Source organism: Diospyros lotus, chromosome 4 (genome assembly GCF_014633365.1).
Source record: "Diospyros lotus cultivar Yz01 chromosome 4, ASM1463336v1, whole genome shotgun sequence".
NCBI lineage: Eukaryota > Viridiplantae > Streptophyta > Magnoliopsida > Ericales > Ebenaceae > Diospyros > Diospyros lotus.
Genome location: NC_068341.1, coordinates 8,584,115 through 8,638,132, shown reverse-complemented (window position 1 = coordinate 8,638,132; position 54,018 = coordinate 8,584,115). Strand labels below are relative to the sequence as shown.

General features: G+C 38.3%; 3 protein-coding genes across 6 annotated transcripts; 2 read left to right on the top strand and 1 right to left on the bottom strand.

The window, feature by feature from the left end:
• Positions 1-20,135: 20,135 nt before the first annotated feature.
• LOC127799642 (uncharacterized) lies at positions 20,136-20,696 on the bottom strand. Its single transcript, XM_052333862.1, has one exon. The coding sequence runs from the start codon at positions 20,694-20,696 to the stop codon at positions 20,136-20,138; it is 561 nt and encodes a 186-aa protein (XP_052189822.1).
• A 12,877-nt stretch (positions 20,697-33,573) lies between these two features.
• On the top strand, positions 33,574-39,338 carry LOC127798680 (ABC transporter G family member 25). Of its 3 annotated transcripts, none has more exons than XM_052332223.1 (3): positions 33,574-33,936; positions 34,110-34,935; positions 37,959-39,338. In XM_052332223.1, exons 2-3 carry the CDS (start codon positions 34,137-34,139, stop codon positions 38,996-38,998), a joined length of 1,839 nt encoding a protein of 612 aa, XP_052188183.1. In that variant the 5' UTR covers positions 33,574-33,936; positions 34,110-34,136; the 3' UTR covers positions 38,999-39,338. The 3 variants fall into 3 exon arrangements, with proteins under 3 accessions (XP_052188183.1, XP_052188182.1, XP_052188184.1); XM_052332222.1 differs by having other exon boundaries at positions 33,578-33,992; XM_052332224.1 differs by having other exon boundaries at positions 33,853-34,009.
• Positions 39,339-47,375: 8,037 nt separating this feature from the next.
• On the top strand, positions 47,376-53,794 carry LOC127800285 (receptor homology region, transmembrane domain- and RING domain-containing protein 2-like). 2 transcript variants are annotated; one of them, XM_052334811.1, is made up of 4 exons: positions 47,376-47,786; positions 48,436-48,666; positions 49,575-50,009; positions 52,892-53,794. In XM_052334811.1, exons 1-4 carry the CDS (start codon positions 47,666-47,668, stop codon positions 53,461-53,463), a joined length of 1,359 nt encoding a protein of 452 aa, XP_052190771.1. In that variant the 5' UTR covers positions 47,376-47,665; the 3' UTR covers positions 53,464-53,794. The 2 variants fall into 2 exon arrangements, with proteins under 2 accessions (XP_052190771.1, XP_052190772.1); XM_052334812.1 differs by having other exon boundaries at positions 47,383-47,786; positions 49,605-50,009.
• The last annotated feature ends 224 nt before the right edge of the window (positions 53,795-54,018 follow it).

The window sequence follows — 54,018 nt, the reverse complement described above, 5'->3', positions numbered from 1 at the left end:
TTTGGTTTCAAGGACTCGAGGAGTGGTAAAGCTCCCAAGGCTCCTCCTCCTAACTTCTTGTCGATTGATATCTATAAGGTCCGGAGAGTTGGTCGTATTTTTGTAACACCTCACCCTATACAGGCGTGTCACTATAAGGAAATTCGCGGGGTTTCTTTTTTTTTTTTAAAACAAAAATCCGATACTCGCGACGCCTGTGAGCACAATCTTCACATGCAGATGAAACACTCGTCGAAAAACTACAGCCGGCACCCGCGATGATCTTAAGGATAGTCTCCACATGCAGATAATAAACCCCGAGAGATCCAGTCTTACTTGTTTAGTTAACAATAACAAATCTTAACCGAACGAGACAATATAAACATAGCGGAATACTTAATTAATCAAAGTGACGTGGCCTACCACGTGTTACACACCAAAATGTTCCCATGCCGTCATATGTATACAACATCAATACTAATTATTACAACATCGTCAAGTGATATATAACATCAATGCTTCCAAATTTATATAACAACAATAACTATCAAACAAACACCACTGGCTCATCTGTCATGTCCTCGACCTCGCTATAGTCCCTGACTGGAACGTTGAATGTTCCAGGGGCATAACCCATGTTAGATGATAAACCATCTAAGTGAAGGTATGAAACAGTTATACAATGCGTGAAAGACATACGAGCATGGTATACTATACGACAACATGCAAGACACGTCTAACTCGAGATATCACCTTGACATACTTAATCCCTCGAATATCCCACTGTGGCACACGTTCACCTGGTCCAACGTTAATCCCTCGGGTGCACCGTCGTGACACCCGTACACCTGGTTTAACATTATTCCCTCGAGTACCCCAGTGTGACACTCGTTCACCTGGATTAACATTGTCCCAATCTCAAGTAGACCCCATACCGCCCCATATGGACCCAACGATGCAATTAGACTTGACCCCACATGATTTGAAAACTTACACGCCATGCACCAATATTTTAAAAATAAACAGTTAATGCAATATAGTGAATATCGACACAACAAATGTAAGTAAATGCCTTGTAAAATAAGCTAAGTCTAGGAGCGTACAATTACTCACAAGAACTCACCAAAAGCACTTAAAAACACTTTCGAGTCAAGATAAGGCTAAAATCAAACCACTCACCTTAATTTGGAAAAGTTCGAATTTTGCCTCGAAAAACGTGCCACACTTCAAAAATTATGTGATTCTTCTTCCAATGACCCAATTGATTCCTATTTCACCATTTAAGACCTTTGGAATCAATATTTCTATTTTTCCATAATTTCTCTATTTTTATTTATTTTTCAAACCTTTCTATCTTCGAAATTCATTAAAAATACCTAACATCAATTTTCACAAAATATTTTTCCATGATAATTCTTAAAATAATTTTACCTAAATTCTGAAATTAAAAACAAAGAAAAAACATACCTCACGCGCCCTCACGCGCCACCCAGAGGTCCTGCAAGTGGCTGCCACGCGCCGCCGCACAGTCTTCTTCTCCGGTCGTCTTCTCCGATTCCGACGACGTCCAACGCCCTAAATTCTTATAGGGGCTTGTAGATCTCTTCAAGGCGACCTCAATGGTGCCCTTGTTCGTCGGAAAGAGTGGCCGGAGGTGGGTTTAAAACCCAGTTCCAGGTCGCGGCGGCGGTGGTTCGATTTTTCCGGCCAAGCTTCCAAAACCCCTCCAAATCTATACCAAACGCTCCCAAATTTTCCAGAATCATTCCTTAGAACACTAAGAACAAAAGCCTCTTATCCTTGTGCCTCGATTCAAGCCCGAATGCCCTGAATTTCTCTCGATTTTTGAAGAAAACCCTCGGCCGAAAACCTCATTTTATACTCGATTTTTACCCGATTCCCCACCCTATCTTGCTCGTCCTTATCCCTTAAGCCCAAATCTAGCCTCTAAACCAATCGAGAAACACCAAATCAAGCGCTAGATCCCTCGAAAAATTCGGCCAAATCGAAAATATTTTTGGCCATCATTTCCGGTCACTTCGCCGCCGTGCTCGGCCAATGGCCACCCCCTGAAGCTTCATCATCACCTGCAGATCACCCTAGCACCCTTAGGCGAGCTTCCCGACGCCTCCAGAGGCGGCTGCCGGCGGCCATGTGCGGTGGTCGCGTTCCCACTATGCAAGTTTTTCAAAATTGCATTTTCACCCCCCTATTTTCTTCATTTGACATTTTGGCCCTTTTCTTTGAGTCCCTGATCTTTCTAAATATACCACAACGACCCTCAAGTTCTATATTTTCTATTTCCTTTTGAAATTTCTAAAAAATTCGTCGATTCGACCTCCCTCTGATATTTTGCAAAATTTGCACTTTTGCCCGAACTCTCCTAATTGCGTGCTTTTGACTTCAAACCTTTGAAAATCCTTGATTTTTATCAAATATCATCTAATTGTGCCATTTCTCCTCAATTGACTCATCTTAACTTAGTCATTCGTCTTTCGTTTCGAATATTGCACTTAGGCCCGAAACTTTGCTAAATATCATTTTGACCCATAACTTCAGAAATTCTCTTATTATTTAATACCGGGTATTACAATTTTTCTCTTTTTTTTCTTTGCGTGTGTCTAGAGGGCACGGGAGTCGATTGGTTTCGACGGCGATATCCCTTCCCCATGCGTTGTCCAAAGCCTTTTTGTCTTTTGAGCCCCGCCAGCCCGGGGTAATTAATGCCCATTATTGCTCGCCCTTTGGTCTCTTACGCCTACAATTTAAATAGGAACTCTCCACCCCCTTTACTTCTTTTCCCACTCGACTTTCCTTCAGCTTTAACTCTTCTTGTGCCGGTAAGCGTTTTCCCTTTTTTCGCATCTTTTTCTACTACCTTTCTGCTATGGCGATAATTGGTTCTGGGAAGTTCAACTCCGCCGGCGTAGAGCTTATTGAGTGGGAAAAGCACCCTGCCGCCTCTATTCCATGTCGATGGATGAGCCAGACGAAGTGTCAGTAGTTCAGAAAAAAATACAACGTCCCCGAAGAGTGGGAAGTGGAGTTCAATAGCCACCTGCGAGCGTGCCATCCCGTCGTTGGCTGCCTCTGCGTTTACAAGTGTGCTTTCGATAGGGGCTTTCGACTTCCCCCCGAGGAAGAGTGATGTCCTTACTTCAACATCTTACCATCGCTTCCGCCCAGCTGTCCCCCTTCGGATGGCGATATCTGATGGGCTTCCTCCTTATTTGCCATACCGGTAAGATTGAGCCATCCGGGGACCTCTTCGACTACTTCTTCACAACCAATCGCGACCCAGGGGGGTGGATCTCCATCTCCCCTCGAATCGTGAAAGACGGCCACCTCCTCGCCTGCAAGGAGCGCTCCGAACTTGAGATTTCTGCTTCGACGCTCATGCAATCTGGTGGGTTGAAAGATTCTAATGATTGGAAAGAGCGCTTCGTCTTCGTCCGCCTTAGGCCATTCGGCTCTTCTCAAGAAATCTGGTCCGTCTGCAATGAGTGGACTCTAGATACCAAACACAAGCGTCCGAGCGTCGAGACCATCAAAGATTCCGCCAGCCGACTTATGAAGAACAACTGGAACTGGGAAGAGGGATGGCTTTCCAATCCCAGCCTTACCAAGGCGGGCTTAGACAGCGAAAACTGTGAGCTCTTCTTCCTTCATCCTCTTCTTTACTCCCTCTTCTTCCTTTTTTTGTATTTGATTTTTATCGTTATCTCATTCTCAATTGAAGAGCTCTGGGAGATATCGTATTCTCCTATCACCGGGGGAATGATTTTGGACTTCCTCGGGAGTAAGGGCCCCTCGGCACCTCCCAGCAACCAGAGGATGTCGGAGAGGGCTATACCTTCCGGGCGAGCCTCGGAGAGCAAGAAGAATAAGAAACCCTCAACACCTTCTAGGTCGCGGAGAGTGGTGGAGGGAGATCCTCGGACCTTCCAAGAGGCTTCCAAGAGCAACGCCACTGGGGGTTCGGGGGACCCATCTTCTGAACCCCTCGCTTCTCAGACCAGAGACCCCCCGAATGCGCAGCAGAAAACCTTTACCGTGCCTGCACCCCCGCCAATCCCTTCTGAAGATGATTTGGCAACCATCGCACAGGTACTTGCTGCAATTCGTACAGAGGCACAGAAAAAACAAACATTGGCAGGTACGAAGTCCACTGCCACGTTTCCCAGCATCCCTATCAGTTCGGTTTTTAAATGAATATTAACGCCATTAGTACCAACGGGGCGTTCAGAGCTGACGGGGGAGGCTTCGCTGGAAGAGGCTTCAGCGTTATCAACGAAGGAAATATTAGCACTGTGGACGAAACGCCGCAGGACAGAGACCACCTCCCCGGCTGCCACTCCGTCCAAACTTTCGGCTCCTGAGGCCACCAATGCTCCCTCAACAGCTCTGACCCTACCGAGCACCCTACGAACCTCGAATGAAACCGACCACTGCGCTAAGATTCTGAGGGTATGATCGTGTTCCTTCCTCTTTTGAACCCCCCCTTTTTTTATACGAGTGAGTCTTAACCCATGTTCTGTTTTCATTTCCTCAGAACCTTACCGGGTTCCAAGGTTTGGTCTCTCGGTGAGAATCCGAACTTCGCGCCCGGATCACCTCCCTGGAGTCCGAGGTCGAAAGGCTCCGAGGGCTTGAGTCCCTCTCCTCCCAACTGTTGAGTCTTGAACACCGCGTTCATATTTTGACCAAGTCTGTTGAGCTGGCGTAAGAAGATGCCTGACTCACCAACGAAGCCGAAGCTCAAGTACGCGAGGATCTGGAGTTAGTCCAGAAAAACATGCTTGAGGCTAATCAGGCCAATTCCCGGCTTGGGGAGGAACTGGACGCCACGAAGGGTGTTAATACCCAGCTTCAGGAGGATATAAAAAGGCTTACTCTAAAGCTGAAGGAGGCCAAGAAGGGATAGGTCGAGGCGCTGGAGTCTTATTCCCGGTGCAAGGAAGACCTTCGCACTGCTCATGTCCAACTCCAATCCGCCCTCAAGGATGCCCAAGTGGCTTTTCAAAATGGTCGTGAGGATTTTCGAAGCTCCGAAGCTTATGCCGCGGAGCTAGAAGAAGTTCTTCGGGGCGGGTTCGAGCACATGAAGAAACTCGTCAAAGAGCGCTTCCCAAACCTGGATGTAGACTCCATCCCCTTCGATGTTGCTGCCGCCTTGTCCTCTTTAGAGTAGATATTTTTGTATTCAAACATGTTGCCGCAATAATAATTTTTTTTTATTTTTCGCATGATTTTCTTTTGCTACTGCCTTTTTGTTGTCTTCTCAGCTTTTTATCGAGAACAAGAAAAGACCGTTGGGGATCAGGCTTGATCCTTCATTTTTGCCACCCCTGTTTATTTTATTCATCGCAGAACTTGATCTTGCCATTTGCTCCGGCCCCCCAAGGATCACGTTTGATCCCCGTATCGTCTTCGAGGGGTTGAGCTTCGGGAGGGTCATATCTAATCCTTTTATATCCGTCGAAGGTTTAGGCCTTTCGAGGATCATATCTGATCCTTTGTGTTTGCCGAGGGTTCGGGCCCCCCGAGGATCACATCTAATCCTTCGTTTTTGCCAGGGGTTCGGACCCCCCGAGGATCACATCCGATCCTTCATTTTTGCCAGGGGTTCGGACCCCTTGAGGGTCGCATCCAATCCTTTGTTTTTGCTGGGGGTTCGGGCCCCTTGAGGATCGCATCTGATCCTTCGTTTTTGCTGGGAGTTCAGACCCCCCGAGGATCACATCTGATCCTTTGTTTTTGCTGAGGGGTCTAGCCCCGTTGGGAGTATGTCAAATCCTTCTTTTTACTTAGATGTGCCTTCCTGGGTCTTTGGAAACGACGAGTTTTTACGCATAGGAGAAAAAATGAATTTATTCCTGAATAGTATACAAAAGCAACAAAGAAAATACTATTGCCAAGACATGTAATAAAGAATTATTACTAACAGATCATGTGAAAATAATAAGGAATTATTACTGATAGAACTTTCTCAAGTTCTGCACGTTCCACGAGTTTTTCACCGGTATACCCTCAAGGGTCTGTAGTTTGTAGGCACCAGGGCTGAGAACTTCTGTCACTTTGTAAGGACCTTCCCAATTTGGTGTTAACTTATTTGCCTCCCAGGCTCCCCGAACATCTGCTCGCCTTAATACCAAATCTCCCGGCAGGAAATTTCGTGCCTTTACTTTTCGATTGTAGTATCTCTCTATGCGCTGATTGTAAGCAGCTTGTCGAATCTTCACCTGATCACGAAATTCATCAAGGAGGTCCAGGTTGTCCCTTAAATTTTGTTCATTGGATTCAGGGCTGAACAGCTCTACTCTCAGCGTAGGTACCTCGATCTCAATTGGGATTAACGCTTCCGAACCGTAGCATAGTCTGAAAGGAGTTTCTCCTGTGGAAACCTTCACCGTGGTTCGGTAGAACCACAGGATGCTCGATAGTTCTTCCACCCAGCTACCATTCGCCTTATCCACTCTCGCTTTTAAACCGCGCAACAAAGTCCTGTTAGCGAGCTCAATTTGGCCATTGGCCTGAGGATGGGCTACCGAGGTGAATTGCTGCCTAATTCCCAACTCCTAGCACCATTCCTGAATAGACCGATCAGAAAATTAAGTGCCGTTGTAGGAGATTAGTATTCGAGGAACTCCGAAGCGACAGACCACATTCTTCCATAGAAATTGCTTCACCCGCTGAGCGGTAATAGAGGTCATTGCCTTAGCTTCGACCCACTTTGTGAAATAATCGATCGTAGCCATGATATACTTAACTTGGCCAGCCGCTAGGGGAAAAGGCCCTAGGATGTCAATACCCCATTGAGCGAAGAGGCAAGGCGTAGCCAGATGAGCTAGTGCGACTGCCGGCACATGGACCAGATTAGACGTTTTCTGGCATCGATCGCAAGTCCTGACTAGCTGCTCCGAATCTTGTACCATCGTTAGCCAATAATACCCCTGTCGCAGAGCCCTTTGACTAAGAGCCCGAGCCCCGATATGGCTTCCACATATGCCTTCGTGAATCTCTCGTAGGATATAATCTGCTTCGCGGGGTCAGATACACTTGAGCAGTGGTTGTGAAAATGACCTTCTGTATAGCTCCCCACTAACTAACACAAAATTTCGGGCTTTTCGTTTGACCTCCCGAGCCTCCGAATCGTCTTCGGGAGTTTTTCTTCTCTCAAATATGACAACAGAGGGTCCATCCAGCTGGGCTCGTCCTCTACACATAACTGATCCGCGACTTCTTCGATACTCTTTTGCGGAAGAGACTCGATCCGAATTTCTCAAGAGCTCGTAGGGAAAGAGGAAGAAGCGATTCGGGACAACAGGTCCGCCTCCGTGTTCATAGCCCGAGGGACGTACTCCACCTTTACGTGATGGAAACGCGCCATCAGCTCTCTGACCATGGCCAAGTATCGTGCCATGTGACTTTCTCGAGCTTCATACTCTCAATTCACCTATTACACCACTAAATTAGAATCTGAACTCACCTCGACATTTTGAGCTCCCAACTGTTCAGCCAACCTCAGACCAGCCGACAAGGCCTCGTATTCCGCTTCGTTGTTAGACACTCGGAATTCAAAATGTAAAGCATAAGGCCATATTTGTCCTTCGGGACTCTTTATCATTAATCCTGCTCTTCCACCCCTCGAGGTCGAGCTTCCGTCTACTGTCACCAGCCATGGTCTCTGATTTTCTTCAGCGCATTCTGGAGCTCCTATCCCTTCGGCAATAAAGTCTGCCAACGACTGTGCCTTAATAGCCGGTCGCGGCCTATACTCAATATTGAAGGCGGTGAGCTCCACTGCCCACTTCAACATCCGCCCTGAAAATTCTGGTTTGCTAAGGACCTGCTTCAAAGGTTGATTAGTAAGTACTATAATCGTATGAGCTTGAAAATAAGGTCGGAGTTTCCTTGCCGATATTATCAAGGCGAAAACCAGTTTTTCCATAGGAGGATACCGGACCTCAGCTCCCGTCAACCGCTTACTCGCATAATAAACAGGCCTTTGGATCTTATCTTCTTCTCGTATCAGCACCGAGCTTACAGCCTCATTGGCCACTGCCAAATATATATATATATATAATGGTTCTCCTGGCTTCGGCTTGGTAAGAATCGGGGGCGTGGCCAGGTGCTCCTTCAGTTTTTCGAAAGCTCTCTGGCATTCAGAATTCCATTCGAAGTTGTTTGCTTTTGATAAGACCTTGTAGAAAGGAAGGCCCTTTTCTGCCAAACGAGAAAGGAATCTGCCTAGGGCTGTCATCCTGCCCGTAAGGCTCTGTACCTCTTTCACACTCCTCGGGGTTGGAATATCCATGATAGCTTTAACCTTCGCAGGGTTCACCTCAATCCCTCGGTGGTGTACTATGTAACCCAAGAACTTTCTTGCAAAAATGCCAAAAGCACATTTGATAGGATTAAGTTTCACATGGAACTTACAAAGGGTCTTGAAGCACTCCTCCAAATCCTCTGGATGATACTCTGCCACCAGGCTTTTTACCAGCATGTTGTCAACGTATACCTCCATATTTCTCCCGAGCTGGTGTTGAAAAAGCTTATTTACTAAGCATTGGTAAGTGGCTCCTGTGTTCTTCAAACCAAAAGGCATTACGGTGTAGCAGTAGGTTGCATTGTTGGTAATAAATGTCGTCTTCTCCTGGTCCTCTAAGTGCAACGGAATCTGGTGATATCCTTGAAAAGCATCCAAGAAACTCATGAGTGAACAGCCAGCAGTTCCATCGATTAGGACGTCAATCCTCGGGAGTGGGTAGCTATCCTTCGGGCGGGCCTTATTAAGATCGGTGAAATCGATACAAAGTCTCCACTTGCTCTCCCCTTTGGGAACCAACACGACATTCGCTAACCAATCCGGATAATCCACCTCCCGAATGTACCGCGCTTCTGTCAACTTTGCAACCTCCTCCTCGATTGCCCGAGCTCTATCTAGGGCGAAGCTTCGCTTCTTCTGCTTGACAGGCTAAAAGCCCGGTTGGATCCCCAATCTGTGTGTCATTACCTCTGGATCTACTCCTGGCATGTCTCGAACAGTCCATGCGAAGATGTCCGCATACTGTCTAAGGAGTGTTACTATCCGACTCCTCAGCGGGTCTTTTAACTCCATACTCACTCTTACGCATCGGTTTGGGCAATCTTCTTCCAAAGGTACTTCTTCCAATTTGTCCACCGGCTCTACTGTTTTGGGATCTTCGGGTCCTTCTAGTAAGAAACTGACCTCCTTTGGGGGGTCCGTTTGGGGGCCCGGAACGTCCCTTTGCGACCCTGCTTCTCTATCCTTTGCAATGCCTATAGAGGCCATATAACATTCGCGAGCTAAGCGCAAATCTCCCCGTACTTCGCCCGTCCCCCTATCTGTGGGAAACTTCACCATCATATGATATGTGCTTGGAATGGCCCGAAGGGCATTGAGACCAGATCTTCCTAGAATCATGTTATAGGCTGAAGGCACGTCTTCCACCAGGACATCTAGCATAACTCGAGAAGTTCGAGAGCCTCTCCCTACCGTCAATGGGAGCTAAATGATCCCTTCTGAATATACGGCCTCACCATCAAATCCCACCAAAGGGACCCTCGCTGTCCTCAACTGCGTTATTTCGTACCCCATGCCTAAGAAGGCCTGCCGATACAAGATTTCTGAAAAGTTCCCTAGATCCATGAGGATCCGCCGAAGCTCCCATTTCCCGAGCTCGGCTGTTATTACTAGAGGATCATTTCGATTCGGGTATCTCGGGAGGTCACTATCTGAAAAAGAGATTGGATCCACACTCCTCGATCTTTTCAGCCGGACGCACCACCTCCTTCACCCTTCATGACCGGAACCTCCCCTGCCGCGAGTGTATGGAATACCGGAGGCTGAGGATGATCGTCTTCCCCCTGATGCAATCTCTCTCGCTGAGCCCAATCTCGATTATCCGCGCGGTCCCTCTTGGGGGGGGCTCCTTGATCGCGACCGCTGGTCCTTCCTTCTCTGAGAATAGCCTGCTTTGGCCACGTAGCTCTTCAGGAAACCCCGATTGATGAGCTCCAGGATCTCCTCCTTTAATTGGTGACATTCCTCCGTATCGTGACCATGGTCTCGATGGAAACGACAATATTTACTTCGGTTCCTTTTGTCGGACGGCGCCTTCATCGGTCGAGGCTTTTTTAAGTAGTCTTTACCCTCAATAGTAGTAAGGATATCTTCCCTCGGGGCATTCAGATGAGTAAAACCACCCGAATCCCACCGAGGACGATGTTTTTCCCTTCGGTCGGCACTCTTCATTTCCTCAGGATGCTTCTTTTTATCCTTCTTCTCCACATGCTCCGCCCTCTTAGCCTGCATGACCTCTTCGGCATTTATGTACTTCGTGGCCCGGCCCAATATGTCCGTGAACGTAATCGGGAGCGTTTTGGCTAATGACTAGGCGAAAAGGCCGGGCCTCAGGGCGTTCTGGAACGCCACCATAGCTACGCTATGGTCAAAGTTCTCTATGCTCAAGGCCTCCATATTAAAACGTGAGACGAAGTCCTTCAAGGGCTCTCCTTGATTCTGCTTCATACTTACCAAGGCCATGGTGGACCTTCGATGCCTCCGGAGATGTGTAAAATACGCTAGAAAGCTGTCTCGGAGTTGCGAAAAACTTACGATGGAATGATGAGCCATATTTGAATACCAAGGGCGTGCATGCCCCTCGAGGGTGGCCAAGAAAACCCTACACCACATTGCGTCTGAAGCGTCCTGTACCATCATGTGAGAGGTAAAGAGATCAAGGTGATCCATCGGGTCAGAGGTCCCCGCATAAGGCTTAATGGCCGGAATGCCGAGACGCTTCGGTGGTATGGCTGCCATGATCTCCGGGCTATGGGGCTGATTTATCCTTGCTCCCTGAGCCTCTCCAGTCTTCGGCTTCAGGGCGGCCATCTCCTCCTCTAGTTGCCGCAATCTTCTTTCCTGCCCCTGCTGCACAAACGACAAGTCAAAAGACTCAGCCGCCTCGTCATGGCCATCATCTTATCCTGTCATCCGTGGATTCTCATCCCGTCAATAGGACTTCTCCTCTCTCGGGGGCTCGTGCCTTTCCTCCGCCCGAGAATGCTGGGCTTGCTGATGCTGGGGATCCAAAAAGCCCATGAGTAACTCTGTCAATCGTTGCACTTGACCTTCTAGGAGCGCTATCTGATCAGGTGGAGGCGGAGGGCCCTCCGGACTTCGATCCCTCCTCGGGAGGCTTCGGGGTGGGTTCTGCTGACTTGGCTCTGGAACAGGGTTGCCCCTCGCGGCCCGAGATTGCTGTCTTCTTGTTGCCATTCAAGGCAAAAAAGGGAAAGATTGTCTCCACCTGCTGCACTGGAGAGACAGAAGAGAAGAATGTCGGGCCCCACGGTGGGCGCCAATTGATGATAATCTTATGAAGTGGTAGTCACACATTCCCTTCTTGCCTCTTCAGTCGTACCTGCAATGGAGACGAGGACTTGCTCCCCCGGTCAATCTCCGATGATCAAGTCAGATCTCTCCCCTTAAACCGAATTCAATATATTTACTTAAATGGTATGCAGAAAAGAAAAAGAAGTCCCTTCCTCTTACCTCGCCTTCTCCTTTTAACCTTTTCTCGGAATAGGGATCATAGAGAGATCTTCGGGATCTCCCATCCACTTTTCTCGGAGCCTTCCTGATAAGAACTTCATAATGGCATCCGTCTCTGAAGGGTTCGGGATAGTTGTTGCCTCCGTGACCTTCGGCGAGTTAGTCTGTTCCTACGGCCTCGGAGACTTCCTTACTGAGTGCATATCCGATTGATGTGGTGATACTTATCTGCTACGTGTCTTCTAGATCTAAGTGAGATGATCGTAGGTGAAACTCCCTATTAGGAAACATGTGTCCTGGCCGCCACTGAATATCTGCCTGGGGTATTGGCGTAATTGTGGGACTGAGGGCATTCTCCTCATCACTTATATGCTTTGTCCATTATAAAATACTAACAACTTTGATATCTTGTGATTGACTCTAGGACAAGAAGTCGTCGGGATTTTGTTCTTTTTATTTATCTCAACTTGTTGATTTAATCTCAATCTTTCCTTCCTTTATTAAACCTTGGGCGACCTATATTTTATGGATTACCAAACAAGGTCAAAGTCTGACTCTCCTCCCCACGCCTCGTTTAGTGGCTAATTTGGGTCACCTAGCTCGATCCAACCAGACCCCAATTTCTTCCCCTTCTTTGGGCTGGGCCCTTTAGATTTAGGTCATGTTACCTCATTTCCTCTTCTTCTGTGATCCATTCTTGAATATTTATGGATCATAACCGAGAGTGGTTTCTATAGGCTGCAAGTTGTCATTTTCTGGGCTCTTAATCTTATGCTATCTTGCGGCCCACTAAAGAGCCACAGGCTTCCAAAAGTCTGAAAGTAAGGCAAAAATCCATTTTTGTTATACATTTCGTCCTTGAATAAGTGCTCCTGTGCCTTCTTTATCTAACTCAGGATTCATCATGAGTATAAAACACTCAATAAAAGCCCTACATACAAAACAAACAATTTACATGGAGAAAGAAATTCCCTTTGATGGTGATGGACTTGATATTTCAGTACTTGGCCTGATTTTTGCACTGAAAACCTCCCCCCACGAGTTGGACCTTAATCGATATCCATATAGAAGGGGCTCCTTCACTCCAATTTAAGAGACCATTTCATGCCTTAAAACAAAAGGCACAAGGGGATAACCCTAACCTAAACATATAACATTTACTTATAAAAACTTGGCAGCCGACCAAACAAATAACAAGGCAGCTGCTGCTAAATCTGGAACAGCGAAACCCTGCCAACAAAACAATCATCAAGCGAAGACCACATAATTAAGGACCCACAAACCAACAAGCAGGGGACAACATCAGTCTAATCTTCTGAAGCATTTGCAATTAATGATTCCTTGCAGTCGGTTTCTCGAGACCAAAGCACTAAAGGAGCAAATAACAAGACGGAGCAACCTGAAGAGGGCTTGATGGGCAGGAGAGGAGGTTCATGGAAATTCCTAGATCCCAAGGCCGAGACAGACACCTTGAAAGCCTTTGGATCGGATGATCATCCGAACGCTAGAAATAGAGTTAATCTCCTAAAAATTTCAACTCAAATCAGATGAAAATGGACCACACCTGCAGTTACATATATAACTCGCATCAAAAGCCTTCTCCCGTATATGTATGTGTGTGTATATATATATATAATGACAATTGAGAATTATAGCAAAACCCATATGTTCCTGCACACGCGCACTATATTTTAATAATATATAGGTCAAAGAAACAATTATGGCATGGACTTCCAATAAAATAACATGTGGGGAGGGCTCTAGGAAGAGCTTGTAGTTGGGGCAGCCTATGCTCAAACTCGTGCCCACCTACAACCCTTCCCTCAAGTTAAATCACAAACCTTAGCTAGGTTAGGATACTATCTTCACACACCTAAGTACCCCCACTTGATTTCCTCTTTATTAGACCCCGTTAGGTTACTGGTTGAATCCCAATTCCCAACCATATCCCTCTTGTAGCTAGGTTATGATAGCTGGGGTTGTCAATAAGCTGTAACTTTATACATGGTTGCATCAAACTATATATAAATGAGGGGAACTCATCATGAAAGCTTGAATTATTAAGTGAACTCATTATGGAATGAAGTCTAACAGTGTTGGAGATAATGTGACTTTGGAGCAATCATCATGATGGTCAATAACTAATTCATTGCATGGTGTCAAAATATTCAAAATTTTTAAATTTAATATTTAAATATATAGTTACACAATATTTAGATTAGTTATGAAATAAAATACAGCCACACAAGAAACAGTGTTTGCTTGTACGTATTTTCTTGTGCTTTGTTAAATAAGAGATCTAATTAAAAATAATATAAAAATAAAGTCACATATCTTTTTATAAGTTTAAGCTTTGAGAAAAGATAACAATAATCGTTAATGAACCGTGCTATTTGGATAGAATCTATCTAGATAAAATTATCCTTTTTTATCATTTCAATTATTAACGTTAAGATAATTATGTCATTTAACATTTTATTTACCAACAATATTCTCTTCAGTCACAATTCAAAATTTCATTCTCTCTTTTCCTTATTAAATTTAAATTTTAGTCTCTCACTTGATTTAATGAATTTTTAGAATCTCAAGAGTCATAATGGCTTTAAATACAAATTATTCTACTTTGCTTGAATTGATTAACGCACGAGATCATTAAAGACATCAAATAACAAAAATATCACTAATGAAACCCGCCCAGCAATTCAGGCAATCCCCAATTTCTGGCAGACTACATCTAAATGCAGTGCTGGCGCGGGCTGCATCGCTGGCGGGCTGCATCTTAGATGCAGTCCGCTGCAGCCTGCAATTCGCCCAGTATGGGCGGACTTCAACACAGATGAAATTCGCCCATTTAATTCAAGATAAGACGATAATTTCAAGATAAGGATATTTTTATCATTTGATGTCTTTAGTCATCTCATGCGTCAATTAATTCGGACAAAGTAAAATAATCCAAGAATGAAATAAAATAGAAGGAGAATGCAAAGAGAATACATTGATTATAGCCAATGATGTGCTGCCACCTAAGTGTCATGATTGTCATTATTCATTATCATAACTAATTTTTTTTGTTTTGAAAATGTGCAGCTTTAATACGTTGGGCAGTAATTTTAGGCAAGAGTTTTAGACGAGTGGAGAGTTAGAATTTTTATAAGATTAAAATTATCTTTCTATTTTATTTAATATAATTAAAATTTTATAAAATAATATAAAAAAATATTAAATATCTTTCTATTCGGATAGATTCTATTCAAATAGATTTATCGTTAATATAATATATGTAATCATACTAACCATATTCACATTAAGTGGAAACATTAAGTTCAAAAGCAAAATTCTCATAATTGTTTCCACCCACACCCACGCGCACACACCCCTACGCATGATGATACAAGTGATGCATGGGTGATGAAAGCAAAGTTGGGGAAAGGTACGACAGCTAGTTAGGTGCACACATAAATGAGTACATGTGCCCTACACAAGGGAGAAAGACCGCATGCAGGCCATATAAGTGATTGACATGTGTTAGGTTTTTAATTAGAACGATCGCATCGCACAGAAAATAAAGCTATTCTTAAATATATTAACGTTTGTAATTACGATGCTATTAAGGTTGAGCCAATTAGATTCAAGGATTTTATGGACAGAAAGTGGATCACACAATCGTCAGTCGCCATTGCTGATGGCGTGGCGTCTCTGTAATTAGTTTTCCATCGTCTTCGCACATCACATTAACATGAACATCCGTATGTCGCAACAAGATTTAATTAGTGTCGGTTGCCATTCGTCCCCGTTGCCACCTCTTTTTAATTTCACTTGTCGCATTTAAACCGATGGAGACCCGTGACTGAGTGTCAATCTAAGAAAAAAGTCATCGTCGTCGATCTAATCGTAAAATTTCTTCTCTCTGATCAATCCTGATTACTCATCAAATGGTTGATCACTTTGGAAAATTATCTGATTTGTTTTAATTAATTTTTTTTGTTATAAATTATTGTTAATATTGTTGTTATGATGATAATGGTGTTAAATTTAAAATAGGATAAATTAAACAAGTAGGGTAGCTAGCTAATAAATAATTAATCCAACAATTAATATTTGAAAAGGCAGGGGAAGAGGGATTAGGAAAAGTGGGTATAGAAGTAATTGATATGGGTTGGGTAGGCCTTCACATCTTCAGCTAATTAGCAATGAATAATCTGTAGGTTAGGAGGTTCCCATCGTCATCGTCCCAACCCCCCCCCCCCCCCCAGTGAACGTCGACTATATATATTAATTATTCCCGGTCGCCCAATCCCTTGTTTCTCCATTTCAAGCTACAGATTCAATCCTCATTTTATCTGATTTTCTTTCCAAAATTTTCACTATTTTTTTTAATATAATTAACATCATTAATGAGAGTCGATATATACTCTTCATAAAATTCTACATATATATATATATATGTTGTAAACGTGATTGATTTAGATAAATACGTACGCTCAACTCCACAATTTATTTTTAGTTTTTTTTTTTTTTTTTTTATAAACCAAAAGAATGTAGCATTCAATATTTTAGAGGTACAAATAAGTTGAGCAAGTCAAGTAAGGACTTGAATATGATTGGGTTTTGGCGCATTTGCATTTTAAAGGTGTTCAATCTCCACTGATCGATTTATGAGTTGAACTCTATAAAAGTTGTTTAAGTTATACTCATTAACATCTAATATAGTTTTTGACTTAGTTTATTTAACTTAAACGATCCCATTTAAACTTACTAAAAATTTTGTTTAAATTAATTTAATTAATAAATGAACTAAAGTTGAACTCATTCATGAATTATCTAGTGATTTACATTAATTTTAATTTAGGGTGAAACATAATTTGGGTAGGTATTTGACTAATTAATTGACAAATATATGGAAAAGGTAATTTTCATTTTCAATTTCATTCTTTCAAGTGAAGCAATTGCATGCTGGAGCCCGGAGCTGGATGATTATTCCTATGGTCCCCCGTGTGACCATATATATATATATATATATATCTAACTATATATGTCCAACAATTGACACTTGCATATTATAAATGCAAAGATCAGTGCAAGCTTTCCGAGTTAATTAAATGAATTAATAATGGTGACATACTAATTAAGATAATGAATCATTTGAGGCCTTTTGTTTAATAACTAAATGATGTTGTTAATTATTTTATTTTATGGCAAAGTTATGAACACAATAATATCCTTTAATTATAAACTATATTTTAGCAGTACCTTTTGGAAACTCCCTCTATTTCGCTTATATTTTTATATACAGAGAAGTTTGTTTAAGAAAGCATGGATATGGGTCTGTCTTTATTTGCTATTTTTATTTCTTGGGTTGGTAGGTTTCCAAGTTTAAGTTTTTCAAAATTTTGTATTGCACCCAATTAATGTAAAATTTAATGATTGAAAGATAGTTAATCTATAATGTCTTGTCACGCAAGATATATACTTGCAATGAAAATAGATAAATTTTGTTAAAAGAACAAGTAGAACGAAGGAGGGCAACGGGATCCAGTACAAATATGACATTACTAGCTAGCTAGAACGAAACAGCCAACCGAATAAACAAGCAGTGACAAGCACAGAGAAAGAGGACAAATCTACACGACAGAGACCCTCGGCAAGACGCTACAAACGGAGCAGCAGCAGCAGCTGATAAATAGAATGCTCACGAGGGTATTCTTCATCGTTATGAAATAACATTGGAACAATAGCCAGATTCATTAATTCTTCAAGCAATGCCTAATCAAAATAGAATCCCAAATCAATTACTTATGACTAATCAAACTAAACAATAAGTTCACATGATCGATCGATGATGCGCCCTAATTACTGCTCGCTTTGCAAAACCATCTCCGACACAATTTGCATCTATAATGAAGTGCGTACGATCGGGGTATTTTTTATATAAAGCAACTTGTAGCCATATACATCGATCCTTCCTCTAGTGAACAATATATATATTTAAAAGCAAATTGCAGCTGCCAAGCTTGGGGCAGGCTGATGCACGTGGTGACTGAAGAGACCAGCCGAGTAGGAAGACGACGACAAAAGAGTAATATAAATTTATGGCCAGCGTGTATATATACTATATAGAGAGAGGCCCGACCATCCATTTTAGATTTTCTTTCTTTTGACTTTCAGATAAATAAATATATTACAGTGTTAATCAGCATTATTAGTTACTTTGTTTAATTCACTAATGTTGGCCATGATGATATTGCCGAAGATATGCTAGTCGATTGCGTGATGTGGATAGAGGACCAACTGGCCCTTCATCGTGCTGCTGCTTCTTTCGCCACTATCTCTCATGCATTAGTAATAAAAATTGAAGCAAATCAATTAAGAAAGCTTAACCTGAAAGATAGGATGACTTTGAAGTTTGAAGTGGGATTTGAGCTGAAATTAAAATTATTAAACATGTATATTTATATATATATATATATATATGATTTGAGAGGGATCGATGGTCCTTTAATTTAATTTCAGTGTAGCTATATATACCTACACACGCACACAGAGTCCCCAAACTAATTAAATTATATATATAGCCACCAACAAACTCATTTGTTTCAACTGATATTCCTTCTGTTTCCATTCATTAATTTGACAAAAATGATATTTCAAAACAGTTTTTTCATTCATATATCTCTACCTAGGAACAAAGAAAGGAGGAGTTTTTCATATAAAATTAATTTCCCACAATACAGAAAATATATCATTCTATACTAAATTTTTGTATTAAACTTGGTGTTTGTATACATAAAAGTCATCTTTTTTGTTACATTGAGGGTTCGAAATGCTGCAGTGGCCTCTTGTACGTAGATTGTTCGTGCATGTGTGTAGGATCAAGTGATCTTTTTTTCATTTTATACACTCATGATATATATCACAGGTGGATCTATCTACTCAATTGTGTCTCTCGCACTTAATTTTTTCTATCTTTCTTTAGGGTAAAAATATTAATATAATTTTTATGTAGGTTACTTTTTTCTATCTTTCTTTAGCGCGCGTTTTTAACAATTTTTATTTGTTCCAACTGATTGGCCTTTGTATATAATCTTCCTTGAGGTACTGCTCTCATGTGTTTTACCATTTGAAGGCCAAGAGAAGAGACTCTACACAAAACTGATATATATATATATAGAACTTTCAAAAGTGGAACTCAAAATCTTAATATAGGCTACAGTACAGAGTACAGACCAGAGTTGTCATAACTCATAAGTAGCAGTTATAAATGATCAGGGCAACATGGCTGGTTACTACTTACTGGCATGAAGCAGCGTATGAGATATGGCTAGTTCGAGTGCATGCAGTGGGCAAGCACATTTTACACAAAAACGCTGAGTACTAAACCCTATATGATGAATGTCGGTGTTGCAAAAGGGTGGACATAAATGAGATGACGACGAAATTATTTTCTCCACTTTTTAAAGGTTATTTTTCCCCCCTTATTATGCTCATTTTCCAAACATATATATATATATATAACTTTTTTTTTTTTATAAATGATAAAATTGGACGTCTCCATTCTGTTTAATTAACCCAAAAAAGTTTTTGACAAGATGTGGCCATTGATCCTATTTGGGATTCGAAAGGGTTTGGTGATTAATACTCGCGCTAGCTACCCACCTGTGAGTCTAACTATATTCTATTAAACTTTTATAATAATATTAATTAAATCATGACATTGACTGGCATCGCATCAAAAAATATTTAATAAGTAAATAAAACTTACAAATATATCTTGATCTTGAATTCCTGTACTTACAATTATCAAGTTATCACCCCCAATATCATAATCACTAATTCAACCAACATTTTTAAGTAACCCAAAAGCCAGTCATGAGAAATGCTCTAAACATGGAAAGATGATGGTTTTTCCCCTCAATGAACTACTCATAAATAAATACTAATTAACTCCAAAATGTATATTAATTAAACTCCACGAAGCGACCTATATATATAAAGCGTGTAAGTTTTTTTTTTTTCTTGAGAATATATATATATATGTATGTATGTAATTTTATTAACATGTTTTTACATAAAAATTGATAAAGGATGGTTGTCGTTTCCGAATGGCAGCAACCAGCCGACAAGGAAAGGTTATTTTTCTGGCGTGCTTCCACCGGGGTCCAAAGCTTAATCATCTCTCCTTCTCATGGCGGTGGCGATTACTTAAACTTCACTCCTACGAACTGCTATAAAAGTTAAAACACCCACATGAATTACAGACGGACCGATCAATTAATAAATTAGATTCTGGTCCACACACAGACACAGCTTAAATTAATAATTAATTAACAATTACGCTTATACAGACCACAAATCCACAGTAGTAATTAATAATTCCAGTACAGAAAATTAAAAGTACGCACTACTGCTTGCATTTGCATGGTCGGAAAACACAGTTGTCTTCGCCCACCATTGAACTTGCCGACAATAACACCGACCCACCGGCCGGCCGGTCATGTCGAAAAACTTGAAACAAGCTTTTACCATCTTCGAGTACGTACTGGTTATGTACATAGCCCATATTAATGGCGGATTCCGATTAACCCTTGTGGGTTCGTGGCCGTCGAAGGTGGGTGATGGAGTCGGAGACGGAGCAAGCCCTCTTGCAGGACGAGTAAATGGTCACGAATCCTAAGCGATCGCTCAGAGTCCTGGAGACGGTTGATCGATTCCAAGATTTGGCGCCGCCGATTGGGTCTCTGCGATGAACGATATCGTCTCTGGAACACTCCACGAGGGCTGCGAAGAATGGATCTTCGGAGATATCTTGTAGTTGGAGATCGGTGAATCGCTTGGAGGGGGGCAAGGGGAGGAGACCCAGTGAAGCGTCGGTGATTTTCTTGTAATGTTGTGGCTCTTGCTGTTGTTCCTTGGGGATTCCGGGAAAGCTTTCCCAGGAAAATGGGATGAGTCCGTGGGGGGTGCCGGGGCTGAAGAGAGGGGAAGACGGCGGCCATCCGAGAGAGGAGATGGAGGAGAGGGAGGAGGAGGAAGACGACGGCGTGTGGCGGGACGAGCGGCTGATCGGAGCTGCCTCAGGCACCTGAGAAATCGAGGCACGGCGGCCATTGGAGGGTGGTGGTGGAGGTGGTTCAGGCATGGTAAGGACGAATCAAGGAGTGGAGAGGCTGTGGCTCGTGTGTTTGTGTGTGTGGTTTGATTAGTCTCTTTCCTGGCTTGGACCTTTGCTTGGCTTGTTATATAAACAGTCGGAGAGTGAAGTCAAGGCGAAAAAAAGATACTTGGTGAAGAAAGAGGACCACTTCACATGGATTTTACTCACAAATAATAATATAAATTAATATATGAATGAAAGAAAGAAAAGTCATTCTATTTGTATTTGTATTGAAGATGTGTTACAGAAATATTTATAATACAATCAAAATATCTATTTTGCCCATGTAATAAATGACTCAATATTATCTCTCTCTCTCTCTGTCTTTCTCTTGCTCTCTCTCTCACACCGTCGACCCAACGACAAGGCGGTTAAGGCGACGAGACTAGGTGGCGGAGGTTGTAGTGGCGAGGCAAGGCTGCGATAAGAACAGACGGAGACAAAGAACGACGACAACTGAGATTTCAGCGATGAAGGAAGGGAGAGAAAGGGATGAACAAAATATATCATAATATATCATCCCTATAAATATTCTGCTTTTGTATAAATAGTATTTTCCAAAAAAAAGAGAGAAATGACCCAATGAATCAATGTAGCTAGAGTTTTTTTTTTTTTTTTAATAATCAGGTATTGATGCTTACGCCCTCCTAATCTTGAATCTATGACTCCTCTTAGAATCACAAAGGGATAAATCCGATTTTGATCTCAGTTAACAAAGTCAGTATTGGCTCCAATGACGCACAATCCATCAAGAATTAGATCACTTGCATCCAAACTACTCCTCCCATCACTCGAACATGCGATATCCTTACCACCCGTTCCCTCTTCCACCGCTGAGTTATCCCCTTGGAGGTAGCTAGAGTTTTATTATTTATTAACATATGGGCAGACTCAGTGGAGGGAAAGCATTAATTATTGCTTGGAGATGGGTACGTACGTAGTTTGGGTATTCTACCCAAATATTGGACCATATAATATTTCTATTAATCTAGTTTTAGAAATAGCAAAATGACTCGAATAATTAATGAGACACCTCTCATAAACGGTCAGCCACAAAAATGACTCGATTGGAGCCAAGATAAACGGTCATTGATCGAGGTCAACTCAAATTCAGGCTTTGCCTTAATTAGTAAAAATAGTTAGGGTTGAGCTTATTAAATTTAATTTCGCTCATTCTCAATATTATCTATATATGTATTATAATTATATATATATATATACAAAACAATGTGTATATATTATTTATTTTATTAATGAAGTAAAAAAATCAATCTGAAACTATGAAACTCTATCATTAATGTAAATTATTATAAAATAATCTTTGCTATATATATTTTTATTTGCATTTGTATTAGCGCGCGGGATACGCTTCTAGCTTAACCATTATTATGATGGATATATATTTGTTTGTTCTATTGTGAATGTTAATTATATTGTGAACTTAATTGGTTTAAAATCTGAAATGATATTTTGACGAATGTGTGTATATATATATATATATATAGTTTTTATGTTTTTAATGTATGTCCCTAAATTTGAAAAATAATTATTATACAATTATATTTTTAAATTGTACAGGTATATTTTTAATATATATTTTTTTAATTTAGTTACATTGAGGCAGGATCAAATTAAGTATCATATCCTGTCTCGCGTCCCTCCGAGGCAGGTGAACTTTGTCCTATCAAAGTTAAGGATGAGACCTAGTCCTATCCCATGCACGTCACCTCATCTCGTCTCGTCCCTAACCTAATTCATGTCTCAAGTTAATACTATTCAAACGCTACATGGGTTCTTTCTAATTTACCAAAAGTATATCTTTCTCTTTTTTTTTTTTTTCTATTATTATGAAAAATCCAAATCTTTTAGTATTTTTGTGATTTTATTCGAAAAAATTTAATTTTAACAATAAAATCTCAATTTGATCAATTGATTATAATTTTATCCACGACTCAAATCCAATTCGAGAAACGTTTATCACCCGCTAACTTAGTATGTCACTTGACATTTTAAAACATTTTGAATGAGCTCTATATGCACCCGTATAAAAAAATAAAAAATAAAATGATGTTATATATATATATTTATATGCATAGAGATAATGAATCAGGCAGATGATGATGATAAAGAAAGACGACGAATGAAGACAATCAATTTGGGCCTTATTTTACTCACGACGATGACGATCGATCTGAAAGCTGGACCGACCACCAATCTAGGCTTCCTCTTGATCAGGGCCATCTCACAGAAAGCAACCAACGACCCTCTACTCTTGATGGCCAATGACTTCCTTTGCTGGCTACCTCGCCCTCGTTGTTGGTTTATTTAAGCTAGCCCATCGACGTCAACGATCGGCCATCAAGCTTTCAAATTCAGTCTTCTTCCAGATCGGCCTTCATTGCCATCTCCAGTCCAGCATTGTCACCTATCGTCGTGTCGTCACCATCTTCTGCTTACCTGTCTTTGTAAATATATCTATAACATACACATATATATATATAACATATATTTAATATTATTTTATTTTTTTTATACGTGTGCGCATGTTTACTCAAAATATTTTAAAATACCAAGTGATATGTCACATCAACAGATCTTAGACGTCTCTCGAATCGAATCTAAGTCATGGTTAAAACTATAACAAATTAATCAAGTCGAGACCTTATTGTTAGAATTAAAGCTTTTAGATAAAATCACAAAAATGTAAAAGATTTAAATTTTTCGTGATAATAACTCCTTTTTTTTCTTTTTTTTTGTTGAAAGATCATTAAAATTTTATAAATAAATTAAAGTGAGAATCACATGAATAGATCATGAACGAAACATAAAAGCCTCATTGCTTAGGTAAAAGTAGCACATGTAATAAATAAATAGTCATAAATATCTTTTCTAATTATGAAAATTATTTAAAAGCAATAGGCTTATGAATCCCAATTTCAGTACCCACGTAGATTAGTGCTGGAGCAGAAGACAAACCAATATTACAAAATTGCAAGGCAAATTTAATTCATTAAATTAAGCTTCTTCAGGAGCTCCCAAAGACATTACAAAAACAGTGTCTAAAAAATCTAATTAAGAAATTAATTTGATATTAAGTTGTTTAAACACTATGATGAAAGAAAGTAGTTTGATACATTTTGTAACTGCTATATATATTTTAAGTGGGGCTCTTTTGGGGGGGGGGGGGGGGGATGTCACCAAAAACTTTAATTCTTAGCAAATTAGTGGTTGAACTTGTATTTATGTAGTAGTAGTAGTGTCACCATCTCGCTAACAAACAAGCATAAGTAACAAAGAAAAATATTTTGATATATTTAATCATAAGCTAAGGAGGATTCTAAACTTAGGAATCATGTTGATGTATTCGTGGCATCAGTGTCAGTGTCTGTGTCAGTGAGGGTGAGATTGATGATGGATCCATCCATCCATGTATGTTGAAAATTCAAAATATAAGTGCATTAATTTCAACAAGGGTATGTTTGAGAGCAAAGATCGATCAAAATGGATTCTGTGTTCAAGAGAAGACGCAATCTGAGATGGGAACCCACGACCGTATCGGACTTTTAATTTTCTTGGGATGCGTTCTGTTCTTTAACGGGCGTCCCTCCACCAAGGCTCCAATCATATAAAGAGGAGCTAAATCTCAACATACCCAAACAAGTGATCGTGAGGAAGTTCGAACCCGAACTTTCCCACCCCAGAACCGCTCGGGCACCCCCCTAGGAGGGCTCATTCAAACCAAACCTTCCTTCTTGGCTTGGCTTTCAATGCGTTTTCTTTCTCTCTCTCTCTCTCTCTCTCTCAACCATAACATTAATTTGTAAGTTATACATATTACATACATATATAAAAATTTATGTACAACTTAATTTAAACTTCATGAGATATTATAAAATTTTATATTATTTATATCAGACAACATAATAATTACTCAATACGAACAATTTAAGAGAAATGATGTGAATAGAATCCACACACCAAAACCCTCCTCCACCCTATTAGTATGGACACGCGTACAACATATCAACTCTTATATATATAAATATATACATATATTAAGGGTCAAAATAACCATTTTCTTACAATAAAAGATGGATTAAAGGGGGAGTTTGCAAAATGGCTAAAATCGGATAAATTTTACTTTTAATTTTATTCTCATCTTCACTGTTTTATAGTACCCGTTAATGATTTAATGTATATAAAAATAAAAAATAGTTTAAAAATAATGGTTTTATCTCTATATGTCGCGAGTGATTTATATATTTTTGTAAGTTATATTAATTATAGATGCAGATATGACGTTATTTTTGAGATATTTTATTTTTATTTATTATGCTTTTATCTCCAAGAAATATAACAAAGCCCTCCACTTAATTATTGTCTATGAGTTAGGGTGCCATGTGGGGAATTTACTAGTTAGCTAGGTGACAATTAATGGTACGAAAGCTGGATTGTGGCAACGTAATAGCGCGTAATGAGTAGTCCTGTGTGATCATGTGATGACAATTAGGTGGACGTGAGTATCTTCAATGGTTACACAATAGAAATTGGGAAAAAAGTTAAGACCTTACTACAGTGAGTTAAAATTTACTAAACTCTTAACTCAGGCTTACCAAACTTTTCAAAACAAGTTGGAAGCACTAAAGGCCAAGCACTTCATGGTGGTGTAGACAGGGCTCACCTGACCAGTGTTCATGTAAATGTTACATAAAAATGGAATAGGGAAGGGGTGTTGCACACGTAATGGAGAAATCACATATTTGGGTGGGGGAAGACTGTTATAAGCTTGGGGTTTTTAGTGCCAAGAGTCGAACTTTTGCCCAGTTATTTTCATATTTTTGTTGATTTTGGAATCAAATTAATCGTTGTATTTTAAAAATAACCAAACACGTAATTATATTTTAAGAGGTTATGTCAAATTTAGAAGCAGATTTAGGGACAGATGTGAGGAGGGTTGGCCCCAGATCCACAAGACAGATCTAGAGGAAGGTTGAGACTAGCACGACGTGCAGCCAATGCCCACCCCTTCTTAGATCCGCCCCCTGGTAAAATTGATTACTAAAAATTTTAGAAAAATAGATTACAAATATACAGAGTTCTTTGAATCTGAATTTGGGACTTTGTGAGATTATTTTGATTGAAAATAAAATTGGCATTGTTAATAGAATTAAAATATCGTTGGACAATATTAAAAAAAAAATCTATCATAATATCGAATATGACCTTAAATTTAAAAGTATATTGACTTATTTAATACATTAAAATATGGTGATCAAATTTAGTTAATGCCACAATGGTGGTGTCTAGTGTTCGCAACGACGCGCGGGGAAGGCTTAACAGAGAGAGCATAAGAGGTGGGATCCAGCGGGCTTAACCCCGTATATGGGCTGGAAGCCCAAGCCCACCATCCTACTACATGTCAGAGAGCATAAGGTCTTATATGGGCTGGAAGCCCAAGCCCACCATTCTACTACATGTCCTGCTCCAATTACGATGGGTGACCATTAGTTTGCGGCCTCGTGATGATGATCACAATATATGATCATCGTGATGGGCATTCAGACCCACTGAGCTGGCGATGAAGTAACAAGGGAAAGTATATCTGAAATATCGTCATAAGAATGGTCCATAGAAAAGATCACAACCCATATAATATACATAGCATTTTGGTATGATTGCACTCGATCTCATCTTCTTCCTTAGTTCCATATGATATCTCGATGCATGTATGATTCAGGGCATTGGATTATGGATCCAATATTAATTTTGATGGCATATATTCATCATCAATCACTTCTTCATCTTCTTTTATTATATCCCAAGTGAAGTTAATTGAGACAACACTAGCCTCAGGGCTTAGGGACGGACACACATGACACCCACCCACCAACCTCACAGAAACTACATCACTAGCTAGTGCCCAAACATGGAAACATATACTAATGCCTGGTGCAGGCTGCAGGGTGTTTACCTGTACCATCTTCACTTTTTCAGATTCCTTAATTCCCCTCAACTCACATATCATATCTATATATATATATATATATTTTTATGGATTTCGATCTATATTAATTGGACTAATTAAGACTAATTTCGCCTATATATATATATGATCATTGAAACTAGCTAGTGAATGAAAGAGTTAAAAAGTGGTTCTGTTGGGACAAGTTAAATTGCCTACTTGTATGTTAATGTTACCAACTCTGATGGATCACTTATGTTAAGCTGGTAGCTAGAGGTTTTCTTTTTTATCTTATTAATTAAATATTGAGCTGGCAGATAGATAGTTTAATATTGCCACATCGATCATTCTAAAAAATTTATCTTAATTAGCTTCGTGTCGCCTGTAGCCAGCTCAAGCCCCACATCGTCAATATTAATAGATCGAGTTTGATGATATTAATTATGAATATGGCTTTAATTTATTCACCTGGCAACTATAACTATGCTGTTCGTCTATCTAGTTCTATTGTGTATGCTACCTGATGCTCCTTAATTTGGTTCACTACAACAAATTTTGAATTGAGAGGCATTTAAAAATACCTTAATAGATAATTTATTAGACATTTTAACTATTGGACACTAATAATAATGCTACGTGTAATTGTGCCCAAAAAATGTATTGAAGCACTTACAAATGCCTAAAAATAACTATAAATTTAAGTTTGTTGTGACACTTAAAAATGTCTCAAAAATCACTATAAATTTATTTTTCATATCTTCCAGAAGGCCTTTCTTAACTCTAACTTACTTTTCCCTTAGCTCAAACCCTGAACATTTCCTTCTTCTTGCACATATATGACCACCTAATCTGCACATCATCTTATTAATATATGTGTCTATATTTATTTTATAGTATATCTAAGTTTCATTAGAATTATTTTATTGGGACACTTAAAATTTGTTTGTTAGGATACTAGATTTGTCTATTAGAGCATTTTATTGCCGTGCCTCATTAAAATTGTTTTATTGGGGTACTTCTTTAAATTGTGCCTTAAAATGGTATTTTATAGGACACTTAATTATTGTGTCTCATTAAAGTTATTATATTGGGGCATTTTTTTAGATTGTAGCTTAAAATGATATTTTAGATAACACTTTCTAAAAAGTACCCTAAAAAAGATGCCTCAACAAATCATTTTGTTGTGGTGGCCATTGAAGGGCCATGGTTGAACTATAGTGTTGTGCTGATCTCTAGCTATTTGTTCAACTAGTCCTGCAGTTTAGGCGTGTGTGTTTTAGAATCTTTTCTTTTGTTTATCTGCCTTATTGGTTTGATTTAAGGATTGATGATCATATGGGTTCTTTTGTTAAATATTTGGCTTTTACCCCTAATAATATTTTACTGTTTAATTATAAGGATACTCCTTAAGAGTAAAAATAAAAATATATATAAAATGAAAAACTTAAAAGTTTTTTAATTAGATTACAGATAACAATTTAACATAGATTGAATATTTTAGGATTTGGCTAAAAGACATATATATACACTCGTGACATTTGAGAAATAAAACTGATTTTTCATGATTTTAAAATTCTATACTTTTTTCATATCGTTGTTTAAAATTGTTAATATACTAAAAATATCATTTTATTTTCTCTTTCTTTTTTATTAACCTCCTCTTTTATTTGCCGAATTGGTTAGAATTTGATAGTTTGTCGAAGATTTCGACTAATTCACTATAGAAGAAAAAGAGAATGAAAGGGTACAAAAAAAAAATATGAAAGTATTTTTGTTATATTAAAATGTTTAACATTTTTAAAGTAAAAATAGAGGAAGAGTATACTTAAAGTTATAAAATCAAGAAAAGGCTATATATGATATATATATATATATATATTTGAGTTTCTTAATTTATTAGATCTCAATGATGTAAGATGTAATTTATTTGTTTATTCTTCACTCTCATATATATTAGTCATTGCAATTGATGGTGGTGATGATATATGATGGTGTCCGTTTGAATTGAAACACTGCCCAAAGAATGCATGTGTGCTGTACAGTGGAAGGCCGCCAAGGCATTGGTGCTTAGTGCTCGTATATATCCAATCGACATGAGCAATGGTGGCCACAAACCACATTTATCGCAGATCTTGTATGATGATGATGATGATGATGATGATGAGGTAGGGGAGAGAGAGAGAGAGAGCTTGCTCTTTTATCTGTGCCATCAACTCGTATCAGATCATCCATGATCATCATATCAACATCTTCATATCTTTATACATGTACATGTACGCGTACGATCTTCCATGAAATCAAAATCAGTGCTTTCTATCTCTGGAAGAGAAGATAATTTCAAGTTTGAAGAATCAAAGCCATGTCCCTATAGCTAGCTAGTTGGTGGGCGCCTACCGACCGGTTGGCGTCGCTTTATGTTCTGGGCCACTCTTTCACCCAGTCCAATGGCTCCATCTCCACTATCTAGCAATGTATACGTGTGTGTGCGTGGGTGTGTGTATTCGACGTGGTATCTACTATGAATGGCCGACTTTCCCCCATCAACATGACATGAGCTAATTAATTTCACCATTTTAACTTGGCCACTTTTAAAAAGTTGAATATATTTCTTGACATCATTAGTCAGCAATATCAAAGCCAAACATGAAAACTAATTGAATGAATTAATTTTCTTTTCTTATTATGAATATATAAATATAGAAACAAAAATAGGGCATAAAAACGAGAGAAGATTAGTCTTCATTTTATACCTTAATTTATTATATATCATCTCGATCGGTATGTACATATTTGATATTAAACAATTGATTATGATTATGACATAATGTTGGAGAGGATAGCTACGATTACATAAGTTGTCACTGTAATGTAAATTAATATTAGGCCAGAGGAATTGATGGTTCAAAAGGGCTTGTGTTCTTTTATGGTTGCTACTATTTAAGGAAACAAAAGTCTATCTCCTTTAATGACTTGGAAAAGTTGGAATTAAAATGAATTTACAATTGATTAAGAACACATTAAAATCTTAAAATGTTTTATTATTACACAATAATTTTTATTATTTGCCACATCAACACCATATTATCTACTCCGGTTATAGAGTGGCTGAAAAATCTTATATATGACTATATTGTAATTTTTTTTAAATTTTTGTGATCACATTGTAAAGAATTAAAATTTAGTGACCAAAATAAAAAACATACCAAAATTTAGTGATATTTGATGTGATTTACCTATATTTGTTAAGATGAGCAAACTAAAATTGTACTAATATAAAGTTATAATATTTTTTTTTACCAATATATGAAATGATTAAAATAAAGTTAAGAAACATTTAAAGATTTTTACCAGACTGTTTATTAAATTTTTAAAATATATTAAAGAATATATACGTCTTTTTTAGAGATAAGAAATTATGTGATTTCTTTTTCAAATACAATAAAAAATACTCTTGTTTGAAATACTTTTTATATATCACTTTTTCAGCTCATATCTTCATTAACAAATACTATGAATATACAATTTGAGGTGAAAAGAATTGATAGATGGGAGGGGCAAATTAATGCTAATTGGGTAGGATAAAGGATAATCCCTCTACTTAAATTGATAAGAAAATATCACAGAAGAGGCTATAACAAGTAATCAGCACAGGATGCCTACGCCCACAAATTAAAACATGAAGACCCTTGGATGCACAAAAATGGAAGCTCATGACATGGGGGGGGGGGGGGGGGAGTCCACAGTACTAATCAAATCATCAATTAATGAAGATAGATAGAATAATAATTATGAATGTCCAAGGATCATCGATGGAGGCAAACAGCATCAACAATGTTCATGGAGGACAGCTTGAGCTTGTCTCTTGCATACAAACATCCATGGCCATTAATTACGAGAGCAATTAATTAATGGTGCCCGATCAAGAAAGGAAATTAGATCCAAATCTCACCAAACTACTTTAAAAAAAAAAAAAAAAAATCCATGACATGTGTGGATTGTGAAGCCATGAATGAACCACAGCCTGCACAAAAACTGATTAAAAATCATCACCTGGACAGAGAGTAGTCGAAGCTTAATTAATTTTTTATTTTATTTTTTTGTTTTTTTACAGACACTACTGCAATTAATTAGTTTATTTATGCAGTGGCATGGAGAAGAAAAGTGAGAAGTGAATGAAAGAATGCCAGCACTAATTAATTATCTTAATTACCCGACTTAGTGATCATATATATATATATGGTATGGATCACTGGAAAGTGATTCCACTACCATTAGGGGTGGTGGAAAAGTCAAGCTCCAACCAATACAATAATAATACTTACACAAGTCAAGATGATTTTTCAGTTTCAGTTTCAGGACATGAATGAGATATACCATTACGTACCATCCATCAATATTAATTAATTATAATAATAATAATAATCAAAACAGACAGATTGATTGACAGAGAATTTGTTGAATTGAATCCAATTAAACTGTACTCCTCCCTCTCATATGGGGAACTCATTCGCTCACATATTGTCTAATGACTTTGTTGACTCTATGATTATAAAGATTAATATGCTCGATCAATATATATCTATGGTACAACTTAATGCCATCCATTCAACAGAGAGGGCCTAAATGAGACCCAACAGAGAGGGCCCAAGTGAAGACTAGGCTCTAAATCATTTTTAAAAAAATTGAAATTAAATCTATAAATACCTTAAGGCTCTATCATCATTAAGATAATGTTTGTTAAAATGAGCAAAATAAGGGAGTATCAAAATAAGTCCGGAATAATTTTCGGACCAAGATATGGAATTGTCAAGATAAATTTAGGAAATATTTCAAAATTTTTATCAAATTGTTTGTTAAATTCTTTGAAATGCATTAGAAGACACAAACGTTATTTTTTTCTTATATGTAGAAACCAACATATGCTTATCTTGAGAGTGAGAAAAGATATGCATATCTTGAAAAATCAAGATAAAATGTCATTAATGATTTTTTTAAAAATAATCAGATAAACTTAACAAACATGTTGAAAAAGATAGAAGTCCGAAATGTATTCCATATCTTGAGGTTTTCCCCCATATCTTAATTAACAAATGCCCCTTAAGTATTAATTGAATGGAACTTAATTATATATCTGTTCTTTTGCATTATGTTTCCTTAATTTCCCATCTTGCATCTTCCTTGAACTTTCTCTTTCTTTCTTTTTTTTTTTTTTTTCTTTTCTTGTATTGGATTCTCATGAATATGAATATGAATATGTAGTCATACTCACATAAGTACAGAAGATGGTGTAGAGGTGCACAAGTCTGTTGAAATGCTAAAAATACATAAATATGCACCTCCAATTAGCAAAGGGCTAAAAGAAGACATGGAGCATTCAACAAGTTATAAACTTTCATTTGCAGACAATATCAAAATTAACTAGCAAATAAAAATGTTACCATATTCAACCAGATTTCAACCTTTTTAGTATTTACACCAAACTACCTCATTTTAGTATCTTAAACTCTGTTAATAAAGTGTTTTGAATGTAATAGATTACCACATATTATTATTATTATTTCAATATAATAGTATTTTAAAATCTTAATTCTACTAAAATTGAAAAAAAAAAAAAAAAAAAACTTTTAGATTGAGAATGTGATTGGAAACATGTGGGGCTGGGAGTCACCTAAGGCTTGTTTATTTGTATCCAATAAATTAAGCAGAGTATATATTGAAGATTTTTTGAGCCCATGCCATGCCATTCCAGCTCCCTTAAATCTGCCCCTGCATCTTTAATTAAAATCACTATCTTTTTTTGTCCGTAAAAAAGTGAAGTCCCTCACCTTAAGGGCCCCCACACATTACCCTGCGCACGTGAAAAAGAGTTAATCACGGTATATGACAGCGCACCAGGTAGGAAGCACAGTGTATAGTGCCCACAAGGAGCCACTCCCATAGAAGGATGAAACTTTCACACTGCGATTGTCATGACTCGAACCTACATCCTTGTCTGCAATCTGCTACCTAATTGCCATTCGTGCTATGCCCGTGGGGCAAATCATTACCTTTTTCTTATTTAAGGCCCAGGTTGATTATAGTATAATTATAATTTGTAAACATATATAATTGCAAGATTATAAATTTTCATAATTGTATTTGTAGCTAATTAATAGATTAACTGTATTTTTTTATTTTTATTCATAATATTTTAATAATTAAATAAAATTTTTAATCAAAATCAAAATTTTTTATTAAAATAAATAACGGGTAACACTGACATATAAAAAAAATACATGAAATTGAAATTGGTAGTTAAAACTAAAAATAATACTCACATAAATTAGAATTAAAACAATTATTCTTAAAATGTTTTAGATTAAACTAAGCCCGCCCGCTCCCAATACGATCCCTGTGACCACAATAAACAAGAAAACAGGGATAACGCAATAAATAAATAAAAAATCAGTTATTTAAATATAATAATGTTACATTCTTTTTAATATTCTTAAAATAAATAAATATAATTTAATATATTATTGGTGGGGGCGAGCAACCTAAAATTATACGTAAGCTTGCAGCCTAACAATCCTCCCATTACATAACGTAGATGTCTGACTTGACTCACTCACTCACTCACTCCTCCCTCAATCTCTCTCGCATATATTCCAATTTCCTCTCTCTCTCTCTCTCTCTCTCTCTCTCTCTCTCTCTCTCTCTCTCCACAATTGTACGTAATATATATATATATATACACACACACTTTAACGACGAAAGAGAGATCTGTTTCTTCTGCAGTTTCTGGTAGGAAGCATGAGAGCCAACTCTCTCTCGCATTCCGAGCACAAATATTGGAAATAGAAAATGATGAGCTAATTTGAACTTTTTTTACTCTGGGAAGTAAAACGTCGGCCGGCCTGGTAATTGACTAATTGGGTAATAGTAGTAGTAGTAGTAGGTGTGTGTGTGTAGCCTAGCTAGCTTCCGTCAAGCTTCAACTATGGACAAGGGCTAGGTGGCTGAGGTGGATTGCCACGTGCTATGCGAAGAGTGGGCGTCTGACTTTGACGTGGCGAGCACTGGGATTCCAGAACTAGATAAATAGGTGAAGGGGAGCGAGGGGGGGGTCTTGCTCTCATCAACCCACCACCCCCAACCTAAACAAATTCGTCCCACCATAACAGAAAAAAGCTTGTCTCCTTTGCTTTTTTCTCCCACTTTCCCTCCCTCCAAACACTGCCCAGAAAATAATGCCAGCCCCTAGATCCACAGACCCTCCTCGAGGTGGTATTCATGATTTCCACTCCCTTATGGCTTCTTCTTATCCTATAGTTCTCAAGGTCGAAACACGGACAGAGTAATTTTTCTTGGATTTTCCGAGTCAAAATGTTGACTCGGTGATGAATTATAGGTTGACCAGGAAATTAATTTGACTTGTGTTTTCTCTTGTTTTGCAGTTCATCGACGTGTGTTATAAGTTGAAAATGGAGGACAAGGGCGGGAACAATCTCAGACGCATGTTCACCTGTGGGCCCACCAGATCAACGGCCAGGATCACCGAACGAACCATCCTGAATGACATCACCGGAATGGCGGCACCCGGCGAAATCCTGGCCGTCCTCGGACCATCAGGGAGCGGCAAATCGACGCTCCTCAATGCCCTCGCCGGCCGCCTCCAAGGCCACGGCATCACCGGAACTGTCCTCGCCAACGGCCGGAAACTCTCCAAACAGGCCCTCCGGCGAACCGGGTTCGTAGCCCAAGACGACGTCTTCTACCCGCACCTCACCGTCCGGGAAACCCTGGTTTTTTGCTCTCTTTTGCGGTTGCCAAACTCGCTCTCGAGGAAAGAGAAGATCGCAGCCGCCGACTCGGTGATCGCCGAGCTGGGTCTGGCGAAATGCGAGAACACCATCGTCGGGAACGCCTTCGTGAGGGGAGTCTCCGGCGGGGAGAGGAAGAGGGTGAGTATAGCGCACGAGATGCTGATAAACCCGAGCTTGTTGGTTCTGGACGAGCCGACGTCGGGGCTGGACTCGACCTCGGCGTACCGGGTGGTGGCGACGCTGGGGGCGGTGGCGGAGAAGGGGAAGACGGTAGTGATGTCAGTGCACCAGCCGTCGAGCCGGGTGTACCAGATGTTTGACTCGGTGCTGGTTTTGTCGGAAGGGCGGTGCCTCTACTTCGGTAAGGGCGACAACGCCGTGGACTACTTTAAATCGGTTGGGTTCTCGCCGTCTTTCGCCATGAATCCGGCGGATTTCCTGCTCGATCTCGCTAATGGTACGTACACTGGCTTTGTCTCTGTATATACTGACAAAATTTACATACGTAGAAACACACGATGCTGGCTCCAGAATTCTCTTGTCGTGTTCTAGTTACTATATAAAATATAATTAAGAGTTCACAGGCTAATTGTTAATTAACTTTATATTTTTATTATGAACACTTAATTAGCTTGTGAAATTTATACTCGTATATGTATGTATGTGTCTATATATATATATATATGAGTAAATGTTTATGATCATATATATATATACATACATATGTTAATGTGTTTTCATGATCATAGTACTAGATTTGATTGGGAAACAAAGAGAAAGAGTTGTCGATTTTCATTGTACTAGCCATGGAGAAAAAGTGAACGGCATTAAATGTGCATGGTTTTACGTTTTAGCTGGTAGAAATATTGAGAGTAGAGGGATGAAGATGAGAGTACTGGCAAAAGGGGTGGTGGGGGTCCATGTCCTACTCCTTGGCCATATAGCCCAATTAGTGCACACTTGCTGAGATTAGTAAATAGTGCATCCAGATACATTGCAACCCACCCGCACCCACTATTCTACTATAGATATAAATTTACCCCTAACACATATGTAATATATATACAGTTGGTAAATCATATCAAATAGGTTCGTGTTGTAGAAAAGTTTGAATGGTAGATAAGATTGTTATGATAGTCCCTTATCATTAGCCCAACTCTAGAATTTCTTCATTTATTATGGGAAAAATCCAGCTTTTATTATTACAGGAATCATCACCTTTTGTAAATGTTACTTTTATAAGAAATTTTGAAAGCCTCTTTAATTAGTTTGTGACTATAAAAAATAATCATGGTTTTGAATTATATATGAAATAGCTAGCCTTCTTACACAAATATATATATATATATATACACACACACACACACACAAAAATAGAACTACGTACATATAATATCCTTTCTCAACTCCCGTGAAGCATACTTGCGAATCATTTCGCAGCTGCATATACATTCATACATGCATATATATATATATATACACCTATATATGATGCCATTTTGCAGTGGAGGATCTATTGATGAAAAGTGGGGCTAATAGTGTGTCTTTTTAAAGAAATTATAAGCTTATAGAATGGACCCTGGACCCTACAAACTATCTCGAAATATGGTCTCTCTTGGGCTATGAAGGGTCCAAACTAATCAACTTTAGCCGTATTATTGATCAGTCCCACACCTCAAAGTTTCAAATCATCCCATTATTAAGTTGACCCGCTTGTGGATGGAGCGTGTGGTTCTTTTCAACCCATGTCCGACACTTGTTTAATCTCTCACATAATTTAGGGAATTTTACTAATTAGTAGGTCTTAGATAACTTATTTATTCCCGCAAATTTATAAATCACCAATTATTAATGCTTTTAGATGAGAACCTGGCCGTAAACCTTTTTGAAGGTTGAGATCGGAGATCTCCTTGAATAATGTGGGTTTTGACACATGAAAAAACTAGGTTTTGTTTAATGGGTTAATTAATTAAAAGACAGACAGGTGGGTGTTGTCAGTGATGAGCTGAAGCTATAGATACATGATGGAAACAACTGGAGGTGGAGAGCATATTGACTGGGCACCATCTTTTCCAACCCTAAAATACACTAATAATTCATGTGCAAGTTAACTTTTCTTCTAGCATTAAACAAAACACAGATTGTGAGCTGTTTGCCCATGTCTGTTTTGTCGTTGGAGAAAATGATGGTAGGGTTGGATTAACATGAATTAGGTGACAACACTGATTACGTGAGACACCATCTTCTCTATATTCTCAGTGCTCTTTTTCTTCGGCACAATCACATAATTAAAAAAAAAAAAAACATCATTAACAGTAAGTAGTCTTTATAGTTATGACATTTTTAAATTTTTAATTTAATTCTTTTAAAACACACGTGTCGCGGTTGTACCGAGGTAGAATAAAGAATTGATGCACCCACAACAAACCAGAAGGTGTGGGTTGTGGTTCCTTTGGTGCAATATTATAACTTTCTTGGTTGTACCTTTTGTGCATCTCGAAGTTTGAAATATTACGGAAAGAGCCACGTGTTGGGACAGTTTGTTCATTGAGGCCCAAAGTGAAGTCTGTGGGGTTAGAGTTGGATAAATTAAATAAATAAAAGATTGGTGGGTAGCCACCACCTCCCACCTCACCACCAGCGGCGGACAGCTTTTTTGAGGGCTCAGCTGTGCTGATTACTGTTGGATCATATAGTGATTAATAATTATTAAATTAGTGGTTTAGGCTTAAGTGGGTTTTGTGGTTCCTTCATCTATATCTCCTTCCAAGGTACATATAGATAATATAATATAATAATGTAACGATATATATATATATAAGGTTTATAAACAATTTAATTTGACACGCTCAAAATTTCACTAAATTATAGCATGTACATTTATATTTTAAATATTATAATGAATTCCCTTCGTTAAACCCGATATTAAGGAAGCTATGTAAGAATATAAAATGCCAAGAGTACCTTACATAACTAAATTTAATGGCACAGGATGGTCTCGTACCTTTGTAAATAGTAGGAGCAATCAATGTAATTTTTGAAATATAAGGGGCACTTCTTGTAATTTCATGTTTTTCTTAGGTTTTTTTTTTTTTTTGACCGAGAGGAAGTAAGTGTAATTTCTAGAATGTGGGGTACACTATAATTTAGTAAAGCTTCAACTGTAGAATGGAATTTACCCTAAAAATATTACTATATCGTATTATTTTGCATGAATTAATCCTGTGTAAAAATCCTCTGTATCTATATTTTACATTTTTCAGTATTTTTCTCGTATTTTTCTCATATTTTTCTCACTCTCCACACTCCTATTGACTTGGAAAATATATTTTTAGTTTACAGAGAGTGCAGGATCTATCACAATCTTTCACCATGGTTACTTTTTTGTTTTTTTTTTTTCCCACAAATATGTATATGAAAATCTTAATTTCTTAATTTTGATAAACTGACTCTCCATGCACACACCATATGCAAATGCAGGTGTATGCCATATTGATGGTGTAAACGAAAGATCAGAGAAGCCCAACGTGAAGCAGTCCCTCGTTGCATCCTACAACACTCTGCTTGCTCCAAATGTGAAAGCAGCCTGCTTGGAAACTACATCAACGGCAACCAAAAACCAGACTCATGTAATTGAAGGAAATTTTGTTTCCAGAGAGCCCAGAAGAAGCATCTCCAACAATGGCCCTTCCACTTGGTTCAGCCAATTCACCATTCTTCTCCAGAGAAGCCTCAAAGAGCGAAGGCACGAAGCCTTCAACTCCCTCAGAGTCGTCCAAGTCCTGGCCGGCTCCGTCCTGGCGGGCTCCATGTGGTGGCACTCCGAATGGCACCAGATTCAGGACCACTTAGGCCTCCTCTTCTTCATCTCCATCTTCTGGGGCGTCCTCCCGTCCTTCAACGCCGTGTTCGCCTTCCCCCAGGACCGAGCCATCTTGCGCAAGGAGCGTGCCTCGGGGATGTACACGCTCTCACCCTATTTCATGGCTCGAGCGGCAGGGGACGTACCCATGGAGCTCGTTCTCCCAACAGTTTTCATCTCCATAGCCTATTGGATGACCAGCCTAAAGCCTGAAATCGGTTCATTCCTCCTGACCCTACTGGTCTTGGTTTGCTACGTGCTCGCCTCCCAGAGCCTCGGCCTAGCTATTGGCGCACTGATCATGGATGCGAAGCAGGCCTCAACGGTGGTCACTGTCACAATGCTAGCGTTTGTATTGACAGGAGGGTTTTACGTGCACAAGATACCTTGTGGCATGGCATGGACGAAGTACTTGTCCACCACATTTTACTGCTATAGGCTGCTTATTAATGTCCAATATGGCGATGGCAAGGCCATTTCGGATCTGCTAGGTTGCTCCCAAAGTCATGGAAGCAATTACAGAGCTGCAGGCTGCAAGTTCGTGGAAGAAGATGTCGAAGGCCAAATCCAGGCAGCCGTGAGCATTGCAGCCTTGCTTCTCATGCTCGTCGGGTACAGGTTACTGGCTTATGTCGCGCTAAGGCGCATCAAAGCGTGAAAAATGTCTCCTATATATATTTCTTCGGGGTGGCTTCAAAACGATCGAGCAGATGATGCAGAAGGATAGATTCATTGTTTGAGGTGAAGCCAGTACGTACGTACGTTACATGCATGGCAGTGTTGATAAGCTATATAGATTTTACACCCAACAGTGGCATAAGTTTGCCATATACAAATTGAACGCATTAATTATTATTAATGTAAACGTACTAGCTAGAGATCAGATCAACTTCATTATTGTTGTTAATTTACTTAATTAGATTTGGCAAGTGAAATCAACATTGACCAAAAATTCCTAATGGAAAAAGGGGGTCTCTGCTGGACTGTATTGCACTTTCTTTCTCGGGTTAATTAACACTATCAATCGTCTTGTCTTGTATTAGATAATTAATGAGTTGCAAAACTATACAAGTATAAAGAGTTATATAAATATATTTACGCAATGTATGTGACGTATTATTAATTCATGAAGAGCAATCAATATTGAATGAATGAATTAAATGCAAAATATTTGCAGAGCTTCAGTCCGATTAAGCAACTCATATCCTTCTCTATACTAATTAGATACCGAGTTAAACTTGTAATAATGCAAATGGGTAAAATCTAGCCCACGAATTAAGTCAAATAATTTGATGGATTTCTTCCATTGCTGGTGGATATACATGTTAAATCTTTTTTGTTTTTGGTATCTTTGTGTTTTCTTTTGTTCAATCTGCTACAAAATTGAATCGAATACAAACCATCAATCATGCACACGAATACAAAATTTTACGTGAAAACCCCAAATTCAAAAAAATCACTGGCAGAAAAAATAAAATATCACTAATCTGATATTGGTACTACAAAAATGATAGTACTTCACTGATTCTAGGGTATTAGGCATTTATTTAGAAACGTAAAATCATATGTAGATGTATACATAAAATTATATTCTGATTAAAAGATGATTTAAGAGAATATTTCTCCAGATGAGAAAAATCTCAGTCAAAATCAAATTTGACAACATTCTAATCACAGTCAAATTCGAAATTCTAATTACGGTCAAATTAGGAAACTCAATTATAGACGAATTTAAATTTTAAATCACAATTATAACAAGCTCCACCTTGACATGAAATTCAAATATGGAATCATTCATAATTCTTTTTTCTAACAAAATCACGGAGAATTAATCTCTCTGACAAATACCAACAAAATTCACACACAGAAGATGTAAGCACCCCCGCCCGGATATCCCAATCGCCCGGTCTATCCGAACGAGAACGCCTACCTAAGATAAGAGAAACAAACACAAGACGAAAATACCTTGGCATACATACATACGAAAAATACAACAGCGGAAGCAAAACAATATACATGCACGCCTACAAGTACCCTGCTGGAACAGCAGTCAATGAGTATATAAAAATATACAGACACTTGTGCCAACGATAAAAGATACAAGGAACAACCGGTCACAGTCAAAAATGAGAGTTAGAACTCTTAACAAAACATCAGAGAAAACGGGAGCAGCTAACTGTACACCCTATCGACACGGCTGGCTGCTAGGTAGCGCAGTCCTCGCCCTCGACTTTTGCTTTACCCTTACCTGGAATGATGGAAAGCAAGGTGAGTCGCAAGACTCAGCAAGTTTATATGAAAAGGAAGGCTGTAAACGAAACAGAAGAGGAGATCACCTCACATATAAACCCACATGTACACACAAGTCATGTGACGCAACAACGCAACAGTGCCGCATAATAAAACATATACCGGTCCTTGGGGCCCACATAAAACACCTGGCACCCAAGTTCCATACCAACCTGCCGCTGCCCTGAAAGGCAACATAAATCACCACAAACTTGTGCGCACTGTCCCGGGTCGGTACTCCCGTCACCCGTATCCCTGCCCGTACTCCCGACAGCCGAGCCAAAGGCTCCCTCGGAATGGTACTCCCATCCGAGAACTAATAACTACCAATAACCATGCAATGCATATAAAATGCAAGGCGTAATGAGCATCAACATGATACAAGGCGCCCATACATCCAGGCATCAGGCCATGCTCCGCCCACGTAGTAAATCACACGCGATGCATATGCCCGTGCTGGATGCAACCTGACCAATCTAAAATGTCTGTGATCAAGCATAAACAAATCATGATGATCCCATCATGCAGCCCGTACCCATGTGCATACCAAACCATGCAACAAAAATAAAATAATCAGGCATGCTATAATCACATAACGGTAGAGTAGGTCCGCAGTGCCTGACACCGGTCAGCGGTCAGTGACCAGGAGAGACCATCTAACAACCTAAAATAGACTGTACAACTGTCACACCGTCACCGAACAGCTAACCCTCGCCCCCACTGCCCAACCACTCTAGCCAATAAATAATCGAAAATCTAATAATAATACCCGACAGCTAAGAACCTAGCCCCGGGTGAGTACGACATCATTCCCATAGGCTTAGGGGTGATGCAAACCCCCGTAGGCAACCAACGAATAATACCCTCGAAACCAGGTTAATAAATTAAATTATTAAACACACCGTTTAAATTCCATAATTTATTAACAGCCAAATCTAATAAAGGGAGGTCAAATAAATTGACATCGAAAGAATCGACAATGCGGGTATAAAGAACTTGCCTTTCCGAGGATAGCCTTAAGCTCAATTTGACCAAACACGGTCAAAGTTATACAAACTGCAATATTATAATTATTGACAAAATTAATAAAATTGAGCCCCAAATGAAATTTCAACCGCAGAAAATATTAATTACTAGTTTAATTACATACATGAGAAATTAAAATGCAAATTAAACCTGATTTAACCAAGTTTTCAGCCTTAAAATCGCCCAAATTTCCCAGCTCGTGCTCGCGGAAATTCTCCAAAATTTGCTACTGTTCGCATGCCAAAAGAATGCCCGAAATCGAGCTAAATTTCGCGCAAAAAGGGGGAAAGGGGGCGGCTCCACGTGGCAGCGCTGGAGCGGCTACTGGCCACCGCCTCCTTCGAAACGACGTCGTTTCGACGTCCTTGGCCTGATTTAATCAGCCCAAAAATCCACAACTCGCGCACGCCTGCCCGCGGACTCGAAGTCGCGTCCACCGCTGGCCGTCTCGCGCACGAACCGCTCGCGCCCACTCTCGCATCTAACCTATATGTGTTTTAAGTTATATTTAATGTGACTTTTTGCCTCTTCCGTGATTCACGCTGGCACCCCACAACTTCCATTAATCACACAATCACCCCCCTATAATAATTACAAAAATGCCCGAAACTTCTAAAAATTCCACAACTTGATTTATTTTAATTTTTTTCTTTTCCCAGAAATTCCTAAATAACAAAATTAATTATCTTAATTTCTTATTTCCTTAAAATCACATAATTTAATTTTATTTACTCACAACCAATTATTTTACTATTTCTTTTAATTTAAATTACCCCAAAATTAATTTAATTTGCCATATACGGGCTAAGATGAAAATAGCAGTATGAACACTATAAAACAGTGTCAAATCGTCGTTCGAGAAAAGAGGATAGGCCATCATGGCTTAGATAGGTCGACTAGCACAAGGAAACGATCTGATTGGCCAAAATCGACTATAAATAGATGGGTTATGGCCAAGAGTAGTTTTCACCAAGTTTCAACTAAGAAATTTGAGCATTTGGGGAAAAATTGGGGGAAATTGATATAGAGCTTTTATTTTCCAAGTGAATGAGAGAATTTTTGGATAGTTTGAGAGATTTTGGTATTGGTTTGAAGATGTTGCGAGCCTCGTCGAAAAATTGGGGTACTCACTAGAGATGCATTGTTATTGGTCGATTTAAGGGTGCTTTGGCTAGATTTTTGAGCCACGAGTGATCTCATTGTATTTGGGAAGAATAATAGAGCAAGAGAGAAGAAGAAAAACCAAGGAATCGAAGCAAAATTAGTGGCCGACGACGAGAAGGGAACCAGAGAAGATGACTGAATCGGGCGAGTGGGTACAAGCGCGTGCAAGCCCATGAGGTAAAGAGAAAAAATAGAAAGAAGAAAAAAGGGAAAATAAAAGGAATAAAGAAGAGAAAATTATGAAAAATTTCTAAAATTAGGGAATTAAATTTTATTAATTTTTCCTGAAATTTTGGTTAGGAAAAATATCATGGTTGGAGTCTCAAGGCAAGACATGAATTTCAAGAAAGTTTAAACAGTTAGAACAAGGTGAATGGTTATTTTGAAAAATATACGTGAGATGCTTGCATAAATTGAATATGATTGTCTTGCATCTTTCCATACATATGCATGTTCATGTTATGTTGCCTCGATAATTATGATATTGCATTGGGCATGAAATTATTAGCACGATAATTGTGTCATCCATGTTGAACATGGTGGGATTGGATGTTGCCCTAGTAGCGAGACTTGCATTTCCCCTAGGGAGTTTTGCCAGAATAACCATAAAAGTATCCCCCGCCGTGTGTGTTTTGTCGGGATGACTGTCGAGGGTATTCTGTGACGGGGCTAGAATGCTAACAAAAGCTGCTCTAGGGTGTCGGTTGATTCATGTCCATACATCATACATTCACAAAAATTTATTTTAAACCCTCACTTAGAAAATTCATCTTCTAACCTAGACTTTGTCCCTGAAATATTCATATGTTCCAAGTAGAACGAGTAGTCGGAAAGGAAAGGAGATTGTTGAAATGTGATTATAATGATAGCCTGTAATAGTCCTACACTCATGCTAGGACAAGTTGTGAGAATCTTGATAATAGATGGCATGTTACAATTCTTTATGCTGATTTTTCTGTCGGTTATTGTAATTTATGGTTGTTGGGAACAATATTGTACGGTTTGAATTCGTTTGCGATTATAATATCCCATCAGGTTACGATTCTGCTTTCACAAATATTTAATTTACCTTACTCAGTTTAATAGTTGGAATGCTAAGTAGGTATCAGGGGATTTTGAATTTTTATGGAATATGGTATTTTGAGAATTTAGAAATGGTGTTACGAGAAAAATATATATATAAAAAAATCCCAAAATAATGACATGTTTTGGGAGGGCAAATTGTTACATGTTGGTCGATGGGGATAAGAATGCCAGGTGATTGCCTTTGATAGTCAGAAAACACTGGTCACGATGGCTGATGGCGACTGACAATGTGTTTTTTAGTTTTGACAAAAAATTTAAAATTAGATTTATAAAAATTCAACTGTTAAATCTGACTCATTTTTGTGTATGTTAACTCTCTTATCTTGACGTTTCTAATGATAGGCTCTAATAGTGGGAATCTCTGGCCGACGGTGGTCACCAACGACCGCTAGTGGTGGCGTGGCTGGTTTAGGTTTGTTATTGAATAAAATATTATAAAATAATTTTTCTCAAAATTCTAAAATAAATTTGTTTTCAAGTTTTATGTTTGAGAAATAGCTTTTCATAATAATAAAAAGAACACATTTTAAAATATCTCAAAACAGACACTCAAAATATAAAATTAAAAATGAATTCAAAATTGAAACACGAAAGAGAATGCAACCTAATATGCTGATCCAACAATGGAATATCATACTTTAAGGTAGTCACTACAAATATGAAATAATCTCAAATAATGTCAAACGATTGATAAATAAAACCTAAATAAAAAACAAACCAGGATAAGGGATCTGGGCAACAAATCTTGGTAAATTTGGGCTGGATAGATCTGGAAGGTCGGATCTAGTTTGTTGGGTCAGATATGATGGGTCGAATCTGGTCTGGTGAACCAGATTTGGGCTAAATAGATCCGAAGTGGATTGATTTTGGCTGGTCAGGTCGAACTAGATTTGGTTAAGATCTTGAAGTTTCCTTAATGGCAGAAGTTTTTTTTTTTTTTTTTTTAAGTTAATGGCAGAAGTTACAGGGATGCATAAATTGACAATGACGAGGAATAAAGCCTATTAGACGATTGATGGCAAAGACAAGGTGGCTTGTGAAGTCGACGGTGAGAGGGGAAGCTGATAGCTGATTTGTGACGGAGTAAAGAGTAGGCTATCGATCGATCGAGGAGGAAAATCGATCAGAGAAGACAATGACAATGACAATTGGCCAGAGAAGGCAATGGCGACGACGAAGACGAAAAAGGGCCGTATATGGGGAAAACGAACAACCAATTGTTATTGTAATGTGAAGCTATGCATGACCGCTGCCTATCGTCGGCAATGGCTGAAAGCTCAAGAGTCATTATCGGCGAACAAAATGACTAGAAAAGACAAAGCAAAGGTATTCGACAACGATGGTTGTGAAGATCGATAGTTGAGAACAAGGTCGATAGCAGCCAATAAATCAAACAGTCAATCTTAAAGAGAAGACTATAACAAAGGTCGATAGTGACACAAACAACGATAGAGGTGACGTGGTCGATGACGGTGATGCCCGATGGCAAAGGCTAGTGGCCGTGGAGGCTACAACAGCTAGGAACCCTAAAATATGATACAGAAATTGCAGATCTAATCGCTGAGATTTGTCAACAATTGATGATTTGATCCAACAACTTTTATATTAATTTGTTGCGAAATTGGATTGAAACCAAACTACAAACAAACTATTAATCACACACACAAATACAAAATTTTACATGAAAAACATAAATCGAGAAAAAATATATACAAAAAGAATAAAATATCACTAATATGATATTAGTACTACAAAGTGATATTGCTGCACTAATTCAAGAGTATCGGACATATATTTATAAACTTAAAATCATCTATAAATATACACAATAAATTTTATTTTAATTAGAAGATGATCATTTAAAATGATATTCTTTCAGAAGAGATAAATTAAAATTAAAATTAAATTTAATAATATTCTAATCATAAATAAATTTAAAATTTTAATTGCAGTTAAATTAAAAAAAACTCAATTACAAACGAAATTGAATTCCAATTAACAATTATAACACAATCTATGTATAGCTTATAAATCACTTGTAACTTTTGTTATTGATTTCAATCAGACCAACAAGAAGAGGTATTAGTAATATAAAACTTTTCTTTCTTCATTGGCCCTCAATCAATCTACAATCGCACACATGCTATAAAATATAGATATATGTTGGGGCCATGCCAACGCGGCACATTAATATCATATATCTATAATAATTATGAAAAAAAATAAAGCGTTACGGATGTCACCATGGCATATATTTATATTTAATTATATGTATGTATATAGCTTCATTAATATGTATAATTAGGTTTACGTTATGAGATAATAATCCAGTTGGCTCCGGCGGTGGGGAAGGATAATGCCGGATCCAAGAATATTATTCTCTTCCCTAATTATTATACCCATTCATTCTGCTATTGCCACGATCAAATTGTCAAATTACAAGGCCGTGTTTGGCTTTTACATTTTTTTCTTTTATTAGAATGGATTTCGTCATGCGTTTACAAAATATACGTAAACGTTAACTTTAATTTTTTAGACTTTTTTGATAAAGTAATGCTATTTATTTGGACTAAAGATGAATTTTTAGTGTAATTGACACATTTTCATTATAAACCTGCATATCTGTACCCTTTTATTTTTTAATGAAAATGTATCAACTAAATTATATATTTATTTTTAATTTAAATAAATAATATTACTTTTTTAAATAACATTTAAGTAAGTAGTATAATTAATTTTAAGCTCATTATATATTCAACGCAAGTTTAAATCTTGTTTGGATAAATAAGATTTATTTTTTAAATAAAATTCTCAAAGGGTGTTTTAAAAAATAATGTTATAGACAAAACTTCACAACACTAAAATAAAATATTTGCTTATATTATAAAATAGAAGAATAGATAGATAGACTAGGAAAAAGAGATCGGTGTATAGTCACTGAATAATAAAAGAACAAAAATAATATATCAATTGAGATATCTTTTATCAATCGTGATTAAATTATATTATAATCTCACAAAGAGTTTATAAGTTTTGAATTTATGTGTCGGGATAGATTCTTAATTTAGTAAAAGGATGTTTCAATTGATAATCAAATCGGTTACGGTGAAATTGAATTTTTAATGATTGAAAAAATAAATCCCATCTATGATGTATTTAGAAGAATAATTAGCTCATTTAATTCACAATCTTATTTGAGTGCATTTATCTATTCTTTAGTTTTTCCCATCTCTTGAAGAGATTGGTCTTGATGTATTTATCAGGCCAAAGAATTGAGAGTAGAGGAGAGGAGAATGGCCGTACCTCCAATTTTTTTTTTTAAAAAAATTAATTGATTTGATTGAAAATTTTAATTGAACTTGTTTATTATTTGAGGAACCCAAAGGCCTAATGAATCTATCAGAAGCAAAATTTACTCTGGCAGTAGCAGCAAGAGAGAGAGAGAGAGGGAGGGGGGCGGGGGGGGGGGGGGGTTCCTTACCGTAATTGGAGCGCACGTATATATATATATATATATATATTATGAGGATGAGGGTTTAATAGCTCAACATATAGAAGTTGAAAGAAGCTACCGAAGTCGATCTTGGCTCGATCAAGGCACTTGGGGAATACCAAATCCACTAGGAGTGGAAGAAGTATGGAAGCTGATGTTTCCATCCTGATGAAAACCCCCAATTCTCTATATATAGAATAGATAGATAAATCTTCTGGAAACTTTACTGGGTTTATTTCGAGTTTGTCGGATTTGACCAGGGAGATCATGAGAAGCTCCCCGCTACTCTTCTGTCTTCTTTCTGTGATGTATAGCGTGGCTCTCGGCAACGTGGTATTGATGGGTCACAACGTTACGTTGTCGTTCGAAGACATCGAAGCTAACTTCGGTGAGTTTCATCTTGCCCCTTGGTCCAAGTTGATTTCAGCCTTTCGAATATTTTGCCCTTTGGTTTTGTAAATCTTCGAGATGAGTTTGTTGCTACAGTGACTAACTTGGAGTAATTTCTAATTTGGGGTATGCTTTGTGAGTTTCATCTGGCTCTTTGTGATCTGTAACTATCTACACAAGGTTGAATTTCGAGCTTTTTGAATCGTTCAATCGTTTGCCTTCATGAATTTTTGCGAGGGGTATTTTGCTTTAGGGACTGAATTTGTGTTTGTGGAGTTAGGTTGGCAAATCTGTGTACCTGTCCTACTCAAAATTTATTAGGAACTTCGGATTCTCTATTAGGTTTTTGCTGCTGGTGACGGTATTTGGTTAACTTTAGACTTTAGAGTGACATGTGAATAATTAAAGCACAATAAATCCAGGATACCTTCATCTTCGATTCAAGATTGGTGAAATTCTGGTTCGGTATGTCTTACCCATGTCAGGACTTTTTAAGTTAGTGGGTTTTGATTATGAAATTTTGCAAGAATATAAAACTAGCTTTTGCGTGTTTCTGTGGTCATATTTTGACAAAGAAAGATGTTCAAGTGTTTATTGGGTGCAATTTCAGCTTATTCCTTAACGTTTCTCTTCATGAATAATTTCAGCTCCTTCTGTGAAAGGGTCTGGGGAATGTGGCACATTACATGTAGCGGAGCCTTTGGATGCTTGCTTGCCCTTGGTTAATAAGGTTAATTCAAGTATAAAGGGCACTCATTCCCTGTTTGTATTGATTATTAGAGGAGGATGTAGCTTTGAGGAGAAGGTTAGAAGAGCTCAAGCTGCTGGTTTCAAAGCAGCAATTATATATGACAACGTGGATGGTGATTTAGTTGCAAGTAAGGTCTTTTTTCTCTTCGCTGAACTTTATCATTGATAGATTGGTTATTGCATTCTTTCTGTCAGCATTCTCTGGAAATTGATATCTTTGTTCTCATATTAATCAAGCCCGAGGGCCATTCTTGATCTAATAAAGTAGCACTCAAGTGTGAGAACGTGATTGAGTTCAAGCTTTGTCCGGCCACTTTGTGTCAATCAAGAGATCGTTTGATTTGTTCCTAATCTACCTTGCCCAGCATCCTGGTTGGTGGGGTGGTGGTGGGAATCCTAGGTTAATCACCTCTTGAGCTAATAGATTAATCACCTTTTTCATGACTAATCACCTCTGGTATTGGTGGGATTTATTTTTTCCTCCTTTTTGGGGCAAGCGTGCTAGGGTATAATCTCCCGCACATGCTGGAATTCATCAATACACTTATGAGGCAAAATACTAAACAAATAAATTGGTTCTCACTCAGCAAAAGATTCTTGCTTGCAGAAGCCAAATTTCCAAGTGACCAATAATCTCCAATTGAGATTGCTTATACTTGGCCTCCATATTTGATCGGAGTTACGTATATACTTGATCAAAGTTATATGAGGCATGATCATGTTGTCTTTCTAGATGTTTCTTTTTGTCTTTTTCCTAAAATTCTGGCTATGTTAATTAGGTGCTGTAGAATTAGTATTGAGATAGGGAAAATTCCTGTTTTAGAGATTAAGTTGAAGATATGGTTTTCCACTATAATAGTAATCACCAACTGCATCATTTGCTGGCCTGTTTTTCACAGTTGCTCCCATAAATTATAAATCTCAATTGTATCATCATCACTTTAGTAAACATGGCTAGTTTTCTTTTAGTAGCTGAAGTTGATCTTCTCTTTCAGTCCTAGTTAAGCCAATGACTATTTTTTGTTCTATCTGTGAGAATGTCTTATCCAGCCCTGTCAAACTGCAGTGGCAGGAACTTCATCTGGTGTAAAGATTCATGCTGTGTTTGTTTCAAAGGCATCAGGTCAAACACTCACAAAGTATGCTGGCATCAGCAACATGGAACTGTGGATAATCCCAAGCTTTGAGAATTCAGCATGGTCAATCATGGCCATATCATTTATTTCTTTGCTTGCCATGTCTGCAGTCCTTGCTACTTGTTTCTTTGTCCGAAGACATCGCATAAGACGAGAAAGGCCCCGATCTTCATATGTTCGTGAATTCCATGGGATGAGCAGTCGTCTGGTGAAAGCAATGCCAAGCTTAATATTTACTGCTGTTGTTGAAGATAATTGTACTTCAGCGACATGTGCTATATGTCTTGAAGATTATGCCATTGGAGAGAAGCTTAGAGTTCTGCCATGCCATCACAGTAAGTCTTCTTTTAACTTGTCAGCATTGTTCTGTAGATTGTTTTTCTAAATATTCCTTTCAGGAATGGTAATTCAGATAATTATGTAACACCTAGCAATTGACTAACTTTGAAAAATACTCCTCTCTCTCCTTGCTTGTCCCCTCATTTACCCACCCATTTTTTATTTTTGTCTTTTATGCATCTCACTTGGCGCAAATCCTTTATTTTCCTCTCTTTTATTTTAAGCAGCTATGTATATATATATATATTGCTGTCTTTTATGTCAGGCCATGGTATAATTTTTAATAAGCCTTTGATCTTGCTTTACTGACTGCTTTTCTTCTTTCTTTTTTTTTCCTTCCTTTCTTTTGCCAGAATATGCCACTTCTGTTTTCTTTATTGTGTGTGTTGTGGGGTGCATATATATTAAGTATTGTTACAAGCCCTCTTGTTTTTGGTCTTTTTTCCCTATACATCTTCAGTCCAGCAGCAGACTTTTTGTGGTTTGGAAATTTTCCTCCAACTCTCCTAGAACATTTTCTTTTTCATGCTTTGTATAACAATAGCCATCTCAACCCACGTTGGGTTAGTGTCACCTTCTATAATCCAATTTTTTATTGGATATAGCTTGCTTTTTACCTTAAAAATCCCAATATTTGATTCTTTGAGCTTCTTTCCTTTTTTTTTTTAAATCATTCTCTCTCCATTTTTTGATATGGACATCAAAGACCATGAGACCATGTTGAGTGATTAAACATCTTCTGGGATAACTTTACAGTTCTCACAATATAAGTTATCTTTTTATCTCATGTAATAGTAGTCTATTTGGGTAGTTGTAAGCCATTTTAATGTATCATCAAGTTTTCCTCATGCTTATTCAACATGGTCTTAACTATGATGAGATCATTTGTCATTGCACAATCCAAAATATCTTTTTCCTCATTATTTGTGTATCTGAAGCCATAATTCCCATATACAGCCCTATACCCATTCACTTCTCTACCCACAGACCATTTAAGTCTCCCCTATAATGCTCTTCTCTTCTATAAGTATTCCTTGTAACTACCCCTCTAAATCTTCTTAAAATTTTGCCCTTTATCTCTTCTCCCAACCAAACTTGTGGGACATTTGTACTAACAATATCCTACCTCCTAACCTCTTTACATTCACAACCTCATCTTGGAAAGTCTTATCTATAATAATCTCTTCTTCATTTCTGGTATGAGCCATTGATCCTACCTAGAATATCAAAGTTTATATCTAGACTTAGTGAACATTCTAGCCCTCTTGCCAACTTATCCCATTTCTTGAAGGCAAATAATATGAATTCTTCTCCTCATCATCACATCCACCTTTATAGGTTTTTCTTAATTGAAGTTCTAATATTCCATGATCCAATCCTTAGCTTTTGATCCTGGACTAACTTCCTTACTGTATTCTACCATGAAAATGCAAGGACCTTTCTAAGTTTAAAACTATATCTCAGCAGCATTTCACCAACCTAGCTCATTTTTCACTGCACTTGGCTATACTATGTGTGGTCACTGAGAAAGTTACATTCCAGCGTTTTTACTCTTTTTCTCTAGTGTTTTTGATATAAAAAAATCCAATCTTATCTACACTGGCTACAAACTAGTTAACACAACCCTCCCTTATATCCAAGCTTGAAACCGGTTTTGAATAGGAGGAATACTTTTAATGCTGAAAGTATTGAAGGGATCACTCAATCCATGCAGAGTTCAGACATGTCATAATAAATTATATATTTTATATATGCATAAAATAGCTCTGTCTACATAATAAGAAACAAATATTGATTAAAACTCTTAATATATCTTATATAAGTTCCTTTTTGAAAAATTTGGTGTTTAATATTCTTAATTTTACAAGTTTAAGGTAATACATATAAATATAAATCTATATTATTTTTATTCCATAATTGATTTTTAACGTGTGCTTTTGAAATTTTATAACAGATCTAATTTGTTTAACTAGCGGGCATACTGCATCACATGATAGATATGTTGTCTCCCAATTGTTTGTGAAAATTAAAAATTACCTAGACATGTTTGAACAAGTGTCTGATCACATGTGGATGTGCTGGCTGAGTCATTTCTGACACAAGTGATCGACACAATTATGTTTGTAGAAGTGTCCAGCTGCTCATCAAGATAGTGAATAAAAGAAGAGAGATGAAAGGGAATGAATGTACTCCTCCATGCAGAAAAATAAAGAAATGAGATAGTTCCCTTCAAGTAATAAATAAATAGAACACTCTGTTCCATGTGTTGTTTCTGACTCGTGTGATTGATGCTATCACATTTGTAGGAGTGTCCATACTTTATAAGTAGACGTAATACATAGAATGCTCACTAGTCATTTCTGATGCAAGCATTGACATAATCATATTAGTAGGATAGGGCTTCTTCAACGTCTCATCAGATAGTGAATAAAAGAAAAGAGATAAACGGGAATGCAATCCTTCAAACACAAATATAGAGAAGCCCTACCATTACTCTATCCTACAAAACACATAATAGAAAATGAGTTACAAAACAGGTGTAAGCCTAACTCCTATGTGGGCAACTGCTAAAACACAAGGTATAGTCAGCACTATGATGGGTATCATTCACTGAAGACCAATTGGCTGAAAGAAAAAGGATGCTTCACCTTGAGGCATAAGACAATGGAGAGACAAGTCATCTATAGATTCACTACTCACACTCAATCTCACTCGTCTAAAAATGGATTAGATTTTATGTCCTCCATTCCCCTATATGGGCATCACTTTTGTTTTATAAAATTTTATAAAATAGTGCACTCAATCACTTAATTGATCATGTCACTTTGTGTATAAATATTGTATCAGTTTCATTAACTTGTTCTTGGAATTTTGGCAGAATTTCATGCTTTTTGCGTTGACGCTTGGCTTACCTCATGGAGAAGCTTTTGCCCTGTCTGCAAGCGTGATGCTAGAACAAGCATTGGCAATCCACCAGCTTCAGAACGCACGCCATTGCTTTCATCAAACCCTTCTTCTGTTGCTTCATCTTCAGTATTGTCATCCTTCAGATCATCATTGCCATCCACTTCAGCCATCCAAATTGCCCCATCTTCATCTAGGTCCCCTTCCGTTTCTCATATTCATTCTGTTGCTAGCAATCCATATCGACATCAGTCCTTTCAAACATACACCCAATCCCCTTACTTAAGTGCAAGCCGAAGCTCAGCAGATCTTAGGAACGCATCTTCTCAAAGATCTCATGCCTCTCATTTGCTTTCTCCTCACTCACTGGCTTATCCATCTGTATCACCACTTAACTCTAGATACATGCCTGCATATATCCCTAGTCCCGGCAATGCCTCGAGTTATGTTGGATCTTCTAGTCATCAGCTGAACCCACTACATTGTAGTGAGTCAGCCGCAAGCTTTTCTCCATTTGCTTCCGCTCAATCTCTACCAGGTTGCTGATTCAAACTTTACAGTACATCATGGAGAGGTCTGCAGCCTCAGTTTGAGTTCTTTTGGCCTCTATTTCAAACCTCCAGGCATCACATTGAATTGGTTGGTTCCATCAGATGGAAAGTGCAGCTTGATTATGACGGAGCAACTCCAAAGCCTGATATGTAGCACCTGTTTGTACATTGTAGCATAATAGGGGCCTGGCTTTTTGTTGATTCACTGATTATGGTTCATAGATTTGGGGTGTCCAAATATTCACGCTATTTGATGAGTGCTTCGTGTTGTGTGATTGTTTTTACTTGATAAATGATAATGTCCTGATGGTCTTCATTGATGAAAATAGTTAAAAGACTAGCTCTAGCTCTCAGCAGAACACACTCAAGAAGGTTTGGTCTTGCAATGAGACAGCGAGTAAGTTCAACACAGCAGAGTATGTGGTTTGGTCTTGCAATGATACAGTGAGTAAGTTCAACACTGTAGAGAGTGTGAAATGAAAGATCTTCCAGTCCAGCCATGTGGTCGAATACAGGATCTGTAATCACCACTTGTCATCAATGCCAAAAT

Bases quoted from the DNA above. Each gene is read 5' to 3' on its own strand.
- LOC127799642 (XM_052333862.1), bottom strand. From the start codon at position 20,696: ATGCCTGAACCACCTCCACCACCACCCTCCAATGGCCGCCGTGCCTCG.
- LOC127798680 (XM_052332222.1), top strand. From the start codon at position 33,903: ATGCCAGCCCCTAGATCCACAGACCCTCCTCGAGGTGGTATTCATGAT. The intron at 33,993-34,109 runs GTCGAAACACGG...CTTGTTTTGCAG, and splicing joins CTTATCCTATAGTTCTCAAG to TTCATCGACGTGTGTTATAA. The intron at 34,936-37,958 runs GTACGTACACTG...ATGCAAATGCAG, and splicing joins CCTGCTCGATCTCGCTAATG to GTGTATGCCATATTGATGGT.
- LOC127800285 (XM_052334811.1), top strand. From the start codon at position 47,666: ATGAGAAGCTCCCCGCTACTCTTCTGTCTTCTTTCTGTGATGTATAGC. The intron at 48,667-49,574 runs GTAAGGTCTTTT...TCTATCTGTGAG, and splicing joins GGATGGTGATTTAGTTGCAA to AATGTCTTATCCAGCCCTGT. The intron at 50,010-52,891 runs GTAAGTCTTCTT...GAATTTTGGCAG, and splicing joins AGTTCTGCCATGCCATCACA to AATTTCATGCTTTTTGCGTT.